This window comes from Juglans regia, chromosome 4 (genome assembly GCF_001411555.2).
Source record: "Juglans regia cultivar Chandler chromosome 4, Walnut 2.0, whole genome shotgun sequence".
Lineage (NCBI taxonomy): Eukaryota > Viridiplantae > Streptophyta > Magnoliopsida > Fagales > Juglandaceae > Juglans > Juglans regia.
The window spans coordinates 19,346,088-19,418,176 of record NC_049904.1 but is presented as its reverse complement, the minus strand read 5'-3'; positions in this window follow the sequence as shown (position 1 = coordinate 19,418,176).

Here is a 72,089-nt window from a genome sequence, read left to right as displayed (position 1 = left end):
GAGTGTATGAGGTAATGAATGGAGTGTAATTTACCTTGAGTCCTCCCAGTAAGTGAGCAATAAGGTCTTGATCATCCATGGGTTTGCCAGCTGCTGCTAATTGATCAGCTAGAGCTTTTGCTTCATCAATATAGGCAGTGCAGGTTTTATTACCTTGAGAGAGTGTTTGAAGCTGTCGCTTGAGTAAAGCAACTCGTGACCTGGAAGCTGAAGCAAAGCGGGTTTGGAGAGAATCCCAAGCTTGCTTAGCAGTCTTAGTTCCATACAGAGAAGCAACTAATTTATCTGAAATAGAAGCAAGAATCCAGCTTTTGACACAATTGTCCTTCCGGAACCATATTGTATAAGCTGGATTGGGGGCATCCTGTATTATTTCTGCAGGAGCCGTGATGGTGCCATCAACATGGCCAATAAGATCATGACTATTGAGGAAAGCCATGAACTGCATACTCCATGCCATAAAATTGGTACCAGTTAACTTTTCAGTAACGGGTTGAGAAGTGGCATGAATGTTTACATTGGAGTGAGGCATATTTGAAGTATTGCTTGAACTGGAAGACATTATGAGGAAGGAAAAAAAAAATTTGCGGAAGTGTTGAGAAAAGAAAGGATCAGGCGTGAGCCGTGCTACTGGCTGATACCATGTAAGATAAAACAAATATTATGATGGAGTAGGTTTTAATACCTTACTCACTTGAAGACATGTATATTTATAGAGTACTCGTGCTGCAGTTACAGATGGAATTCAAAATATACAAGGATAAGCAAATAAACTTATCCTAACAAACTAGTTCAAAATTCAAAAACTTTGTTATGTACAAATCTGTTTTCTCAGTGCTGTAGACTCGGGATCTTGTGATTCCTTTGTATACTCAGTCAAGCTAACACTTAGTGTCCAAACATGTGACTTTTATTTAAGATATATGATGATGGGTGTTAATATGCAACAATATTACAACCCTATGTTATGGTTATATAGCACTTTTATTGTAAGATAGTGATGATTTGAGTTCTTGTTTAGAAATGCTGAATTTTACGAATTATATAATGAATACAATTACTGTTTAGGTTTATAGTGAGTGTGGGTTGTTCATATATGAGATAGATGCTTAGGATTTAAGTAAATAGAGGCCATATGCATCAATACTAATAATAAGAGTCGGTTTGATGGCTTGATGTTCAGTTATGCATTAGTTGATGTTTTATTTCAAATCTGGAATTTTTATGACTTGGATATTGTGTTTGGACTTATATTAGACTTGATGATTTGCATGGTTTAGATGCCCAAGAAAATCAACATATTACAAGTGGATGAAGTTATAATGTTTGTTTGAGCATGATAATGTCTAGAATTCATCTTTATCATGAATATTTTAAGAAATTAGGATACTATCATGTTTTAAGCACACAAATACATCATAGAAGCAAGAAACTCCACATTGAGCTTTGCTTTATATTTTGGGTAAATTTGGTTATTTGTGGTGGAAGTTTAATGAGTTAATTTTTTATTAAACTCTGTCTTGGGATGAGGTTAATTGATAATTTTGGTTTAAACCTTACAAGCATAAGATTAAGCTTCAAAATGCACTTAGTGAAATGTTTATGTTCATGAAATTCGGATTTGGTGTTTTCTTGGGTTTGCAGATCGATAAATCATATTCTAAGGTTAGAAATGTATTTAGAATAGAAAATACATGTGATTTATGAAGTTTTGTGAAATTTGGGGTTAAATTGCAATTATTGAAAGTTTTGGGATTAATATGCAATTTTTAAGAGTAAAGGGGTTAGAGTGCAATTTTTGCTAAATTTTGGAAGTTTTGCTAACCATAGTATATATACTTATTTATTTCAGCCTTTGAAGTTAACTTTTTAAAGTGAGGGAGTTCGTAAGTTAACTTCTAACTTGTGGTTTATGTTAGTATGCTTAATGATAAATGCCATATTAAAAATTCATGTTCACGTTCTAAAGTTCCATAGATATTTGATTTATTCATGTCATGATATTCCGTCATCCCTCATGAAGCATATGAACATGTCATGAATCATAAGTTACGCATTAAAAATATTTTTATCATGACCCAAGCTAGGATGGTAAATTATTCTAGCGGAACTCCTTTATTTACTATAGAGTGCATAAATGTAGAGTGGAGTCTCCTAGGTTAACGAAGAACAGTTTGTGACCTCGAAAGAGATAGTAACAGTCTTGGAGCGAGGGTGCCTTCTCGCTAGTGGAGGCTAAAGAGTACTATAAGTGAAGGACGTTTACGCAAAGTTTGAGTACTCTTGAGACGAAGCCACAAGTGGCGTTGCCCGTTGTGTGGTGAAGATAACCAGTAAGTGCACACGGTTTTTTGGGGAACTGTGAAGTACCATAAGTATGTTTAAAAGATGTTGTTATAATGATGATGATGATGTTACTCTCTTTTGCTAAAGAATCTGGATGGGAGAAAAATACAATTTTTGAGTAATGCAAAGTTCATGTCATTTATGCAAACATTTCATTATTATTATTAACCATGCTTTTGTAAACTGTTTGTATGTTATTGGTCTAACTTACTGAGTTTGGATGTTTGTAATTAAGGAGTATGCTACTCCAAAACATTTTATTTTACCTATATAAAAAAAAACATTGTATTGACTAGCTGTTGGTAAAATCTGCTTTGTTTATAATTATGAGTGATGTTTGTGATTTTAGTTTATTCTGGTACAAATTTTAAACTGAACAAAATTTTCCATTGCAATTATTATATATTGCTAGAAGCATGCTAGGTATTGCATATTATCTATCATGTACGGGATATGTAACTTTGTGTTGTATGTCCTGACGCTTCAGTCTCGGTTATATCCTAAGCGGGGTTGGGTGCGTCGCAGTACTTACCTTTAAAAACAAATTATTTGTGCTCTACTTGGTATTAATTAACCCTCTAAACCAGCTGATCCCATTCCTTTATCAGTTGGATTGCCCTGCTTAAGTTCTTCATCAACGAGGGAGCTGAAATACCTTATCACAATTACAGACCTCTGTAGACCTATCCAGGTATTTGTCTGTCTATCATATTAAATTCCTAGCTTGATCAGTTGGATATGTTCTTGCTAAATAAAGGCCTCCCTCTACCCTATCCTACATCTCTCTCTACACAGGTATTAATTTTTCTTTGATCTCATACTAGATAGATCTAATCTTATATCTTTTTCATTGTTTCCACTATTAGCGAAGTGAATGGAACCTTTCAATTTCAAGAAGTTCCTAGCATATATTAATTACTTGTTCCTTATTTCGGTATTAATTTGCTTGTCTAGATTATACCATCAAAATGATGGCATCCGTATGAAATTGCATCGAATATCACTTCAGTTCACGAGTACTTAATTGTGCAACTGCTTTCATTTTTAATGAATATATATCATTACTGATTTGATGAAACTGTGAAGTTAGGAAAATGGTGAGTTTTTGCATTACAGTACTAGTTCGGATTGTCTCTTCAACTTGGTAACATGAAATTGAACTCGATAGTAATCGCGGATCAGCATTCTGCAGTGAATATGTATCCGTGCCATCGAACTCATAGCTTATTGCTTACAGATTAGATCGGACCATTATCCTCCTAAATCCCCCCACGGGAGATTATAAAACACCACTTTATCAGGTAGTTATGGGAGATTATAATATGACTCAAATTGACTACTAAAAATTGTCCAACTACAAGTATTATGTTTACTACATAATACTAGGTTACCTGTAATATTCCAGGCGAACCAATATTTTCCAATATGAGAAATGTCTCTGGTTTTTTCCAATATTTAATACTAATTATTAATAATAAAATCCACATGATGATATTTTGTCTATTTCTCTCTACATGATGGTTTTTTTCAATAATAAGTGTTATATATTATTTTTGAAAAAGAGTGAAGTCTATTATTAAAAAATTTTTTTTTTTTTATATGAATCTTATATTTGTTCAATGTTTTCAAAATCGAGAGTGCAGCGCATGTGCACTATGCTGCAAATATCATTTTTTTAGAAGTGATATCACCAATTTATTGTGGTCGGCTTGGCTTGCAGGCCGCCAACTAATGCTTCCGTCGAAGGGGCCAAGGTCAAAATACAAGATCACAAAGGAAGAGTAGTAACCACCGCTCAGGATCTTGCCACACAACCAGGACCAGTACAAGAGTAGTACTAGGAAAGAGCAAAAGAGTACTGAAACCGGAAAGCAATATTATAGAAAACCATAAGTTGACAGTACGTTCGGTATTGCTCTTAGTATTCTATATTTTGTGTTTGGTGTTTTTTCTTTAAGCTGCATGGTTGATGGTCTGTGGGATATTGATGCCTTTTAATAGTACAATATACTTGTAATTGTTGTTTTCTTATTTCCACCGGTCTTGAATTTGTAATCCTGTATGGGAATCCGATGGAGTTAAATAAAGACTCGATTACCTCGGCTCATCCTCTATATATATATATATATATATATATTTAAAGAGAAGAGGTCACATGTCCATGAGTGACTCTTCAATTTTATTAAAAAATTCTCACTTATGGCGGAGGAAAATCGTGGTAACAACCAAACCACCCAATAAAAACCAACCAAAGAAAAATAAAAAACAATCTAAACAAACCTATAATGAAACCCAAGCTAGAAATCAAAGACCCAAATAGCTTAATGACATAAATAAGGCAAGCCTAATTTATCCAACTAAATGATGCCCCTCAAATGACTAGGCATTGAAGCTTCTCCCTCAAAGCAACATGTCAACCCTTCCTCACCTCGACGGGCCAAAAAATTCGCAGCTTGGTTCACTCCCATAAATTGATGCCAAATCGAGAAATTAACGCCCTGTAATTCCTGATGAGCTTCCTCCCAGAAATCCCAAAGTTACCAAAATTGAACAACTCCCAGCAATGACCCAGTCTACCACTATTTTAGAGTCACACTCAATCTCCAGTTGAAGATAACCCAACGATTTACATAAAGCCACTCCCTCTTTAAGGGCTTTAAGTTCTGCTGCATTATTAGTCCCGTACAAGCTGAAAATCCCCCCAAAATAGTACCAACACTATCTCGAATCACCCCTCCTCCACCGCAGGTCCTTGGATTTACTCTACAGCTACCATCGATATTGAGTTTTACATAACCCGACAATGGCTTACTCCCTGAAACACTTCTCGAAACTTTGCAACAAATGGGTTGCACGGGGAGATCTAACCTTTGCAAAATCCATTCATCCAAAGCTGAGAGGAAGCCTACTTTCGTATAAACACCCGATAGAATTCTCAACCAAGATTTTAGAGACCACTAGACATCATCAACAGACTCCACACAACCCTCCATCTGCGCTTTGCACCGTCGATGCCATAACTTCCAGGTGATAAGCACAATTCATAACTCTAGCAACAACATTTCCAAGTCTAGCTAGAGAGCCAATTACCACCGTGTTGCCTGCAGTTGATCCCATCAATTCAAGGTGTGGTGGTCTCCTGGGTGGTTGTCGTGGTGTCTTGGGTAGAGAGGTAAAGAGAGTGTTTAGGTGAGAAGGACAATGGGTCTTGGTGTGGGGTGGCCAAAAACCATAAGGGTGGGTTTTAGATGGAGGGGAAGGAGGAGGAGGGTGGCCTACAACCTAAGCAAAGGGAGAGTTAGAGAGAGAGAGAGAGAGAGAGAGAGAGAGAGAGAGAGAGGGAGAGAGAGAGCGCGCAATGAAGACAAATAGACGTCCTATTTTATACTAATCATGAAAAAAGAAGATTAGAAAATCTAAGAATTAAAATACCAAGCATTTTGATGGGTCCAAGAGTGTACTTCGTGTTGACTTTGTACCATTATGAAATTTAGGACTGTTCATCCGGGTTCCAACCCGGGAACCCGGGTATACTTGGATCTGGATCTGGATCCGGGTCAGACCCGGGCTGGAACCCGGGTAAATCCGGGTTTTTCAAAACCCGGATTCCGGGTTGAACCCGGAATTTATTTATTTATTTTTTTTAACCTCGACCATTAATGGCTAAGGAGAGAATACAACACCAGCCTGTTTCCATTGTGAAAAACATTATCATAAACTCAATTCTGGCATTTAACATTGAACTTTCCAAAAACTATGGGTCTAAACTCTATGCTCAACATATGATCTAGAGAGTCCTGAAGTTCCAAGAACTGTGATCTACAAAAAAAAAAAAAAAAACAGAAAACAATTTTTGTTAGGATTAATCCACATCACTAGGAAAACACTTGATTTTTGCCCATAATGAATGAGATAAATATTTGTTATAATCAAATATGAACAATAACTGAACAAGAGTAAGAAAAGAATTCATAGAACGGGCACGTAGGTAGAAAAGAACAAGGCTATCCACTTTAATCAACTTTTACAGACTAAAGTTCAAATTAACCTCTAGACAACCTAATGTTGCCCACCTGGCATGCAATAAACAATGGGTTAGAGGTAGCAAGACTATTCTCAACCTCATCAATCTTAAATCAACCTATTGGTATAGTTCAAAGCCCTCATAATTAAAAAAATTCATCAGCACCTTGGAAAACATCAAGTTAAACGTTGACATGAAAGTTAATTTGCAATGTGTAAACCACAATTAGTCACACAATTAAATATATCCTTGAAAGATATTGTCGTATTGGTAAACAAATACACAAAAATTTGAAGACAGACTAATAGAAAACCTTCCAAATCCAATATAAGTTCTTAACTATGCATTGTCAGGATAACACCTCAAATGAAAATATGAATCCATAGTAGAAAAAGTATGTGAAACCTCAAAGGTAATAGACATTTCAAATCAGCACATACCGGCATGTTTGTGATCTGTGGTGGTACGATTTGAAAACCCACATGTGAGACAATGTTAGGATTTAATAGTTTATAAATCAACCCAAACCCAGATCAAGTTGAGTCCTAGACTAACGATTGTGAACAACAATTTTTTTCTTGCAGCTACCAAATCATATATAAGCAAAAATGATACTTTTCTCCCTTGGAAAGCCAAACCCAGAAATCCAATGGAGAGAGAGAGAGGGAGATAGAGATAGAGATAGAGAGAGACAGAGAGTGAGAGAGACAGATTCACGGGGTCACGATGGAGGCAGGGACTTAGGGAAAGGTCGACTGCGACGGAGATGCGGCGATGAAGACGCGGCGGCGGCCATGGGGTCACGGCGAGGAGGCACGGACGGACTTAGGGTTCCTTTACGCTGCGTAAAGAGAGAGAAAGGAGAGAGAGAGAGCGAGAAAGATTCAGGCCGGGGGGGGGGGGTTCGTTTAGGAATCGTAAAAGGACCCGGGTACCCGGTTAAAAACCCGATACTCGGGTTTGTAACCCGCATTTGGGCCGGATAAGTCCGGATTTTCTAACCCGGGTTCCGGCCCGGATTTAATCCGGGTTCCGATCCGGGTCGAAACCCAGAACCGGAACCCGATTTTTTCGGGTTCCAGACCGGGCTGGGAAAAAACCCGGCCCAGTTGAATAGTCTTAATGAAATTATCAAGAATTGGTTAGGAGGATTTTTTATTTTTTGTATGGATGAAAATAAATTTTTCTAGTATACTGATCCCAAGAAAAGAAAAAAGGTTAGGTCGGAAAACCAAATAATTCCTAAATAAGATTTCGGTTCGGGTAATCAGTTATTCGGAAGACCCTGTTTTGGAAACCAACTAATTTGGGCCAGGTGGAAATATGTTTTTCCAGTCAGGTCAGGTGAACGGTGCTAAAGCCAGTTGTGATCTCGCCCGGCTGGCCTGTTTTCTTTTCTTCTTTTGCTCTCTGGGGTTGGGGCTACCCCTCTCACTTTTTCTCCTCCCCTTCTCTAAGCTCAATGTTGATATAGGTTTTATTCTTGGTGCTTTCTCTATTAGATTGGAAACTGCTCAATTTATCACTTTTCGGTCATCAAAAAAATGAGAAAAAATATTTGCAGTCCTAAAATGTGTAAGCGTTGTGCACTTCCTTTGAAAAATGTGATTAAATATGAGACCCACATAAAAAATAATTTATTTATTGGTGGATCCCATTTTTCTCAAAAGGAATATGCACTACTTGCACACATGAAGAATGTATTTAACATTACTCTTTAACATATAGATTGCCAGAGTAAAATTTTATTCGGTAATCATGTTTGTTCTTCCACATGGCACCAGTTGAAATCACCCAGGCTATAATCATACCAATTAAAATCCCCAAGTAAAACCGATCCTCAACAACCAAACTCAAACAGCCAACCCAGCCACCAAAACTTTCATCATGCCCAGGCCCAAACACTAACAAATCGACTACCAATCAAACACTTAACCTCCTTCAAGGACTGGGTAGGGCGGGGGCCCTATTTGCCGGATGTGCATGGTGGGGTAAGCCACCCAAATCTGAGCACCCAAAGGGTATGTGGGGTGGCATGGGCTAGGCTCCCATTTGCCTCTCCCTTGCCCCACTCCGTATAATTTGTATTTTAAAAAACAAATTATACTTAAACTAAAAGGACGTTGCGTCGTTTTACTAAAAGTCTAAAAATCCTCCTCTCGATGCCCACTCTCCCATACCCCAAAACAGTTTGGGGTTTCAAAACTGTTTTAATGTTCATGACCATATTATTTTAATTGTTGTGTATTTTTGCATAATGTCATCATGTTAGTTTTTGTGAGTCAATAGGAATGGATGGTAAGCCAAATCCAACCATTAGCATTAGTACTAGCACTGATATCCCTATCGAAACCGCTGCCGCTACCACTAATCGTACCCTTACTGAAGGCCCTATCCATACCCCTACCTCTGCTCTTACACCCATGGGCCCACCAAATAAGAAACCAGTTTTAGTTGTGTGCTCTCACTTCACAAAACTGGAGGGTGGTGACCCCAGTAACCCAAAGGCAAGTGTAACCAATGTGGTAAAGTATATGGATGTCACTACAAGAGACATGATACATCACAATTGAAGGTTCACTTAGAAGAACAATGTAAAAAGAGTCCAACTAGATGTTCTTTACAAAAAATAGTCAATCTAGACTAGAGATTGGACTTAAAAATAGCTGATGAGAGGAGTGGGTGGGGAGCGACCCTTGAAGGGGTATATGGGATATGATCTAGAAGAGTGTAGGAAATACCTAGCTCGTATATTCATAGTAGGCGAGCTACCCTTTTAGTTTGTGGATGGTGAAGGGTTCTAAGCATACTCTAAATACTTGGAACATAGGTTTGTCATTCATTCTCGTCACATGGTGGCGAATCATATTATTAAACTATATGGTGTACATAGAGAACTGTTTAGAAACCAATTGAGGGGTCAAATAGTTTGTCTCGTGATCGATGAAATGTGTGGTGAAAGAACAATTGGATGAAATGTGCGGGAGTGACCAAACTCGATTGTGAGAAATGACAATGAACATGCGGATTAAGTATGACAAGTATTGGAGAGACTGAGTAGGATAAACATTTTCCTATATGTAGGTATTTGTTCTTGACCATAGTACAAAATTGAGGACATGGTGTATGGCTTGGGATCTGTGAATGGGAAGGCATAAGTGGATCATATTGCGGTAAGCGTTAGGGAAACCCTGAAAAGATTGTATGATGAGTTTGCGGCACTCAGGGGTGATAATATTTGAGCATCTACACCTACACCTATCCCTCCCCCCAATCTCCAGACAAGGAGAAGCGTAGGTTGGGCGGGGTAAGAGGTTTAAGTAGGTTGTCGAGTCTCTTCAGCCTTTAGACGGCAAAATAGAGTTGGTTGGATATTTGGTAGCTGAGGTGCATCAATTTACGTGGGGGTTTGATATCTTATCTTGGTGGAAGGTCAATGCCATCAATTATCCCATCATTGGAGACATCCATGTTACTACCATAGCCTCAGTGTAACACCCGGACCCAATCAAGCTCAATTTTATTTATTTTGTTTTAGTTCATTTTTATTTTATTTTATTTTTCTGCACACGTTTATTTTTCTCGCATGTTTCTTTTTTTGTTTCTTCTTCCCATTCGGTCTTTATTTCTTTACTCCCGTAGTTTTCCTCTCGCCCACTCCATGCACACACACGGCACATCCCGCTCGCACGTCTCTCTCTCGGCTCTCTAGGGTTTCTTTATTTATTTCGGTCATCCTTTCATATATTTATTTGCCCGTTCTTCATCCTCAATAAAAAAACCTAGAGTGCCGCTTCTTCTTTTCACGCCTCAGCCTCCTTCACTGTGAGCCCTTCCCCATAGCACAGCTGTGCAGCACCTGAACCACTACCCCAAACGAGCCAAGCCCGTATCGCAACACGGTTTAACCCTTGGAGCCGCTGCACAGATCACCACTGCACCGTAGTGCAACGCTTAGACAACCGCGCAGCATCCCAGCCACTGCCACGACCGAGCCCAGCCTGAAACACTCGAATCACATCTCGCACGATGGAAACCACCATGTTTGACGCTGGTCTGCCCTGTACCTCAGCACCAAGCCGCTGATACGTTGGGACGTGAATGACTCTGTTTTTGCACACCGAAACAGGGGAAGCATCTCCACCGTGAGCCACGTCGTCAGCCCCCTCAACTTCGACGCCACTGCCATCAAAAGACACCGGAGGACAAGCCTCCACCTTTGGACACTGCCAGGTCGACGCCCAGCCCTCAGACCGTCACAAGCCTCGCTACCCCACGGTGAGTTTTCGTCCTCTTTCACGCTGAGCTATCTCTCCGTCCCTTTCTCTTTTTGTGTGAGGTCTCTCACTCATCTCTCTCTCTCTCTCTCAGTGCCCCACCACCGTGACCTTCTTCGCCGCGTCGCGCGCAGCTCCTCCCTTGGCGGTGAGTACCTCGCGCCCCTGTTCTTATGGTTTTTGCATCGAGACTGCGTGAATGCATTTGCAGACTACATAAACTTATATTTTGCATAGTTTTTGAATAAGGAATTACAGTTTTACCCTTAGTTTTAGAATGTGTTCAAGTTGATATTTTTGGTCTGTTTTTACGTGGTTTATACGGGTGGTATAAGAAAAGTTTACAGACAATAAATAGGATTTTCAAATTGTACTTTGGTAGCAAATTATTTTAGTAATTGTGAAATTTTATTTTTAAACTTTTAAATTACTATTAAAGCTATTTGTTTATTATTATTTAACAAAATTTTTACTTGTACTTACCTTAAATCGCTTAAGTATTTTAACATGTTATTAAGTAAATGTTTATTTTAAGAGTAAACAATATTGGTGTATTGTTATTTCTACATTTTAGATATATTTTAGTCTTTTTAATAATAGTTATGGTTGATCAAGCCCTTTGGTTTGATCAAACTGCTATGTTTTGATTCATCTATGAATGAAAGATTTGGTTATCAAAAAAAAAAAAAAAATAATAATAGTTATGGTTTATTTTAAAATATTTTGAGATAATTATATTACTTAGTATTAAACTTCATAAGTTGTTTTCATTAATAAATAGGTCTGACTTTTAAATGTTTTAGTCATAGTATTAAATTAGCATTGACGATTTTAGAAAGTGATGATTGGTAATTTTAGGTTTTGAGGAATTGAATAAGTTATTTTATAAGCTTAGGATTAAATATCGAAATATGTGATTAATTAAAAATTTATGAGAATTACGTGATTATTTTATAGGTGACGATTAATTATTGTCCAACGTTTTTGAGGAATTTCGAAAAAGCTAAGAAGTTCAGGTAAGTGGAGTTCCTATGCTAGACTTTGCATTTTAAAATAAAATGAGCTAAGGTTATTTTTGGAAAATATACATATTTGATGTTGTAAAGAAATTTGAACTGCCTCAGTTATTTGTTCTGCATTATTCATGAGATTCTGTTTAAGAAGAAATTATTTTCTGTCATGACTGGTGTAGACATGAGCTTATTTTTGACATTATGTTTCTGAACTTTGAAAAAGAGAAGCGAATATGAAATTTTGTGCATAAATTATGTTGTGTAATGATTTTGTTCTATTCTGAAGATTTTCTGTACTCTGATATGATCTGATGTGATTTCTGAAAACCTCTGGCATAACATTCTGTTTCTGTTTCTGTTCCGTTCTGACCTCACCACTGGTGTAAAACTGTGGCCTCTATTCGGGTTGGTACCAACTTTTCTGTTTCTGGTGCACCCACTTTGGAAACAAAGTGGTTTTCTGCGTGGTCTTTCCTATGTGCACACTCGGGGCTCCGAGAATGAATAAGGGGAAGATTCACATTCTGTTTCTACTCGATTAGCTACCGGGGTTTGCACAACCCTACCACGGGGGTTAAACATGGTATTTGTTCTGATATGATAAGATAAGATGTGATATTTCAGTTTATGCTATGCCAAAGGGATTTTGATTATGAATATTTTCGAACTTTCGCTCTGATATTTTTGATAATATGTTTTGATGCTGCATTTTGAAAACATTATTCTGATTCTGCATTCTAAAAGAAAATATCTTTGTTTTGCATTCTGAACTCTGTAAATGCTCATTACACACTAGTATATGTCCTCTGCTTACTGAGTTGTTGATAACTCACCCCTTATCTCCATATATTTTTCAGATATTTTTTATGATTCAGCTGGAGAATAAGAGTAGAAAGTTTTAGCAAGTGTGATGATTAGAGTGGAATAGTGCCTGGGGTACAAGTGCTTATCTGATAGTCGTAGTTAGTAAACCAAATTTATGTTTCATATATTTTGATTTGATGAGTTAAGGATAATTTCGAGTTTTAGAGAGTTTTTAATTTATGTTATTGAGATTTTCTTTATTGTCTCCATGGAGGAATTTAGATATTTGGATTGATTAAATTGATTAATATTTTATGGAATTTCTGGATTTTATAGTTGTGTTATTTAAGTTGATTTTAAGTATTAAGAGTTAACTCTCCGAACCTCTAGGAACGGGGCGTTACACTCAGAGTCGGCCTTTAGCACCAAGGACACATATTAGATCCATTTCAGAGTTGATTGGCTCCTACCATTGTGGAGGTATTGATTTGCACTTAAAATTGGATCAAAATGAGCCAACTCATATTCCGAATGTGGTAGACTTTGTGGAGACCAACAAGGAGGTGGGCAGTGATAAGCCTAGATATGGTAATCACTCGTACATTTGATATTGCTATAATATTGCTTATGCTTATAATATATCGTATTATTACTTATATATATTTGATTGGTCTTAATTTCTAATTTAATTATTGTAAGGACAGCTTCGACAAATGCCCTTACCTCTACGCCAACAACAATTTGACTTCATAGTTTGATCCACTATTATCTTTTTCTTTTTCTTTTTTTTGAAAATGAACTGATCTTATTAAAAAGAGCTTATAACATCTCCAGAGTTACAATTGACTGAAAATATCATATAAATCCATGAGCTAAAAAGTGTAGACTTTGCTAGTTTATGAGCAGCCATGTTGGCCTCTCGAAACGCATGACAAGCTATCCATTTGCTGCAAGAACTCATTAGTTGCCGAGCATCTTCAAGTACTAATGCCCCCATGCTCTAGTTTGAACCTTGTTTTGGTAGTAAGTCTATAACTTGTTTTGAATCACCTCCTAAAACTACGTGTTTGAGGCCAATTTCTTTACAGAAAATTACTGTCATCAAGAGGCCATGAGATTCAGCATCAAAAGAATTATTTGTAATACCTCTAGATGCCCTACGATCTCCTATCACTTTACCTTGATGATTCCTATTTCCTAATTGTAACACCCACCCCCATTCTGCCCGTTTCCACCCTCAATGCAGCATCCCAGTTTGCCTTGAAATATCCTTCAGCAGGCTTTGACCACTTGACTGCCCTCTGAATTGTTTGCAATTGCTTATTCTAGAGAGCCTTGTCAGCTTCATGGAATAAAGTTACCTCCTCTTTAGTTTTTTGTGAGATGACAGAAGGGTGTTTAACACCTTTGCCATGTAGAGCCTCATTTCTCTGGGCCCAGATCCCCTTCATGGTAACTGCTACCTCCTCAATCTCACTGTCATCAAGTTGTTTAAACAGAACAGACCACACATTAAAAAACAGGTCACTGTGGTGTGACATTATCTGGACCTTGATGCACCCCTATCTCCACACATCCCTGGCTGCTGAGCAGCTCCATAGAGCATGGCTTGAGGTCTCAAGCTCCATCCTGCAAATTGGGCAACTTGAGTCTTCTACAATTTTCCTCCTTTTCAGGTTAGCCAAGGTGGGGAGGACTTCACTGCATGCTCTCCAAATAAACAATCTAACAATAGTTGCCACCCTCATCTTCCAAAAACACTTCCCCATAGCTTTATCCCTAGTACATTTGGAAGCTTCCCCATCCATTTCAGACTCCATTTTTTCTGAAAATGGTATCCACTCTTAACAGAGTACTGGCCATTGGTAGAGAACTACCACACCAACTTGTCTTCCCTTCCACCCAAGCTAATAGGGATGGCTTTTATGGCTTCAATCTATTGTGCTGTGAACATTTCCTGGATAAGGTCTTCTTTCCAAAATTTCAAGTTTGGATCAATTAAATCGCTCACTGAATTGTACCATGCATCAATGTCTCTAGGGGAAGAAATCTTGTAGGCTGGAAGGGTTGGGATCCACCTGTCCTCCCAAATATTGATGTTATTTCCATTCCCCACCCTCCATAATAAGCATGTTTTCAGCAATGACATCCCTGCATAAATGCTTCTCCATGCATAAGATGGTCCATAGCCCAGTTTAGCCTCCAAAAGACCCAGTTAGAGAAATATTTCTGTTTGAAAACTCTTGTGATCAGAGAGGTAGGGTCTTGCAACATTCTCCAGCTTTGCTTGGAAAGTGTTGCCAGGTTAAAGCTTGGAAAATCCCTAAAGCCTAGGCCCCTATCTCCATTGCAGAACTGAGTTGATCCCATGTAATCCACTGGATCTTTGAAGTGTCTTCATTCTACCCCCACCAAAATTTCTTGAGCAGTTGGTTAAGTCTTCTGGTAATGGAAAAAGGCAGTAGGAAAACCCCCATAGTGTAGGTTGGTATGGCTTGGAAGACTGCCTTAAGGAGTATCTCTTTTCCTGCTGTTGAGAGACGCTTTATCTTCCAATTGACCACTCTAGCCCATGTTTTGTCTATGAGAGAATGGAAGGCTGCAATTTTTGCTCTCCCAACCATAGCAGGCAGCCCCAAATATTTTTCTAATGTCTCAGTAGACTTAATCCCAGCTAATTGTAGAATCTGGCTTTGCACACCTTGCTGTGTGTTCTTTCTAAAAAAACTGAAGACTTGTCTTTATTAAGAACTTGTCTCAATGCTTGTTCATAGAGATCCAATATCTTAAGCACTCTAGTTAGTTCCTCTGGTGTGGCTTGGCAAAAGAGGAGGCTGTCATTTGCAAAGAACAAATGACTCATTTTTGTGGGGCCTCTCCCAATAGGAACACTAGTATGTTCACCATTCTCCTCAGCTTTATTCAGTAAGGCAGATAGAGCTTCAGTACACAAAATAAAAATGTAGGGAGAGAGGCAATCTCCCTGTCAAAGACCCCCCCAGTTGGACAGAAAATCTATTGAGGTTCACCATTAACTAGGATTGAGTAGGAAACTGAGCTTAAACAGTTTTGGACCAGGGTGATCCAATGTTGGCAAAAACCAATCTTTTTCATCACATTTTCAACAAACAACCATTCAATCCTATCATAAGCTTTGCTCATGTCCAGCTTAAGAGCCATGAAGCCTTTCTTTTACTTTCATCCTTGAATTCATAGAATGTAGGACCTCATAAGCAACTAAGTTATTGTCTGAGATAAGTCTCCAAGGAAAAAAGACGCTTTGGTTTACTGAGATAAGGTCAGGAAGGACACCTTTCAGCCTATTTGCTAGAGTTTTAGACACTATCTTGTACTGGACATTTCAAAGGATTATGGGCCTGAAATCAAACACCCTCTTAAGGTTTTTGACCTTAGGAATCAGGGAAATGAAGGTATCATTCACCTCATTAAGAGGGCCCCCATGGTTCAAGACTTGAAGAACAAAGCTACATACCTCACCACCCATCACATCCCAGTGTTTTTGATAAAATTGAGCAGAGAATCCATCGGGTCCAGGTGAGCCCAGGGGGTTCATCTGAAAAACTACAGTTCTTACCTCCTAAGCTATAAATTCCTTCATAAGTCTTGTGGACATCTCAGTAGCAAATTTTGGGTGTAGTGCCTGGAAGCACTCCTCAACATTAGTAGGCAAAGAAGTAGTGAAAAGTGCAAAGAAAGAACCTGTCAGCACAGCTCCAATGTCATTCTGCTAATGAGTTACTCTCCCATCAAAATCTTCAATACGCTTAATGGAGTTAGCATTTCTCCTTTGGCTAGCCTGCATATGGAAATATTGTGTATTTTTGTCTCCATTTCTTAGCCAATGTTGTTTAGCACGCTGTCTCCACTTGATATTTGTTTCAGTTAGTGTCTCCTCCACTCTCCTTTGAAGTTTCTGCAATTGGGTCATGTGGGATCCATCTCCAGGGTCTTGCAAGTGGCTAATGGTAGCCAAATCTCGTGAGATGTCCCTTTGGTCTTGTTGTGAATGCTTTTGCTTCCATCATATCAAGCCTCGCTTACAGTGCTCAAGTTTTGATCTTAATAAGCCTACCTTTGTGTCTTCCCCAGCCACCTTGCTCCATGCATCCCTCACAATCCCACCACATTCCTCCTTTAAATCCCATGCAACTTCATATGTAAAAACCTTATTTCTCCTCCCTCTGCCATACTCAATATGTTGCAAGCACACATGTAGAGGAGAATGATCAGATTTGATAGTAGCCATTGCATTGCAGACAACATCACTTAACATATCATTCCATGTTTTATTAGCCATTGCTCTATCAAGTTTCTCCTTTGTGAATCATTTACCCCACCTGTCATTCGACCAGGTGAATTTCTACCCTTAAGAGTGAATGTCACAAAGTCCACAATGTTCAATAGCTCTTCTAAAATTTTCAATCTGTTTGTATGGTTTGCTGGCTCCCCCCATCTTTTCCTTTTGGTGAAGTATTTCATTGAAGTCACCTACACACAGCCAAGCTATAAGGGAGCTGGGTTTAAGGATCTTGAGAAGCTCCCAGCTACTACTTCTTTTCACAGTGTCTGGGTGATCATAAAAACTAGTGAACTGCCAATGAGGTATGCCTCCACCTTCTTCAATTAGAGCATTGATGTGCCATCTAGAGTAGCTAGTGATCCTGACCTTCCATCCTTCCTTCCAAAGCATTGCAATTCCACCACTTGATCCACACTATCTATAGCCAAACAACTATCAAGGTTCAAAGACCTTTGCCTCCCCTCTATTCTGTTACTATTGCACTTAGTTTCCACAAGGAAAATTAAGCTTGGGCACTTATCCTTAGTCATTTTCCTAAGGACTCAAATTGTCTAAGGGTTCCCAAGCCCTCGACAATTCCACACCAATAGACACTCATTGGTTTTGGCAAGGGTGGACACTAGCTACTGCCTTTGAAAATTGGTTCTCAATCTCTTCATCTTCAATCTTGTATTTCTTGGAGTTTGGAAGTCCCCTATTATCATTTCTCAAGTCTCTCCTTTTACTTCCTACATTTTGATGAGAGTTGGTTATATCAACCAGGTTTTCACTCAAAACAGCCTTGTCTCTGGCCTTCCTTTTCCACTTGCTAGGTTTGGGATCTCCATTATTCTTGGCAGTGACAAGAGAGCAAACCATAAAATCCGCCAAGAAAGAAAAATTCTCCTTCGACTTGTCTGGCCCATCCTCACTCAATGACACTTTAACATTGTCACTATGTGTTTGAGAAAAGGTTCTTTGAGTGGGACTTTTTGACTTAGACAGAGCTGGGTCATAACTCCTCTGGTAGTTAGGATCTTTATTGTTAATGATACCAGATTCATTTAAAGGGGATTTTGGTTCAATAATGGCAACCCCCCTCTCTATACCCGCCCTACTGCTCTCCAACTTTCCATCATGGGATTGGCCAAGATTGGAGGGTCCTGACGTAGTTGGGTTCCAATTGTTTAAAATGTCAGTATTTGGATATAATCTTGTGCAATGTTTTTAGTGTCAGTATTAAGAGCCCCCCTCACAGGTACCTCTGCCATTTCAGCTAGTTTTTCTCCCTTCATTCCTTGTTTATCTACATCTACTCCACCTTGCTTGACCCTTCCTCCTCAGCCTGTTGCTCTTTTGTACTGTTATGTGTAGGGGAGCCACCATACTTGCAACTATCAAACAAGTTAGTGTTCATTGGTTGTGCTCTTAGCCATGGTCCAAATTGCATGGACTTCTGTTCATCATTATGCTGGTAAAATCTTGGCCTAGAACATGTCCTCCCTTTATGGAATTGAACACCGTAGTGAAAACAAAAATTTTGAAGCCTCTCATATTTGAAGGGTATCCAATACTGCTGCTCCTCAAAACCTAGCCACTTTCCCCTGAATAGAGGCTTATGAAGATCTCCTGCCACCCTTACCCAAAGACATCTCCCCTACGCAGATCCATCAGACTCTGCATCCACCCTTATTACATGTCCAAGACATGCCCCAACCTGCTCCCCTATTTCTTCATTCATCGCTGCCAGAGGTAGGTTGTGGCATTGAACCTAGAAAGGTTCATATCGGAACTATAAGGCATTATCTGAAATTGTTTCATCTACCTCTTGTAGGGCTAGCAAGTTCCTATAAAAAAACCATGATCCACTATTATCATTGGTTTGTATAATTTGTCTCTTATTTATTCGTAGTATGTATATAATGTTAGTAATTCTAATTGGATTTCTTGTATTTTTTTTCTAAAAATTTTATAGTCTCACTGTCACATGCCCCATCCTAATCTCAATGATCTCATCTTGATCTGAATCTCATCTTGGTTTGTAATTTTAACTTTTTAACTCTTTTACATATCTATATAATGTTTGTATTTACGTTTTTTTTCCTTATTTTTTTTTCAGGATTTATAGTCTTATACCTTCACTTGCCCAACCCTAATTCTAAATTCCCAATGATGTAATCTGCAATTCTTGATAGTCTCAGTTGGTTTGTACTTGTACTTTTATGCTTTTATGCTTTTAACCTTTTTACATATGTATATATTGTTTGTGTAACACTGGGCCCAACACAAAACTTGTGTTCGAATTTTTTTTATATGGAGGAAAAGCCCATTCGAGTTTTCATGAGTATTTTTTTGGAAATAGGTTACGGGCCAAATTTTTATATTGATGCAATATAAACTTTTATTAGGTTTGATATTTAGGTTTAATTAAGTTAATATTTTATGGAACAAGTGGGTTTTTTATTTTATTTGGTATCGAGCCCAACATGGTTATGGAACGAATTAGACTAGTTTGGATGCAAGTCAAGGCTCAAATGCTTTGAAACAAGCCCCAAAGCCCAAGCTGGCGAGATCATGCCATGCACATTTCTTCCAATTTTTCCTATCGTTTCAACCACCTATGTGGGGATCTCTCATGAACGTAGAACCTCCCTTAACTGGGGTTGCTCTTCATGTCCATTTCTCCACGGCAAGAATGCTCCTATCCCCACTACATTCATGGCAACAGTTGCATTATATATATAAATACTCACGTAAAGCAGTTCATCAGTTTGATAAACTAGGGTTGCCGCTTACACATTTCTTTCCCCAACAATCCACGACCTATCTCTCTTGTTTCACACTCCTTTCTGAGAAGATTTTAGACAATAATGGAAACCACAACAATTTGCAAATGGTGTAGGAGATTCTATTATATAGAAACTTTACAAGTATGTAAATGTTATAGACGCTATTAAAGTTGTACATACTACACAAGAAAAGATGACTATACATTCTATAATTAGAACAAATCAATTCCTACATCTATGGTTCTTTACATTGTTGTATATTGCTCCCTTGATATTAGCCTTGATTGTCTCCTTGATGTCTGTTGTAATTATCTCTAGAGAACAAGTTTGTGTTATCTTCAACACCCGGCCTCAAGTTAAGCATGGTTGGCAACACGCGAAGCTTGGATTTGGATTTGAATAGCTGAAACAGGGGACGAGATAGGCTTTTGGTGAATACGTTTGTGATTTGCAAGTGTGATGGCACATGTTTAATGTTTAAAGCACCATTGCAGACTAATTCTCGAACAAAGTGAATATCGATATCAATATGTCGAGACCGTTTTTGAGCAACTGGATTTCGACTCATGAAGATTGCACTAGTGTTATAACAAAGTAATGTCAGCTGCTCATTTGTCTAAATTTGCAAATCATGAAGGATGTTCAACATCCATTTAACTTCAGTTTCGGTTAGTACTAACGCTCTATATTCTGATTCCGCAGAAGATCGAGACACTGTGGATTGCTTTTTAGAAGTCCATGACACTAAATTGTCTCCAATGAAAATTGCATAACTGGATGTTGATCTACTTGTATCAAGGCAACCAGTCCAATCGGCATCAGAGTATGCTGAGATATATAGATTGTTGGATGGGCAGATATGGAGACCGAAATGGAGAGTGCCTTTAACATATCAGAGAATTCTTTTAACGGCTTGAAAGTGGTGCATGCATGAATTGACTCACTGAATTCATTGCATGTGTAATATCCGGCCTTGTAATTGCATGAAGTTCTGCAGTGCACCAACTAAAAATCAATAAGTAGTTGGTGAATTAAATAAAGAACCAGCAACATTTAAATAAGTGGAGACAACCATTGGTGTTACAATTGGCTTTGAATTGATTAAGTCAGCACGAAGAAGAATATCTCTTTCATACTGCATCTGACTGTGGAAGATTCCAGTTTCTGAATGAGTAACTTCTAGCCCCAAAAAATAATTTAAGTTGCCAAGGTCCTTCGTGGAGAATTCTTGATGTAGTTTTTCAATGAAATTGTCAGTGAGAGTCTTGTGGCTTCTTGTGATTACAACGTCATCAATGTATAAGAGTAAGTAAATAATACCATTAGTCGATGAATGAACAAACAAGCTAGAATCTAACTTGCTACAATTAAAAACAATGGTAAGTAAGAATTTGCTAAATTGATGAAACCATGCTCTTGGGGCTTGCTTTAAGCCATAAATTGCCTTTTTGAAACAACAAACATGATTTGTGTGAGAAGGATCAATATATCCCGGTGGTTGTTCCATATAGACCTATTCTTGTAGAAGACCATGTAAGAAAGCATTTTTAACGTCAAGTTGACATGTGGTCCAGCCCGAGAGACTAAGATGGATAGAACAATTCTTATTGTTGATGCTCGAACAACTGGGCTGAATGTATCAGTAAAATCAAGTACATAGAGTTGAGTATAGCCTTCAGCAACAAGGCAAGCTTTGAGCCTATCAATAGTTCCATCTGAATGAAATTTGGTGTGAAAGACCCATTTTGATCCAATGACATTTGTGGCTGGTGGTCTTTGAACTAGTTCTCATGTTTGATTGAGCTTGAGAGAATGAATTTCATCATTCATTGCAAAGAGCCATTCTAGAGTCTTGGCAGTACTTTTGAATCCTTTTGGTTCCTTCATTACTAGTAGAGATGATAGTAAAGGAGAAGGTGGAACTTGACTTTGATATACCAGCTTTGCCACGAGTTGTCATAGGATGAGAATTCTGAATTTTAGAATTTGAAATTGGTGGAGGCAGCATATTTGATACAGTCTCAATTGTTGGATTACTTACAGAAGGTAGAGGCATTGATGATACTCGAGAACTGTCCAACTCCAAGGCACATAATTTACATGGCCAAGACTCAGTTTCTTATGTTAATGGTTGGGAACCTGCAGAAGGATTAGTACCAGGCAAGGAAGAATTTGATATGTAGGGATCATGAAAGGAAATGAAATCTGATAGGGCTTGAGAGGGTTGCATTTAGAAGACAAAGTTGGAAATATTATCTCATCAAATCGTGCATGCCTAGTTACAAAAACTCGATGTGTTGTAGGATCTAAACACCAAAATCCTTTATAGGAAGAATTGTATCCAGGAAAGATGCAAGAAAGACTTTTTGGCTCAAATTTATGTTTAGCATAGTCGCGCAAATATGGAAAGCACAAGCAGCCAAAGATGCGAAACATAGCATAAGTAGGGGACTTACCATACAAAATTTCAAATGGAGAGACCTCATTCAAGACTGGTGTAGGCAAGCGATTAATGGTGAACACGACTGTACTGAAAGCTTCAACCCAAAAATGAAGAGGAACATTAGCATGAAAAAGCATTGTGAGGCCTGTTTCAGTGAGGTGCCTATGTTTCCTCTCGGCTCTACCATTTTGATATGGTGTATAGGGACAAGAAATTTGATGATGAATGCCACATTTAATTAAGTGAGATTGAAAAATGGTACTTGTGAATTCACCTCCCCCATCACTTTGGAATTTTTTTATTTTTGCCAAGAACTGATTTTCAACCAAAGTCTGAAAACTTATGAAGGTTTGATAAAAATCAGCTTTGTGCTTTAATGGATAGAACCAAGGGAAGCGCGAGTGATCATCGATAAAAATTATATAATAGTGATATCCTGAGGTTGAATTTATAGGTGCTGAACCCCATAATTCACAATGTCTGAGACCTAATATATGGCTTTTAGGGCCTGTCACTTGCTTGAAATGGGAGTTTATGGCTTTTGGCCTTTCGACAACTAACACATAAAGATGGATTTGGCAATATAGAGGTAAGAGACAAAAGACCTTTTTTATTAAACATGGAAATTATTTTTGATGATACATGACCCAAACGAGCATGCGAAGTATCAAAGGAATTACAAAGATTCTGTTTGGTAATAACAGAAGAAAACACATGGTTTCCACTCTTCAATACATAGAGGCCATCTACTCGATTACCACTTGCCACTATCTCTTACAAACTAATGTAGTTTCATATAATCCATTAGATCTATTTTATAATAAAAATAACTTTATAATTTTACGCACTATATTAAGCCACGTCAGTTTGTGAGTTTGGTAACCTTTTATGATTAAAGTACTTTTATCTAAAATTTATGATGAATAATTTTTTTTACAATTATTATCTAAGCTAATAAAAGTGCAACATGTCAGTCTCATAATCAGCAACTAGAACACCTTACATAGACGCCCCCACATAGCTGTATTGCATTGATAAATGGAAAATGATAGGGATCTGGCTAGGATCCCGCTCATACTACTGCTCACATTTTTTTATTTAGTGATTAAGAAAATGTTTTAAATATTTGGTAGTGGGAGCATGAGCGGGATCCCCCAGTGAAATCCCTAGCATTGCCCTTGATAAATAATGGAGAAAGCCCCACCCTTATTTTCATCGAGTCAATAAAGTTAGAGTTTAGTTTCTTAAACCGATAAGCATTGTTCCCAATTCTTTTTATTTTCACTGAAATCCACACTGCTTTTGCTCTCCCAATTCTTCACGCGCACACAGTCACTAGCACACACAACCAAAGTCAAGTCACAAAAATTTCTAGTGAAACCGAGAGAGAGTGGTGAGTGTCCATCAACTTTATCCCAACTTCCAAGCTTTGGCAAGTGCAAAAACTCCATTCTTATTTTTAGTACTTAGATGTAGAACATGGTTTTTTAGATAAGTAGATGTAGAACATGTTAGCTTGTGTTGGAAGTGTTTTTTTTGGAAATAAATGTTTGGTTTGTGAGTTGGTGTTGGGTGTTTGGTTAGCATGCTATTAGTAGTTGATGATGACTCAAGGTTGTTTGTGAAGGAATTTATGTGCTTAACTCATCTCATAAAACCAGTACTACAAGAGAGGATTGTTCATTCCTTATAAACATGCCGAAGACCTTGTCCACAGGCAATATGAGATTATTTCTCAACACCGTCCCTCACGTGTAGACCAGTATTTTTGCAGGTCCTTGTCATGGGATAAGTAGTGTGGACCCCCATTCGTCCTGTGGTAGGCTCTGATACCATGAAGAAATTCACGGCTCTAACTCATCTCATAAAATCGGTTTTACATTGAAGGATTGTTCATTCCTTATAAACATTCCCAAGACCTTGTCCACAAGCAATGCGGGATTATTCCTCAACATATGTTAATTTTGTGATTGTAAAGGAATTTTGTGATGAGTATGATTTGGGTTCAAGCTTCTATTATGTGCTTAGTGTCCAAATATGTGACTTCTGCTTAAGATACATGATGATGGATGTTAATATGCAACAATATCACAACCCTATGTTATGGTAATTATATAGCACTTTTATTGTAAGATAGTGATGATTTGAGTTCTTGGTTTAGAAATGTTGAATTTTACAATTTATATGATGAATATAATTATTGTTTAGGTTTATAGTGAGTGTGAGTTGTTCATATATGACATAAATGCTTAGGATTTAAGTAAATAGAGGCCATATGCATCAATACTGATAATAAGAGTCGGCTTGATGGCTTGACATTCAGTTATGCGTTAGTTGATGTTCTATTTCAAATCTTGAATTTTTATGACTTGCATGTTGTATTTGGGCTTATATGAGACCTGAGAATTTGCATGGTTCAAATACCCAAGAAAATCAACATATTACACTTGGATGAAGTTATAAATTCAAAATTGTTATATATATATATATATATATGTCTCGGCCGGGTTGAGCTACTAGTTAGTGGTTTAGAGTTTTCCCCAAATTTATCTTGGATTAATTGTTTGTTTGAGCATGATAATGTCAAGAATTGATCTTTATCATGAATATTTTAAGAACTTAGGATCTATGATGTTTAAGCACACAAATACATCATAGAAGCAAGAAACTATATTTTGGGTAAATTTGGTTATTTGTGGTGGAAGTTTAATGAGTAATTATTTTATTAAACTGTGTCTTGGGGATGAGGTTAATTTATAGTATTGGTTTAAAGGTTACAAGCATAAGATTAAGCTTCAAAATGCACTTAGTGATATGTCTATGTTCATGAAATTTGAGTGTTTTCGTGGGTTTGCAGAGCGATAAATCATATTCTAAGGTCATAAATGTATTAAGAATAGAAAATACATGTGATTTTTGAAGTTTTGTGAAATTTGAGGTTAAATTGCAATCATTGAAAGTTTTGGAATTAATATGCAAGTTTTAAGAGTAAAGCGGTTAAAGTGCAATTTTTGCTAAATTTTGGAAGTTTTTCTAACCATAGTATATATACTTATTTATTTCAACCTTTGAAGATAACTTTTTAAAGGAATGGAGTTCGTAAGTTAACTTCTAACTTGAGGTTTATGTTGGTAATCTTAGTGATAAATGCCATATTAAAAATTAATCTTCACGTTCTAAAATTCTATAGATATTTGATTATTCATGTCATGATATTCTGTCATCCCTCTTGAAGCATATCAACATGTCATGAAGTATAAGCTATGCATTAAAAATATTTTTGTCATGACCCAAGCTAGGATGGAGGATTATTCTAGTGGAACTTCCCTATCTACTTTGGAGTATATAACTAAGGAGTGAAATCTTTTGGGTTAACAAATAACAATTAGTTACCTCAAAAGAGATAGTAGTGGTCCTAGAGCGAGGGTAAGTATGATCCTTTTCACTGGTAGAGGCTAGAGAGTACTATAAGTGAAGGACATTTACGTGAAGTTTGAGTACTCTTGAGACGAAGCCATAGGTGGTCTTACCCGTCGTGTGGTGAAGATAACCCATAGTTGCACACAGTTTGGTGGGGTATTGTGAGATACCATAAATATGTTTAAAAGATGATGTTACGATGATGATGATGTTATGATGTTACTCTATTTTGCTAAAGATTTTGGATGAGAGAAAAATACAATTTTTGAGTAATTCAAGTTCATGTCATTTACGCATACATTTCATTATTATTATTAACCATGCTTTTATAAACTGTTTGTATGTTATTTACTTAACTTAATGAGTTTGGATGTTCGCAATTAAGGACTATGCTACTCCAAGACATTTTATTCTGCTTCTGGGTTTGTAAATATTGTATTGATTATCTGTTTGTAAAATCTGCTATTTGGTTATAATTATGAGTGATGTTTGTGCCCTGTGGGCTTGTGAAGTGGAGGGGAAATCCCCTAACTGTTACCCTACCAAGTATGGGCCCTGACTTTTCTTCCATGGTTAATCAACTTTTGTAATTGTGACTATGCGGCATTTTCTTTCCTGGGATGGGGGTTGCATATTTCTTGGTGCTCCCAGCTATATTCGAGTTACCTTTTTGTCTCTGCACTATATTTGGCAAGGATTCATCTCTAGCTTGCATGGTTCTATTTTGGCAGTTTTGTTCCGCATTAAATGGTGTCCTTCAGTCCATTCATCATTACTTGCAACGATCTTGGGATTCTGGTACTCAATGGGGTGCATGGGTTTCTACTGCCTAGGGGTATCAACCATCAAGCTTGCCTATATAAGGCCCCCTTCCTTCTTTAGCAATGGGTTACTTTGTCTATTCCCTTTTCTGCTAGATATCTTGTGTTCATTTTTCTATTTCAAACACTTCTCATTGCATTGTTCCCTCTGATTTCTCTTCTTTGCCTCTGATTGCTAATGGGTCCCAAGAAATCCTCGCGTCCTTCCAGAGTGGTGAGACCTGCCAACACAGCTTGTGCTGTCGATGGTTAGGGTGATACCACTGTGAAGGAGTTTTTTGGTTTCTCGTTGCCCTGGAAGGTGACTTCCGAGGAGTTGGAGTCATTGAGGGAAACTGTGACGCCCCCAAATTTCGCTTGGGATTGGACGGACATTTGAAGTGTTTAGACATGCAACACAAGGTTACCTGCCCCTGTTCATGGCATATAAGATGCAATATTTCTAACATGTATCTATCATTATACAATATTCGCGACAGATAATTTTTTTCTTTAGCAATACTTTGCACCAAACTGAAATATCCCAAATACTTAAAACATACTTCATACATAATGACATACTAAACAACTGAGATCACAACACTAGTCCAAAATGGCTGCAATCAAAAGAGTGCTGGAGATTGAACTCCACAAATACAAGTAGTAATTTGAGGTAACTACTTTACTATCATCTATGTCGCACCATCGCTTAGTCGACCATTTCTAGTTGGTTGATTCTCAATTCTTCTTCAGATCCTGTAACAAGATCTACCATTCGAGGGGAATGGTAGTTGGGACTACTATAGTGAGATTTGATTACAAATCTTAGCAAGTTAACAAAAAACATTCATACAGGTTAATGATGCATGCATAACAGTAAAAGAACGAAAGCATAATCAAATCATAAGTAATCATAGCATAACTTGACATACAATATAACATAACTGACATAACTTAAACTGAAGAGTGAACTGAACTTGACTTGCTTGAACTGAACTGGACTTAAATTGAGACTTGACTTGACATGAACTTGATCTGAGACTTGACATAATATGATCTTCATCTAAGACTTAACATGAACTTGATCTAAGACTTAACTTGAACTTGAAATATACTGAAACTTAACTTTACATGAACTTGAAATATCTTCTTATCTCATGGAATTACTATGATTCTCTTGTCTCGTGGGTTTACCACAACAACGTAGTCTTATCTCATAGGATTACCATGATAGAGTAGTCTTATCTCATAGGATTACCATAATTTAACAATAACCATGAACTGATCAATAACTTAACTGCAAGGGAACGTACATGAACGTGAGGTACATGAACAACTGGACATGACTGTTCTCGAAATACACAAACTATATTCAAAACGAAACGTGATTGGAATACTAAAGGACATAAACCCTGACGTAACACAACATGATTCGAACGTGACTCGAAAGATATGACTTATTTGAGATAGAAACATTTCGTAACATAGCATAACATGTAACAGACAACATACTTAACATGATATACTTGCAACAACAAATACTACATGACATGACATACATGTAACAGATGGCATACTTAACTTAATATGACATAATTGCAATGTATAGCAATACATGACAGAATATCTTGTCTAACAGATGAATAATTCATGACAAAATAAATTGTGTAACAGATAAATATATAATGACTTGGCATGGCACGTATGATAACATGCATACATACACTATAGTTCTCTTACTTATCACTCATACACATTAAACTGATTGTAAGCTAACAATTAACTTACCTCGGTCTTTGAGCTTCTAGACAAAACTCAAGTGCGATCACGAGAAACTGAAAGTAGTGATTTCTAAAAGTTAGAACTTAATCACTAACAATTAGGAATATGGAAAAATATAAACTTAGAGTAAAATTACCATTTTACCCTCTACATGTGAGGAAATTACCATTTTACCCCTAACTTAAGGATTATGCATCCTAACTCCAAAAGTCACCAAAATTTACATACCACATGTAAATTTTGTCCTAAGCTCAAATATAAATTAGAAAAATTTAAAGCTAAACACAACCATCAAAACTCTATAGGGCCGAAATTTACATAGGCTATTTCCTTTGATTTTTGTTTCTAACTTGTTTTGATCAAACTCTTGATCCATGACTTATAAACATGTGATCTTCAAACCAAAACATCACATGGTTTAAAAATATGTCCTAAAACAGATCCAAGATTCAAACTGAAGATCACATGGTTAAACATAAACCAGAACATAAATTTAGCCAAGAGCATCATCACTTTGGCCTAACCGAATATCTCCTTGTATAAAATTCTATATCTTCAAAATAACATTCTAACATGTATATAAGAGGCTTAGGATCCTATAATAAAAATATCAAAGCCATTGGAATAAGATTAAACCATAAAAAATTTAAACTTTCTCAAAACAGAAACTGTTTTTCCTCTTCTAGTTTCAAAGTTTCTAGTTCTAAGAAAATCTTTCACCAAAACTTTTAATCATGCAACAAATACTCAACCAGTAATCATATACAAATGTTAAAAGTATTCCATAAAAGTTTCGGACCAAGATCTATTCATTAGCTTGCTCAAAACTCCAAAATAAAACACACTCTCTAGTTTATTGCCCAAAATGCCCTTTCTGGGGTTGAAATAACTTTTTACCGATCAAATGATCTCCAAATGGAACAAATAAGCTATCCACGTAAACTAAACTGAAAAAGGAACAACTTTTATGAAAGAAAATTTGTGAGTAAATACTTACAAAAGTTTCAAATCAAGCATGCAAAAGAGATAAGAAAAACTGCCCGAGAGTGTATTTTGTGTTAGTCAAGGAAAAGTGTAAAGGAGGGTTTCTTTTCGTGGAAAGTGGACTGGAGAGCCTCTTACAAAAGTTATGAAAAGTGATAGGACTGTAAGAAAGCTTGAGTGTTGGCCTTTTCTTCCTATTACAAAAGACAAAAATCAGCCCAAGATCTTTTCTCAAGGTGGAGTGTAAATGTAAGAGAGTGAGGTGGACTTTAGCTATGTACTTCAAGAACCTTCTAGATCCTCTTTTGGAAAGATCTGGTCAGCCAAGTGGTGGTGCAAAACTTATCCAGATAGCAATCCTATGCTGACCAAATTCGTGGGCCTTAAAGGGCCTAAACCGAATGGGTCTAAATTTTGGGGTCTTAAGAGGGTTTGGGTTGCTATCAAGCCCAAATCTAATATCTCTTGGCCCAATCAATTTTCCAAGGTTAACAAGATTGGATAATGATGTTCTAACAGAAATTTGAAAGATTAATAGCATGTGGAAATATTTTAATAAAGCGATTAAACACAATGCTAGAAACAGATTCATATAGGTTTTGGAAGTCAACTTTATGGTTTAGATAAAACCATTTAGGATTTTGATTTCAACCATGGTTTTGGATTCTCAATTGGACCCCAACCATGTAGGAATTCACTAGGGTGGAAATCCTCTTTGGTTTGGCACAATTTGATTGGTCGGATGGAATAGGGTTTTTGCTTAGGTGGCATGATCTCACACCTTGATTCTTTCAAATTCAACAAACATTCCTCTTGGTGCCAAGCGTTTAATACTATTTACTATATGTGGCTAAGATCTTGCCAAGTATCCAAATAAAACTTCTCTAATCTAATTTAGACATTCCACATTATGATTTTGAAAACACTACACTTGTTTTGCTTACTGAAGTTACTATTCACTTTGGAAAGTAAATAATAAACTTAGCACTGAAAAATCATAAATATTCATATTAACCTGTGGTGAAAATATTTTACCGAAATTCAATCCCGAAGTGCCCCTAAAAAAAGAATTCATAGTTTTAAACAGGCGTTTCGTCCGAAAATATGAAAATTGACTTATTCTGCCATAAAATCTTAAATAATCAACTGAGTCTAATGGTGTAGATCATAACGTATTCCGACACTTATAACTACCTCAAATAATTAGAATAGCACTCCTGGTACCATAGTGAGTGATAATAATGACTATGTTGTCAGACTAAAACCCATACGATTGGTAGATTTGTGAAAATTTGTGGAGTTTTCACGAGGTTCCTAAAGCCAATAGAAATTCTACCTTTGAATTTCTAGCGGGCTATTACAGAAACCTATAGGTTCCTTGGATGGTGGAACTCAAGGTGCCTTATCCTAACAAAGGGGCGAAAGGTTCTGAGGGTTATGCCTCTAAGGTTGCAGTATATCCCTCCATGTTCTCTTGTAGCCTCAAACTGCCCTTCTACTGTCCAATGTGAGAAGTGATGGACTTTCTCAAGTTGGAGCCTACTTAGCTGCCTCCCAGTGCGTGGAGGATCCTTGTGTCATGATGTGTCATTTGGTGTCGCGTGTTGGAGGAGGCCGGGGCTGATTACTCGGATATCACAACATGAGTTCTTCCTCACCCACAATCTTCCGAGGTGAGGCCATCACATTTACGGTTTTAAACTAGTTCAGGTGTTCGTTTGTCTGGAGCTGCAGTACAATGCTGCGAAAGGGTGGAGTCATCTGTTCTTCTTTCTATCCGGCAAGGGATGGGAGTTCCATGTCAGCCAGGCCAATCAGCCTAGATTCCTTGTTCACACCATATGGGGGGCTGTGGGTGGTGACAAGGTTCGTCGTCCTATCGTGACCCCAGACGACATTTAGGATCAAGGTTGTCTGTGCTTGGGCGAAGGCCCAATTTGCTCTCCGACGTGGCCTTCACGCTAAGGGAGGTCACATCCCAGGTCTACAACCACTCTCTGGAAGGGAAAGGGAAAAAGCCTTGGGAGATTTCTCCCATCAGATCTGATTTTGACGACCTTCTCATTCTTCCCAGAGGCCCTTTCTGCGGAGGTGCTCGTTATTTGTCCCTAGCCGATGTCAACTAAGAAAATGATGACAATCACGAACCTTCCTTGTGCCATGTTGTTGGCTCAAGGTGTTGTCGCGGCTGTTCAACCGAACCGCCGATCCTTGGGTCTACGGCTGAAAACGTTCCTATGACCTCGGGTTCCCTCACCCCTTGCCCATGGAGCATTTTGCCAGGGATAAGGGGTTCCCTGAGTAGGTTTCCATCCCAGAGTCCCCTTTACTATGTTCTCTCGAGGTTGAGGTTGCCTCGGCTAATGATGAAGTGGTAGGGGCTGTTGCTCGGGCCGAGGAGGTGATGACAGGCGTTCCTCTAGTGGAGGTAGTCTCTACACCTACAGCTCTTAACACAGATGTGGAGGCTGTTTTTGAGGTCCTAGCCAACTTTTGGCCGACAACAGCTGTAGGTGGTACCTACTGTATCCGTAAGACGAATATTAGGCTTAAGAGGCTCTTTGCTAGGGTAAGAACTTCGCTTGCAAACTCTATACACTTCTTGTTCATTTCCTTCTTTGATCTTGACCCGAACTTCTTTGGCAAGGCTTCAAGAGTCTAGCGGCATTCATTGTGGATAGCCGAGAGGAGGTGGCGAGCAAGAATAGAGCCCTTCGTTCGCTCACACAACTGGCTTTACGCTGTGTAGTGAAGGAGCGAAAGAAGAAATAAGAGGTTGAGGAGGCCTTCATTGACTAGTTGACTTCCCAGGATATGGTTGGCCTTCTTCTTCTCTAAGCAATGCTTGCCTCCGAGGTGATGGAAGGGCTACAACAGTCTCTTGATGGCTGTCAGTAAGAGCTTGAGCAATTGTCGATCGGAAATTGAGAATTGTGCAAGTGGCAAGACTTCGATAGTCAAAAGTGCAAGTGGTTGACAGAGCAGTTTAACAAGGCTTCCGAGTCTCTAGCGAACAAGAGGAAGGCCCTGGACGATGAAAGGAAATGGAGGAGGGACTTGGATACTGATCAGGGGCTGGACCTAGGTCTTCGGGAGAAGTTGTCTTATGTCTATGGTGTCTGCGATGATGCATGGTACTTCTGTTACGATGACAACTTGGAACGGATGAAGACTCACCTCCTTCAAAATCCCCAATGCGACCTAAGGGCTTTGAGTTTGCGGGAGTTTCTTCCACATGAAGTGTCCGTGGAGCATGTTACTCTCCTTAAGAGGGATCTAATCCTGAGTGGCCTTACGGGCATCTCTACCGGGAACAATTCCTCCCGCCGATGGTTGATTCTCTACGGCTGCACTCCAAGCGGCTTATCTGACAGGTCATGCTCTTCTTTGTTGTTTGAGATTCTAGCTTCAAACCTCCTCTTCCAAAGCTCAACCTTGCCTTGTTTGTACAGCAATGCATTCTCTTTCTTCATATCCTACATCTAAGCTTGAAGTGATTCTTGTCCTACTTCCTAACCTCACGTTCACCCTTCATTTCGCCCTCATGTCTACATCTCCTCCAACAGTTCCTCGCGCCCATCTTCAACAGGTGGGTGGCTCTTGGCGGCGCCTTGGTGGTTGTTGTCACTGTACAACTCCATTAATTGTCTCATTACATCCCTATTGATTTTCTTAGAGATAACCTCAGGCATTATAGGCATGTAGTAGTGATAGAGCTCTCTGTCTGCCACTTCTACTGAGATATGATCTGATCAGAGTTTGGTTTGTTGCGCCTTCACAACTTTCCATCGTATTTAGTTGACTTATGCTATATGTCGCTATCATTTGCCACTTTACATTGCAACTTGTGTTTTTGTAACTCTGCGGCTTCATATTGTAACTTGTTCTTTGTAACTCTGTAGCTTCATGTTGTAACTTGTGATTATTAATGAGAGACTAACTTACATTTTGTTGTGCCAAGCTGCTTGTTTTTGCGTACATTTCTCTGTTGCTTCCTTCTTCATTTTTTCTTTGGTTTTCTTGGCTAGCCTGGGGATTTTTGCCACACAGAGCTTGGTGGTCCATCCCGCCAGTGCCTAGCCTATTCCTGGAGACCCTATCGGCCGACTACTCTCCTGCGATATCCTCGTTCGGTCTTCTTAGGTAGTCAACCTCTTGGGGCCTTTAGCTACACATGTTGACTAGGCCAATGCCTCTCAACTTCTTCTTTACGCCGATTTCCTCCTTCTTGCCTACTGCCTCGATGAGCTTTACCCCTCTTAGTCCCACCGTTCTTCCTTTTTATGTTGTTCTTCTTAATTTTGAAATGTAACTTAAAGAAAAGAAGAGAATAGAAAAGAAGAGAATTGTTGTCAGTGTTGATTGGCCTTTGTCTGCTACCATCTGCTTGGGAGGATGAAGATCCCCTCTAAGAGTTAAGCCGCACCAGGAAGACTTAGGTTGCCTCCTCGGGGGAGAGGCAGGGTAGTGTTTTGCTAACTTGTCTCTATGCTTCTCCTAGTAACACCGCAGTTGTGAAGTTGAATATAAATAGATTGTACTGCTTTTTGCTGCAATGGGAGCCAAGTTAGGTCATTCAGGCTACCGTGGGGTTGGTCCTACTATCCACCGTGAGGAGACAAGGCGGCCTCTGACTCGACTCATATCCTTGGTCCATAGGGAGGTAGGTTTCCAGGTAGTTTGGAACTGAACCCATTCCCGCGTATTGACGTTGTGCATTTAATTCCGGATTCCAAGGTATGAATGTCATCATAACTTTTTCCTTAGCTTTGCAAAATTTAGATTTTGAAAACTTGGGCCCCCCAGCACGCCACAATGTACTTGTTGCATTTTTTATGTTGTTAACGTTCGCATTCTTTATTCCAATATTCGGGCGGTCGATGAACTCGACCCGCATTTCGTCGGGGAGAGTCCAGAATGTCTCACACCAAACCACCTCTTTCTCCCCCGAGGATGTAATTCGAACAGTGATGCAGTTGGCCAGCTCCTTTACCTCGATGGCGGTCGGGACAAGTATTTGGGTAGCCTCGGGGCTGGACCTCCTGTCCTTCGCAGGAGGGACAAGTTGACATTTAGCTCAACTCGTCCCTTTTTTTTCCCTTGGGAGGTAGGTTGTTTGGGCAGTCTGCTACTGGAACCATTCCTGCTGCAGGGAGACAAGGAGACCTCTGGCTCTACAGGGAAGGGTAAGTTTGGGTCAGGCTGATGCTTATCCCACACTTAGTCGCAGCGGAGGTCGAGGTAAGTTATTCGGGTAGCCGTGGGCCTGGTCCATCTCTTCCCCAAAGGGAGACAAGGAGACCTCTGGCTCAACCAATCTCTTTGCTCTACAGGGAGGTGGGTCATTCATGCAGTCTGTATCTAGACCCGCTCCCACCTATTGACGCTTACGAGGATGGTAAGTCTTCGTATTCGAGTAGCTGAGGACTACCCACACTCCTTCAGGGAAGGGTCGAAATGCCTCAAGCCAAGCCACCCCTTTGACCCTGGAGGAGGTAATTGGAATAGTGATGTGGCTGGTCTGCTCTTTCACTGTGATGGTGGTCGGGGTAATTATTCGGGTAGCCTCGGGACTGGACCCGATCTCTTTTGTGGGAGGGATAAAGTGGTCTTCAGTTCAACCCATCATTTTTTTTCCGCGAGAGGTAGGTTGCTCTAGCAGTTTGCTACTAGACCTACTCTCGCCTATTGACATTGCAGGAAAGGGTAAGTTTCGGTCTAGCTAGGGCTGATCCCACACTTTGTTGTAGCAGAGGTAGGTGGTCTTTGGCTCGACCCATCTCCTTTGTCCGCGGAGAGGTAGGTTGTTCTGACAATCTGCTACTGGACTCACTCCTGCCTGTTGATGCTTACGAGGTATGTAAGTTTTTCCCTTTGGGTAGCTGAGGACTAAGGTGGAAATGGGAGGAACTAATTTCCAGTCATCAATCAAAATAAAAAAGGATAAAATGGAAATGATCAAGTACTCAAATTCTTCCGGCCACATAAGCAGGAACGTCAATAATATATATTCGCTAGTTACATAATTTATCATCTCTAAGTTGGTAAAAAACAAATAAATCCAAGAGACATATGATTCATTGATTCAATCAGTACTTGTAGCATAATATATATATATATATATAGAAAACAAAGGAGATATGGTCACCAACTTATTGCACATTAATTGATAGAATAAGTAATTAGGGTTATGGTTGGTATGCAAGTCAACTAATGCTGCCATCGAAAGAGATCAGGAGTACTACGCATGATTCTGACCACAAATGCAAATGCAAATGCATGGAGAGTAAGGGGCAAGGGAAAAATACAAGACCAATAAGGAAGAGTAGTAACTAGCGCTCAGGATCTTGGACTTGCACACAACCAGGTCTAGTACTAAGACTAGTACTAGGAAAGAGCAAAAGAGTACCGAAACCCGATCAAGCACTCAATTAAGCTATAAGTATGGTTGTGTATTTGATCTGTGGGATGACGCCTTTCAATAGTACAATATACTTCTAATTGTTGTTCATGTTTATTAAATCGTCCAATCTGTTTGTGTTTGTTCACATCTTTTGGTTAATTAGATTTTAGGATCGATGTTGAGAAACAACAACATGCATGTAACTGTCCAAACCCACCAAAGTAGTAGTGTATGTCATATGACCGTGTTGAGATGAATATATATATCAAATGTGACACACGCAAGTCCTGTTTGTGCTTTGGCTGAAGCCATGTCGCCAGGATGTTGGCAACTTGAGACATACACCCCTCAAATGTTCTGATAATAAAGTGTGTGCTAACATGGTTAAATTAAAGTGTAGAGTTAATTTGCAGCTAAAATTATTTAAAAAAAAAAAAAAAAAAGAAGGTAGTTAAGCTACAAGAGAATGCATTTTTTGGGATGAAAAATTTCATACCAAAAAATGACATTTTCGTCCCAAAAGGGTGTTAGAGATGAGAAATTTTAGTCTCTATTTCGTCCCAAAATGTCTGTCTCAAAAGGTTTTTGGAGACAAAATTTGAATTTTGTCCCAAAAAAAACTTTAGGGATGAAATCTTGCATAATCGGTTGAAAGCGTTTGAACGAGAATATTCTTTTGGAACGAATCACTTTCGTCCCAAAAACCCGTTCGAATGGAAAATGTTTTGTTTGAACAGTTGAGTATCTGTTTGAACGCTATCAAAATTTGATTCTAACGACGCGAATTATTTGATCATGTTTGAATGGATGGAATGTTCAAATAGTTTATTTATGTTCGAACATATATATTTATGTTCAAACAAAAATAATCTGACCAAACACGATTTATATACGTTCGAATTGAAAACATTTATTCGAACAAGTGGTTCAATGTTTTTGTTCGAACAGTGTATGGTACATTCAAATGATGAAAAAGTCTTGATAGGCTAGAGAAGCGTAACATGTTCAGCACGCATCCAAGTTTTGATAGTCTAGTGAAACTCTCTACGAAACTTTGGTAATAACTGATTAATCCTAAGAAACTTCAGACCTCGTGTACATGGTAGGACGCTGCCAATTCTTTACTGCTTTGATCTTATTAGGATCAACCGCTACTCCTTTGCTCGAAATCACATGCCCTAAAAACTTCACTTCCAAAATTCACACTTGCTAAACTTGGCATACAACCTATGACCCTTCAATCTTTCTAGCATTAGGCTGAGATGTTGCCTATGCCCCTCTATCTGAACCTTCAACTTCTTTAATTCTAACGGGGCCATACGGTATGGTGTTCTATCTATAATGGACTCTGCTTTCCAATTGGGGGTAATCCTGGTATGTCGTATTTGAAAACCTCAGGAAAATTCTCACCTACACATATCCCATGCATCTCCTTATCCCTACAAGAGTCTTCAATTATCTAATCTAGATAGGTTACAGTACCATTGGGTATGCAATTTCTAACTAAATAGGGAATAGCCTTTACATTTTCTCTTATCCTACCAGCATCAAGTGAGTCAAACAAAATCTCTTTCCTTCGACAGTTTAACTTGGCATAGAATTTGGATAACCAGTTCATTTCTAATAACAAATCCAACCCAAATTGATTGAAGATTATCAAATCTGGCTCTATAGTCCTACCATTTAAACTTAGAGGGAAAATTCTAATGACTTGAGTACATGTGACTATACTTCCATCAGGAATCGTAACTACTATTGTTTGTGATTCTATCGGCAGGTTACACCATCGTACAAATGTCGCAAACAGAAAAGATCTCGTTGTGCCAGAGTCAAGTAAGGCACATGTCGTACATCCATATAATGTGATATTCCCTAGAACGTAATCATGAACTACCATATACATAGCAGCTAAATTAAAAGGGCTAGTTTCTATAAAAGAGAGGGGTCTAAGGGAAAATACCAGTGATGACCCCCGTCTCTTCATCTTTGGGAATCTTCTCGTTCATCTATCTAGGGGTGATGGCGTACACACGAGCTTGAATTGGTGGCCTCTGATTGGCCAATTGTTAAGAGTGTTCCTTCCACCTTGTGCATTTTGAGGGCACTCCCGAATCATGCGTCCTGACTGACCGCATCGAAAACATACTCCTAAACCCATTCGACATTCTCCACCGTCATTCTTTCAACACTTCTTACAGGTAGCAAATGGAGCTGCCATAATGCCTTTACCCGTATTGGCTCCCTGTATAATCCTTTTTTTTTTTTTTTTGCATTATTCCCTTCTACAGAGAAGGAAGGAGTCCTCTTTTGCTCAAGGTTAATCTGGGCTGTCACACTTCATTGTTCTGCTTCTGTTTTTGCAACCACGTTAACCAACTCCTGAAAATTGTTGATGCAGAACCCAACTACGTAACTGCAAATTTGAGTTTGCTGTCCTCCTTGGAACTTCTAAGCCTGCATCTTTTCATTGGTGATCAGATGTGGAGCAAATCTTCCTAGCTCCATGAAATTTGTAGCATATTGTTCAACTGAGAGATTGCCTTACACCAAAGTGGCAAACTCTTGAGCCTTTTAGGTCTTCATAGATTCAGGGAAGAATCGATTATCGAACTCCTCTTTGAACCTATCCCAACTCAAAGCACTCATATTGCCAAATTCCTTTATTAAAAGTTGCCTCTTGGTATCCCCCCATATACCAACTTCTCCTTGCAACTTATGCCCTGCATAATATACTTTCTACTCCTCCATATAGGCACTGATCTCTAAGGTCCTTTCAAGATCTAGTAGCCACTTGTTGACCTTCATGGGTTCTTGAGTTCCCATGAAATTTGGATATCTGTATATCAGAAACTTCTCATACGAACACCCTCGGTTCTCTTTCCTTTCAACCTGCGAGCGTTGTTGGTTTTACCTCAAGATTATCTCCTGTTGTTATTTCATGGTTTCTGTCATCTGATGAATTGCATTTTCCAAGTCAAGCCCTTCATCCAAATAGGGGTCCTGATCCTGTCGGGCATTGGATCCTTCAGGGTTTCTTTCCCTTCTTTCACCTGTATATGATCCAGTTCTCCATGCTGCTTCAGTTCTCCAAATCCTGTGACGCACGTGTATATGATCCAGTTCTTGCTGCAAGATTTGAAGCCTATCAAGTCTATAGATTAAATCCTATACTTTGGCATATTATTCCTAAAGACATGTGGGTTTACCAAGAGATGTAATTGCTCTAATATCACCCTGTGAAGCCCCCAACCTTTGCTTGGGATGGAACGAAGACTTAGAGCTTTAGGACATGTAACACAATGTTACATACCCCCGTACATGACAGTTAATATGCAATGTATCTTCTCAGTGCAACTATCAGAATGCAATATTCGCAGCGGATTAAGAGGGGAAAATAAAACTTATGCCAAAATAACTAAAAACATTTCAATGCATTAATGACCATCATAAGTTCAAACCAAATTGTAGCATAAACTTAGTACATCTAAGAATAAAAAGTCTCCAAAGTTAGATCAGCTCCTTCATGCATTCTAGAGCATGAAGGACTAGTGCTATGAACATTAGGATAAGGTCCATTTTCATTCTTATGCCAATCAAAAGGTTTCCTAAATGCTTAATCATCAAGCCTAGGTGGAAGAAATCAATCTTCATGCCTTAATCACAAACTTACTTAAATCGATGCATGTTTTGATGATCAACAAAAGATGGAATTTAAAACTTACCATAGCATGCTTCTAATAAAAAATCAAACCTTCCATGATTATTCTAAGACATTAATAAATCATATCAAAATAGGCTAAGACATGCCATGGCTAAAATATTCACTTAAAATAATTTAAACACTTAAACCATTCTTAATGAACCCGGTTTTGAATCAAGCATGGCAACCTTTTCTAAATTCATCCAAAAATCACTCCAACACTTAAAATCACAAATTGACATGTAAAATAATATCTAGGGTAAGAAAACTTACAAATTTCGTAGCCCACTCAAACTCCTAGCACAAGAACTCACAAGAATTTCAAGAACACTCAAGCGCGTGCACACACACACACACACCTTTCAGTTTCTCTCAAAACTAAGGGGGGAAGATGGCTCACAATGCTCAAGAGGAGCTAGAGATGAGGTGAGGAGGAAATGAGGGGGTGGAGGGGATTTTTATAGGTGGCCAAGGGGGTGGAGACGTTTGCCCATGTCCATGGAGATTGGATGATGTGGGCAGTGGTGTAAGGAGCTGAATTTTCAACTTGCACTTCATCACCCTGTCTCACTTGTGTAGAGTGAAATATGTAACGCCCGTCCTTATGGTGGGTCTTTTTCCAAAATATTTTTATAAAAGGACAATGGGAATTACCGTCCGATTTAAAATTTTTCACTTGCATGCCCAGGGTGCGAGACTCCACGTTTATAAATTAAAATGTGTTTTGACAATAAAAGAGGTTTACAGAGGAAAACATAAATCTTATAATAAAAAGGCCTCTCGTACGTTTAAAACTCGTGCCTAGACTTCCGTGCTCTTCCCCATGGGCCGTGTCCGTCCTGATCATGCAGTTCCTGTGGGGGGATGGACATGCATAAAAACTAAAATGAGTCGAAGACTCGTAAGCATTACTTCATACAGTTAAAATATAGCAACATAGGTTTTCATTCATGCATTCATCACTCGTACATACTATTACGTGCATGCATACATGTCATACGTGCGTTCGTTTATAAACTTCACTGGACGGGGCTTTCCTTTCAAAAGACTTTCCTTTATTTAAAACGTGTCCCCCGTCAGTGCCTTCATTTCTTAAAGAGCCGCTGTACGGGATTTTACTTTTTAAAAAGGCTTTCTTGTCGTAAAACGTTTCCCCCCGTCAGTGCCTTCATTTCTTAAAGAGTCCGTGTTCTCGTGCTCTTGTGCATACATGTGCATTCATGCGTTCGTGCATACATGCATACATCCATTATTTCTTATCACTTTCATAGGCAAGTACATACTGTTACGCCCCGTGTGTATGGGGTTAGCGGTCTTCCTTTGGACCCGGATTCCGCCCGTGGCCACGGGTTGGGAATCCCTTTCATAGGGGGCAGCACTGGGTGCACTTCCAGTACTACTTACCCGGTATTGCAATCTGCCCATTCATTGGTACCCTTTCATTCATTCATATGGCCCTTACGTATCTTCATACATTCATGCTTTCATTTCTTTCTTTCTTGCTTTCATTCATTCATTCATTCATTCATGTCAGCTCGAAAGAGCTGGAGCTTTCATTCAGTTCATTCTTTCATTTAACAGTCATTCCTTTTCATGAGAAAACATTTCTTTTCATGAGAAAATATCGTTTGGGGCATAAGCCCGAAAATGGTCTTTTTGTCTTTCAATTCATTTAAGTCCTATCCTTTCTTTAACAGTTCGTTCATGGAAAACTTCATTTAAGAACATACATGGGCTTAAACGTCAGCTTTCATGGCACCCTTAAGCGTCACCTTGAACGTCGTCAATCATGGCATCCACGAGCATCACCCTGTGACGCACATGAGAACGTCGGTTCGTAGGATCCATAAAGACATCCTTTGTCATGCCCTTCATGCATCTTCATCACTATATGGATTTTTCTTAGAAAATACATACAATAGATACAGCGTATAGTCATCCATTCACATGTGTACAATTAATACTTTGGTTGCGTAAACAGGGGCTGCCATGGAGGGGCCATACGTACTTATACCTTTGAACACTTGGCATTTTCATAAAGCGTCATAAAGGAAAAGCTTTCGTTTTCATTTTCTTTTATCTTTTAAAGACTCTAGAAGAGTATGAACGTAACACTTACCTGGACTCCATGCTACTTGCATGTCATTCAGTCCATTCATGTGCTTGTCAGATGGCAACCTATATGCGTACACATAACCTTAGCATCATTCTCTATCTAATGCATAAGTAACTTAAACTATAAATAGAACTACACTATACTTGGAACACTCTCCTTCTATCCCATACACTTACGTGCCCTTCACTATTTAAACCCTTCGGGGACCACTTACGGTCACCACATTTTCCAACTCCTTGTCTCAAGTGCTCATCCACTAAAGTGAACCCATTATTCACCTTAGGATTAAGACACTAAGAAATTCGTCTTACTCTTCTTACAACCACATTCGACGCATGATTCCGACCGATGGAATCACACATCTCAATCCTAACGATGCATCCGTCACTACCTTCATGCATCTTAGCCCACACTAAATCCTCATTCCCATCCATGCAAGCACACGCCTCTAAGTCAACTCTGAGGCTTAAGCATCGTGCAACTATGCTCATGAAAGATTACCCATTACATATGGTGAATCCGTCCGACACGTGTGTCTCACCATGTTACACATGTGCCTTACCCCTTTATCACCTGAGATCAACATATGACACGTTGATCACCTGCTTGTATAAATAAGCACCATACTCCGATATCAACCTTCTCTTAACCCGACTAGCATGACTCATCATGCTACCCGTCCCTTTTGATAGTTCATCCCAACAATTAACATACAAGACTCCATTCACAACTACACCTTATGTTACGTCACATAGCACGAGCTTGCTCCCAAGCTACAACATGACCTTGTCGTGTTACTCAACATTCTCCTATGTCAACTCCTGACTCATCAAGAGTACGGTTCCTCATGTACTCCCGTCACATCGTGACATCTCATCACGTTCCCTTTACGCCATTCCTACACTTTAACACTTCACCCATCATAAGCATGACTTCTAATAACCACGTCACTTCGTGACGTTGCCCAATCATGCTTCCGCTGCGTACTCTTACACTTGTTATGATACTTCATGCATACTCTTAGCCATAAGTCCATCACAGTGACACTTGTCACCTCAGACTACAGGCTATGCCATAACTATTTCGGGACACTGTTCCACAGTCTACACTTGTCACCTCACGTTCCACGCCCATCAAACACATAACTATCCTTATCTCTACGACACGCCACAAGGAGTGTCGCTGCTACATGGAGTAGACTCCACGTATACTCCCCTCATACATACCACATCCCCACTATGGCATACCTGCCGTATGTAAAGGGAGTACGAGTGGGACGTACTCCATGTGATGGAGTGCACTTCTAGTACTACTAATGTACCATATGGCAGGTATGCCATAGTGGTGATGGAGCGTATGTAAAGAGAGTACGAGTGGGACGTACTCCATGTGATGGAGTGATGTATCATATGGTAGGTATGCCATAGTGAGGATGTGGTATGTATGAGGGGAGTATACGTGGAGTGTAGTCCATGTAGCAGCGACACTCCGTATGGCGTGTTGTAGAGATATGGATGGTTGTGTTTGATAGGCGTGGAACGTGATGGATAGTGTCGAGAACTGTGGAACAGTGTCCCGAAGTAGTTATGGCATAGCCTGTAGTCTGAGGTGACAAGTGTCACCGTGATGGACTTATGGCTAAGAGTATGCATGAAGTATTAGAACAAGTGTAAGAGTACGCAGCAGAAGCATGACTGGGCAACGTCACGAAGTGACGTGGTTATTAGAAGCCATGCTTATGATGAGTGAAGTCTTAAAGTGTAGGAATGGCGTAAAAGGAACGTGATGAGATGTCACGATGGGACGGGAGTACGTGAGGAACTATACTCGTGATGAGTCAGGAGTTGACATAGGAGAATGTTGAGTAACACGACAAGGTCATGTTGTAGCTTGGGAGCAAGCTCGTGCTATGTGACGTAACATAAGGTGTAGTTGTGAATGGAGTCTTGTCGTGTTCAGTGTTCGGATGAACTGTCAAAAGGGACGGGCAGCATGAAGAGTCATGCTAGCCAGGTTAAGAGAACGTTGATATCGGAGTATGGCATACTAAACAACTAACGACATACTAAACAACTAAGATTACAATAATAGTCCATCTGGTTGTGATCAAAACAGTGTTGGCGATTAAACTCCACAAATACTAGTAATCTGAGGTAACTACTGTACTACCATCTACGTTGCACCGTCGCTTAGTCGACCGTTTCCAATTGGTCGATTCCCAGTTCTCCTTCAGATCCTGTAACAAAATCTACCATTCGGGGGGAATGGTAGTTGGGACTACCACAGTGAGATTTGATTACAAATCTTAGTAAGTTAACAGAAAACTTTCACACAGGTTAATGATGCATGCATAGCAGTAAAAACATGAATGCATAATCAAGTCATAAGCAATCATTAACTTAAATTGAAACTGAAGCTTAGCATGAACGTGACTTGAAACATAACATGGACTTGAAACATAGCATGAACGTGAACTTGAAACATAACAAGAACGTGAACATGCATAATTTGAACATGAACGTGAGCATAACATAACATAAATGTGAACTTGGAACATAACGTAAACGTGAACATAACATAACATGAACTTAAAACATATTCTTGTCTCATGGGATTACCATGATTGCGTGAACGTAAACTTGAACATAACATAACGTGAACTTGAAACATGACTTGAACGTGAAATACATGAACTTGAAATCTTATTCAATAGACTTAATCATTAAAGTGACCATATGGGTGCTACACAGGTCCCCTTGAGCCGTGTATCCCTGCCGATTACCGCATCACATCACAGGTTTCTATACCAGCTGTGAGTGCCTTAATACGTACTCCACAGTTGTTGTGGCCCCATGTATTCTACTTGTCACAATTGCTGTGTCTCACGTAGTGTATGCTCTACAGTTGTTGTGGCCCCATACTTCATGCTCCATAGTTGTTATGGCCCCATGACTGATTTGTTTGTGCCACACTTGCTGTGGACACACGTAACATAATGTGTGGCACCATCGGCGTTAGTGTCTGGCGCGCTCCGGTGACCAGCTAATTACGCCCCATTCGCACCCTGTTGACTGTACTTTTTCAATCCAGGGAATTTCACACCTATTTAGACACTCCAGCGTGAACAAAAGAGTTCCACTAGGATATTACCCCATCCTAGCTCTTAGGGTCGTGATTAACATGAATAACTTAACTGGCATACATGACATTTCGTAACGTGACGTAACATGAACGTGACATAAAAGACAAAAGTCCTAACGTAGCATAATGTGACATGAACGTAAGATGACAGACATGACATACTTCAAGACATAAATGTAACAGAGTACATTTCATAACATGGCATTTATGTAACATGCAACATTTCGTAACATGGCATACCATATAACAGACAACAGTTCTTAACATGGTGTAACATGTGACAGTGAATATTATGTGACATGAAATACATGTAACAGATGGCATACTTAACATGACATACTTGCAATGTATAGGAATACGTGATAGAATATCTTGTGTAACAGATGAATAATTCATGACAGAATAAATTCTGTGTAATAGATAAATATGTAATGACTTGGCATGGCACACATGATAACATGCATACATACAATTTAGTTCCCTTACTTATCACATTAAACTAATAGTAAGTTAAAAACTAACTTACCTCGATCGTCGCATTCTACTAGAATAAAGCACGAAACACGAGGAACTATAAGAGGGTATTCTAAAAGTTAGAAATTAATTACTAACAATTAGAAATGTGAAAAGAGACAACTTAGAGTAAAATTACCATTTTACCCTCTACATGTGGGCAAATGACCCTTTTACTCCTAACTTAAGGATTTGACATCCTAATTCCAAAAATTACCAAAATTTACATTCCTCATGTAAATTTTGTCCCAAACTCAAATATCAACTCAGAAAAATTTAAAACGAATTACAACTATGAAAAACTCACTATGGCCGAAATCTACATAGGCCATTTGTCTTGATTTTAGTTGCCATTCTTTCAAGTTTCAAAACTCATGAATAAACCAAAATCTTGTAACAAGGATCTTCCTATCCTAAGTTTAAAAACACACTTAAAGAAAATATCCATTAAGAAGAAGCTAATTATCAACACCAAACTTTTTGTAAAAAGACCCAAACTTTTTAACAAAAAGTAAAACTTAAATCACAAGTTTTGACCTTAATAAAAACATCTCCAAGAATTACAAAAAATCAAATCTTACTTCTAACATATTCATAACATCATCCTAAGATCAAACATGCTTTTAAATCATCAAACCAAACTCACCAAAAATCACAAAACAACACTTGGAGTTTTTGGTTTTAAACTTAGTCCAAAACAGAAACTGTTTTTCCCAACTAACTTTGATCAATCCCTTGATCCATGGCTTAAAGACATGTGATCTTCAAACTAACACATCAAATGGTTTAAAAATGTGTCCTAAAGAATATCCAACCATCAAACTTAAAATCACATGGCTAAAATTTAATTAAACATGGATCTAACTCAAAAACATCAAATTTTAGGCCTAACCGAAATCCTCTTGCATAGAAAATCATATCTTTAAAAATAATACTAAATATCTTCGAAATAACATCCTAACATGTATATAAGAGGCTTAGGATCATCATATAAAAATATCAAAGCCTTTGGAATAATATTAAACCACGAAATATTCCAACTTTCACAAAACAAAAACTGTTTTTCAACTTCCAGTTTTCAAGTTTCTAACTCTAAGGAAATCTATCATCAAAAGCTTTATCCATGTTACAAAATCTCAATGAAAATTCATAAACACATGCTAACAACACTCCATAAAATTTTCGGACCAAGATATGTCCATTAGCTTGGTCAAAACTTCCAAAACATAACATACTCTCCAGTTTCACGCACGGAATGACCTTTCCATGGTTAAAAATACTTTTTACCAATCAAATGAGCATGGAATGAGACTAATAAGATATCCACAGAAACTAGACTCAAATATGAACGACTTTTATGACGGAGTCATTGAGAGATAATACTTACAAAGGATTGAAAATGGCCACACAAAAAGACTCAGAATTCTGCCCGAGAGAGCTCTTTTGGGTTTCTCTCTAAGAACGGGGGGAAAGAAGTGATAAAATGGAATGAAAACTGCCTTGCACGACTATAGACTCCTGGAGGGGGAAGTTGTGGGCTGGAATGACCCTTGATTGGAGGTGGCTATGTGACATAAAGTGGAGAATAGTGAGGTGCAAAGACTGCCTGCAGCAGCTGTGAAAGATGGAGGTTGATGGAGTGGATTTCTCCTTCACATCAAGGAACTATTGGGTGCAGCCAATGGCAGTGGATGGTCTGCCATGTGGGAGAGGAAACTTCCAAGGTGGCCAATTTCGTGGGCCTTGGTGGGCCCCACCAAGTGGGCTTCAATTTGGGGTTTAAAGGGGGTTTGGTTAGGGTTTGAGATGCTATCAAGCCCAAAACCAATTTTTCTTGCCCAGTCAAATTTCCAAGGTTTAAAAGGTTGGATAATGATGTCATAACAAGGATTTGATTAATTAATAGCATGTGGAAGTGATTTAATCAAATGATTAAACACAATGCTAGAAATCGGGTTAAAAAGGGTTTGGAGACCAACTTTAGGGTTTGGGGAAACCGTTTAGGATTTTGGTTTCAACCAAGCTTTTGGGGTTTCAATTGGATTCCAACCATTTAGGTTTTTCTAGGGTTGAAACCCTCTTTGGTTTGGCACAATTTAGTTGATCAGATGAAATAAAGCTTTGCTTAGGTGACATGATCTCACACCTTGACTTCCTTCACAAATCCATCTAATGGTTCCTCTTTGTACCAAGTCTCTAATATTATTCACTATGTGTGGCTAACATTTTTCCAAGTGTCCAAATAAAACTCCTCCAACCTAATTTGGACATTTCACACTGTGATTTTGAAAACACTGCACTGGGTGCGCTTATCGAGGTTACTATTCACTCCAAAAAAAATTTCATTATAAACTTAGTACTAAAAAATTCTAAATATTCATATTAACCTATAGTGAAAATCGTTTACCGAAATTCAACCCCGAAGTGCCCCTAAAAATAAATTTCACAATTTCCAACAGACGTTTCGTCCGAAATTATGAAAATAGGCTATTGCGTCATAAAATCCTAAATAATCCACTAAGTCTAATGGCGCAGACCATAACGTATTCTGACACTTCTAACTACCTCAAATAATTAAACTCATATTTCTAGTACCACAGTGAGTGATAACATTGATTATGTTGACAAACTAAAACCTGCGCGATTGGTCGATTCGTAAAAACTTATGGGGTTTGCACGAGATTCCTAAAGTCAATAGAAATTCCACCAATGAATTTATAGCTGGTTGTTACATATTGTATGTATTTTCTAAGAAAAATCCATAAACTGATGAAGATGCATGAAGGGCATCACAACGGATGTTTTTATGGATCCTACGAACCGACGCTCTCATGTGCATCACGGGGTGATGCTCGTGGACGTCATGATTGACGACGTTCAAGGTGACGCTTAAGGGTGCCATGAAAGCTGACATTTAAGCCCATGTATGTTCTTAAATGAAGTTTTCCATGAACGAACTGTTAAAGAAAGGATAGGACTTAAATGAATTGAAAGACAAAAAGACCATTTTCGGGTTTATGCCCCAAACGATATTTTCTCATTAAAAGAAATGTTTTCTCATGAAAGAAATGACTGTTAAATGAAAGAATAAACTGAATGAAAGCTCCAGCTCTTTCGAGCTGACATGAATGAATGAATAAAGCAAGAAAGAAATAAATGAAAGCATGAATGTATGAAGATACGTAACGGCCACATGAATGAATGAAAGGGTACTAATGAATGGGCAGATTGCAATGCCGGGTAAGTAGTACTGGAAGTGCACCCAGTGTTGCCCCCTATGAAAGGGATTCCCAACCCGTGGCCACGGGCGGAATTCGGGTCTAATGGAAGACCGCTAACCCCATACACACGGGGTGTAACAGTGTGTACTGGCCAATGAAAGTGATAAGAAAGAATGGATGTATGCATGTATGCACGAACGTATGAATGCACATGTATGCACAAGAGCACGAGAACACAGACTCTTTAAGAAATGAAGGCACTGACGGGGGGAAACGTTTTACGACAAGAAAGCCTTTTTAAAAAGTAAAACCCCGTACAGCGGCTCTTTAAGAAATGAAGGCACTGAAGGGGGACACGTTTTAAATAAAGGAAAGTCTTTTGAAAGGAAAGCCCCGTCCAGTGAAGTTTTCAAATGAACGCACGTATGCATGCACGTAATAGTATGTACGAGTGATGAATGCATGAATGAAAACCTATGTTGCTATATTTTAACTGTACGAAGTAATGCTTACGAGTCTTCGACTCATTTTAGTTTTTATGCATGTCCATCCCCCCATAAGAACTGCATGATCAGAACGGACACGGCCCATGGGGAAGAGCACGGAAGTCTAGGCACGAGTTTTAAACGTACGAGAGGCCTTTTTATTATAAGATTTATGTTTTCCGCTGTAAACCTCTTTTATTGTCAAAGTACATTTTAATTTATAAACGTAAAGTCTCGCACCGTGGGTATGCAAGTGAAAAATTTTAAATCGGACGATAAATCCCGTCGTCCTTTTATAAAAATATTTTGAAAAAAGACCCACCACAAGGACGGGCGTTACAAAATAGTACCCTAAATTACCATGAATTCATCACTACAGGTGCTAATTGATCCTAGGGGTACTGGTCAGGTCATGGTGCAGAAGGAAGAGAAGAAAAATGAACAAAAACCCAACCATGGAGCTGATAGGTTCAAGGTGGTTTTCCTTGGGCAGTTTTGATCATAGCCTTGACTCATCCTCTTGTCTCTTCTTCAAGGCTTATTTGATCAGGTGATAAGTCACTTCTTGAAGCCTTTTGAAGGTGGTAGAAGGTGGATGGTTGGCTATCATGTGATCATGTTTGGTTGCCGAGTGGAGTTGTGCACACAACCCATTCAGGTTAGTGCCTTCTTTGGGTGGAAAAACTGGTCAAAAGCTCATGATAACCATGAGAGCCTCTTGGAGATTGGGTGGTGATGGAGGTGGCGTGGGGTGGTGGCTCAGCTATGGGCAGAAGAGAGGTTGCAACTCAACAAATTCGATTCCCATCCAACTAGTGTCGAAGGTGCATTCAGTTTGGGGTTTTGGTTTGGTTTTTTAAACCAAATTTCGTGTAGGGCTTCGTATGGGTCTAAGGGATCATATGAGTTGTTTAAAGACCATAGTGCCCTTGAGAAAAAGGCACAAAAGGATTGAGTTTAAGGGCAAAACAGTCCATTGCACTCGAAGGGCACACATGTGTGCCGATTGGTGTAGATTGGGGTTTGATATGTCATTTCTTCTAATGACATATGTGCATAATCATCTAGTGTCCTAATATGATCTAATAATGATGTAACTGAATAATGAAACAAGAAAATTTTAGATCAAAAAGGCTAAAAAGAAAAATAAAGAAAAATAAGCTCCAAAACATGGTTTAAAGATCACTAATCATGGTTAAGTTAATTAATGGTCTTAATTCAACTTCAAAACTTAATTTGGGTACTTCGGGTATGACTTAGGCTTGAGGAAACCCATAGTATGGTGCATTGGGCTTCAAATTAAATAGTGAATATAAGAAAAACAAGGCTTTGGGCCTTGTGGGGTTTAAAAGGTCCATGGACTTTTGGGTTTGAGTGGAGGGGGGCTTGTTTCTAGATTTTGAGAGATTAAGAGAGGCCTCAAAATCTTCAAAGATGAGACTTGAAAGGCTTACCTTAACATAATTGGGCCATGGGTCAAACCTATACCATGCTTGGCCCAAAAGTCCTTATGCTTACGAAGTTGGGTCTAATACCTTGGGTCTAAATAGTTAGGCCCATAGTCTTATGTCCAATAAGTGAGGCTTAAATTTTTATGTCTTCCAACTTGGGCCTAAGGGCTTCACTCTTCCTAAGTTAGGCCCAATGGCTTTATGTCCTTTTCATTGGGCCTATTTTCTAGTGTCCTCCAAGAAAGGCTTAAAACTTTATATTTTCCAAGTTGGGCCTAAGGTTTTTTAACATCTTAACCTTAGCCCATCACATCCTTTGCGCATTAGGGCCCTAAAGTTTTGATGCCTCTCCTAAGTCTTTATATCCAAAAAAAAACTTGGGCCCTTAGTAAACCACTCTTTAGACCTTCTCCAATTCCATCAAATATTTAACCCAAATTGCTTAGCCCATTAATGTGGCGACCATCCAATATGCCATGTGTCATTTCCTTATGGGCTTGGGCTTCTTGGCTTCTTATCCTCAAAATTAATAAAGCACTAAAAATTCTCCAAAATAATAATGCTAAACCAATCAAACTCCAAAAATTTCATTTTTCTCAAAATCAATATTGCATTAGAATCTTCTAATAATTCTATTAAACCCAAAGTATACAGTCCTCTTGCCAACTCAAATATCCAAAATTGTTCTTATTCTCAAATAGCCCAACTCCTAATTAACTAGGAATAATACTACAAAGGTCAAGGCCTAAGGAGCTTTTATGCGGGGTGTTACAAAAATCTATGTTATATCCTCAATCACAAATTTTGATATGTTTTTTTTTTTTTTTTAAGAGAAGGCAATCACATGTTCAATAGTGACCCCTACCCAAGTTTATTAATGAGCCCTCACTTGTGGCGGAGGAAAACCTTGGTAACAATCACAGTACTTGGCATTTACAAAAAATTGAAAATAAAATAAAATAAATCCTCAAGTACTCAAAAAAACCTATCAAGACTATCTCTAACCAAAGTCAAGTCACACTTCCTGAATTAACTAGGTACATTCAACACTTTCGAATCGGAGGTAGACCACATGAATCTGTTCTGATGATCCTTTTCAGCAGATAAGCTCCGTTTGACCTAACCAATCATGGGAAACACCACAACTTCCTAGCCAGGCCAAAAAATCGGCAACCTTATTTCCTTCCCGATATATATGACTAACATAAAAATTAATCTCTCCCAACATTTTAACTATGTCTTCCCAAAAGTCCTCTAGATACCAAAGAGTACAGCTTCCGTTCTTAATCCAATTCACTACTATTAAAGAATCCATCTTAATGATAAGGTTATTGAACCCCCATCGTTTACAATGTTTAAGACCTGTCCAAAGAGCCATAACTTATGCAAGATTGTTACTACCATGCCCATACGACTTGGAAAAAGCGTATACCACATTCCCGAACTCAATCCTGACTACTACTCCTACACCCAACAATCCCGGATTATTGAGGCTACTTCCATCCACATTCATTTTAAGCCACCCTCTATTTGGCTTTGCCCATCTAACTACCTTAAAGACTTCCTTCTTTCTTGCAATAATAGGTAGGATTCAATGAATTTAACACCTTAATATCATTATCCACTAAGCGAGAAGCCTTGCTAATCTTAATACCAACCCAATGAATCCAATACATTACCAATCTCCATAAAACATGAACCTTTTCTTTCTTGCCTTCCATCCTGGCTTTACATCTCCACCTCCATAAGTTCCAAGCAATGATCACGGGTACAAAACCAATTAGACTACCAAGTTGTGATGTTTTTGAAGCTCTTCGAAACCAAGTCTCTACTATTGCTTTCCAAGACCGGATTGGTACACATGGAATTCCCAACATGTTTGAGCTGAATTTCCAAATGGCCGCCGCTAGGTTCCCACTATACAACATGTGATTAATCTCTTCTACAGCACCATGTCGACAACACTCACACTTGGACACTAAACGCACTCCTAATTTCCTTATATAGTCATCCACACTCAAACTTGAATTCAAGGCCTTCCACATAAACACAGAAAACTTTTTAGGAATTGCAACATTTCATATCCAATCCGACCATTCCTATTTATGGTTGCTATCCCGAACAAGACTCCAGGCACTCCTGGACGTAAAAGAGCCCTCCGAATTACCCAACCAGATAAGCTTATCTACTCCTATCCTTCGACCCTTAATTTCGTTGACAATTTCTTCAGCTTTTCTAGACCCTACTAACTAATCTAGTTTATTCAAATCCCAGCTATTATTCAGCACAACCTATTTCACTTTCAAATTCAAATCACCCACAATCAGGCAACTGTCCCATAAAGGACCAGAACTCATCCACTTGTCCTTCCAAAAATATACATTCCCCTCACGAATTATACACTTAGAATGCAAGAGAACAAAATGTAATTCATTAGTTAAAGATTTCTAGAATCGGGTTCCTCTTGTAACGTTAATTTCCAGTAGATGCACACCATGCATATACTTTGCAGAAAAATACTTTTGCCAAAGAGAAGGTTCCAGGCGAATTTTAGATGTAACGACCACTGAACATCACCTTTCAACCCAAGCCCTCCCTCATCCACTGGATTACAAAGTTTATCCCATTTAATCCACTTTTTCTTAGGATTCCCATTAACAGAGCCCCATAAAAAGGTACTCAAAATCTTATTAATCCGAGTAGAAACATTTTTTGAAACATGCATCACCAAAAGGAGATGAATTGGCATACTCGACAATACCTGCTTTAAAAGATTCAATCTCACCCCAGCGGAAAGAAAGTTTATTTTCGAACCTTCAATCCTAGTACGAATTCTTTGAATAATATCCTGGAAATGTAATGACTTCAATCTTCCAGATACAATTGGAACCCCTAAGTACTTGGATGGGAACACCCCTTCCGAGAATTGAGTATGGATAAAATATGCCTCCATCTAGCATTATTAATATGCTTAGAGAAAAAAAAAATGAGATTTGGCATTGTTTACCTGTTGCCTCGACCATGAAGCGTAGGTGCACAAAGTACCAACTATCTCCAAAATAGAAGATTTCCCTCCATTGGAAAAAATTAACATATCATCAGCATATAATAAATGTGAGATTATAGGGCCATGTCTCTGGTGAGAGTAACACTTTGCTCTTCTATCTTCAAACTTCTTCATCAATCGGGAAAGTACTTCCTCCACTAAAATGAATAAATACGGGGATAAAGGATCACCTTGACGGAGACTCCTTCCACCCTTAAAGAACCCCTTTGTTGTGCCATTCACTACAATCAAATACCAAGGTGTAGTAACACATTGCCTCAGAAGCTATTGAGCTTTTAGGGAGAAACCAAAAGCTTCCAGTACACAAACTAAGAACTCCCAGTCAATCGAATCATAGGCTTTTGCAAAATCAATTTTCATCAATATATTGCCTCCTTGGATTTTTTTATTAATATAATGAATAAGCTCCTGAGTGAGACTAACATTTTCGAAGATACTTCTACCTGGTAGAATAGCTCCTTGTTCCTTTGAAATTATTATGCTAAAGAGCGCTGAAAAATAGTTCATTAGTATCTTAGAACATATTTTATAACCATAGAACAAAGACTGATAGGCCTAAAATTCCCAAATGACGTTGGATTCTGTACTTTAGGAATTAAGACAATATAAGAGTCAGTGTAGAACCTTGGAAATTCAGTCCCGCTAAAAAAATCAGTAATTGCTTCAAATAAATCATCTTTTACTAATGACCAACAATGCTGATAGAACCCCGAGCCAAAGCCATCTGGACCAGGACTACTATCCTTAGGAATAGAGAATAGGGCATTGTTTACTTCCTCCACCAAAGGAGAACTACCAAAAATATTATTTTCCTCTTCCGACACTTTGCCCGCAATTAGCGCAACCAATTTGGACAAGGAACTCGACTGATTTGCCTTCAGAAAGTCCTCAAAGTAGACACAAGCCTCCTTATGAATGCCTTCTGGCATGCTAAGTACACGGCCATCAGCCATTTTCTTTTCCATCACCACATTATGTTTCCTGGACTGTAGTGCTTTAAAGAAAGATGATGACACTTCACCCTGCAAAATCCAATCTTACTTAAACTATTGAGCAAGACGAGCTTCCTCCCTTTTTAACTAGACATCAAGCTCCATCATTTTTGCTAAAAAATTCATTTCAACATCTTCCAAAAACCTTTCTTGCAAGCTAGCTTCAACTTCTTCCACTTTTATCTCTAACTCCTTAATATGTCGCCCAATCCAACCAAATATCTCCTTGTTCCAAGTTCTAAGTACCTGTTTGAGCCTCTTCAACTTTTCTGCTAACTTCCACAAACCATTTCCATTAACCTCTACCTTCCAAGAACTCGACACGCATCTCCAAAAATCCTCATGAGTAGTCCACATATAATGAAATTTAAATGAGGCAGGACCATACCTGGATGAAGTCTTTGAGAGACCTAAAAGCATTGGAGAATGGTCTGAGGACCTCCTGGGCAGATATTGATTATGTACCAAAGGGAACATCTCCAAAAATTTCAAATTACATAAGGCTCTATCAAGCCGTGCCCATGAGCGAGCCATCCCAAATTGCCCATTACACCATGGAAATTTTTTCCCTAAAAAATGCAACTCCACCAATCCACCGTTATCAATGAAAGAACAGAACTCCTCCATTGCCATAAGCAACCTTGGACTGCCACCATATCTTTAACTATCATTTCACAATATATTAAAGTCCCCCAAAAGCACATGAGGCAACTTCAAATTATTGATAACAAGTAGATCATCCCATAAAGTCCGCTTGTCTAAGTACCGACATTTTGCATATACGACTGAAATCAAAACACTGGAATTGATCATCAAAGAGATATGTTGATTTGATCCGCCCATGACAACCACCTGTATCCCAGCATTCTAGAAATACCAAATTTTACCAACATGATCCACATTAGATAGACATTCACTAAACAAAAAATAATTGCTCCAGTAACTCAGTTGGTGATCATCCTGGAACAGCTCCACCAAACAAAGAATAAAAGGCTTATGTACCCGAACCAATGTTTGTAATTGCTTTCTCGAGGTGCCAATTCCTCTTATATTGCAAAACATAATTTTGTTCATCATTGAGTATGTTGAGAGGGCCTGCTCGAAACCCTTGTAGAACTTCTTAACATTCTTTTAGGAATTACATTTTTCCTCATTAATTCAAAGTCAGAGCCTCCATCCTTCTCCTTCGCAAGATGCACCAAATCGGCCTCATCTTTAGACTTCGACTCCATACCAATATGATCTTAGTTAAAAATCACCAGCTGCAAATCCTCCGATATAGAAACATGTGGAACTCCTAGTTGCACCTTAGAAACATGAGAAATATGTTCAAAGCCCATCACCAAAACCAATTTGCTATCAGTTTTGGCTCCGGTTGGTTCTGCACACATTGTTAGGTCTTTCTCATGCATTAAGGGCTCAACTTCCTCCCTATCAACCTTAGTCTCCAAAGACACAACCCCTGCATCACCTCCATCCTTTAACGTATGATCATTGGCCTGTAAGCTTTGAAGAACAAAGATAGGGGAAGACTCTATTGTCCTCCTTGGCAGATCATTCTTTGCGTTGACCTCATCCTCCTTCTCCTTAGGAACCCAAACTCTATTCGATTTCATAGTCCCCAAGTTCTTGGATTCTTTTCCTTCCTTCAGCTTAGTCCTACACATTTTCAGATTATGTCCTTGTACTTTACAGCAATAACAAAATGCTGGCAAAGTTTCGTACTCCACCTCTTGAAACATACTTGTAGGGTGCCTTGGGTTCCCAATCCAAATGAAAGAAATAGGATCTTGATCAATGTTCATAAGCACACAAACTCTCGCACCATCAGTTCTGGTCGCACACCGTGTTGAATTATCCCTTCGCAAAAAGATACCAATTGGAGCCACAATATTACATAAATATGATTCTTGATATAGATTCGGAGGGAGGCCAGGTAGCATAATCCACACTAGCACCTACGCCAGTTCCTCATCCTCTTTAAAATCTATCGTCCATTGAAAGGCCTGGTATGCAACCCCTTTAATGTCACAACTCTCCCATGAAAGGGCCTTCAAGAAGTCTTCTTCATTCGAGAACATTACAAAAACATTTTGTGCCCTGTGCATCACAGAAACCCTTGGTTGTGTTGAATGGCCCCATCAGCTATGAATGAATCCTCTAATAGAATCCAAAGACGGCCTTTGCCGCAAGAACTTCAAAACCAAAGAGAAGCGAAACGGGATAGCAGAACAATCCAGTTCTTCCTTCGTAAATTGTGCAAAAACTTCGCCCTCCACATGCTTTGGCTGCCGAAGTGGAATAGAAATCTCAAGGATCACCTGAGGTGTATGTAGCAGTAACTCCACAAATGTCCTCTGCCTGGCTGGGTTTTGTGGAAAGGGGTTGGGAACCCCCTACATTAGCCATGTACGTAGAGTGTAAGCACTCCCTAGGCAAGTAGCAAACGTTTCTTGAGCCTTAGATCTTGAAGCGTTCTTTCCTAGTGGCATTTCACTTCAGCCATAAAAAGTTCGATGAAAAGATCTTTAACATTAACATTTTTTTTATAGTCGATGAAAAGATCGAGAATTCTCATGATGGGGTATCGTTAAATTTGCTCAATTTGCTTTGTTGACAATACTCCATTGCTACAAAAAAAGAAACAACATTATTACTATATTTGTTTAATTCATCTATCATATACCATGAAGAAAGATAGCAATGGAATTACCTTATATGCTGAATCTTCAAACATCACAAAGCTTCTCATTCATTTGGTGGCATGTCTTGGAATGGATTTTGACGCACCTCTGTTACACTACTGAACTTCTGATAGTGTGTATGGCATCTACCTTTGTGCCTCTGGAATGCATTGGACATTAGCTCATCAACCGTTAGTCGATCCTCTCGCCAACCAAAATTAAGTTGAAACTCATCCTTGAAAAAATTATAAACGATTAGTCCAAATACAAACTAATTATAAATTAATAGGGGTGTAATCTGTCCGGTCCGGTTTGGTTTTGGACAAAATTTAGGATCGAGTCAGTATGTAACGGTTTTGTATTTTCAAAAACCGATTATGCACTGGTTACCCCCTAAACCGGTACATCCAGTTTTACCGGTTCCAATGCAGTTTTCCGGTTTTAAAATATATATACTAATTTATATATAGACTTAAAGTATATTATTAATAGTAATATAATATTATACTACTAGTATTAGGCCATAAAATGTAAATTATAATTAATATACATTATATACTAATGTATATTAATATTAATAATTTACTAATGTATTATGTATTTACCAAAAAGAATATTGGAATTTATTAGGCCATAAAAATTTGGTAATAATATTTGAATGATTTTCTTTCTTTTTTGGTAAATAATATTTTAGTGATCTTATTTACAACTTTGGTATATAAATTCAAATCTTTTAATATTTACGATTTTTTTTTTCAATTGAAGTGATTTGTCAATTTCTGATTATTTTTAAATTAATTTATATTATTATATATATTATATATAAAAATAATAATTTAAAATATATATTATATAGAATTGGTCCAGTACGGGCCTAAAATGCCTAGAACCGAAACCGGTCCGGTTCCGGCTAGTTTTGCTATTACGGAAACCAGTTCCTGAGTGGACCAGTCCAAAACCAGACCGGTTTGATCGATTCGGACCGGTCTGGACCAGTTTCCCCCCTCTTTTTTTTACACCCCTATAAATTAACATGTTATACTTAATTATTTTCTAAGCAATTTATTATCATGCAACGATTTTTTATGTGGTCTTTCACATCTTGGGAAACTTTAGCTCAAGAGGATGTAGCCATCAGTGCATGTGTTAGTAAGGGTACCAACATAAAAAGCAAGCCAAGCTGTTGAAACTCCAGAGCCACCGATGTGATCATCAGGAATATCAACTTTAATTTTTTCCGCTTTACTTACTTTCTCTATGCAGACAATCCTAATAGCACCTCGATCTTGGCGATGGCTTACAACAAATACATAATAATTAAAGCACATTATATCAAAAAAATTATTTTATTTTTAAAATAATATTATTTAAATCATCACATAAAATCAAGTTTCTATGTAACATACCTTGTTCTGGGTATGGTGATGTTAGCCCACTATTCATGGCAGGCGAACCAATTGGGGAGTCAGTAATGGATGAAGATGGCAGATGAGTTGCTTTGTATTTGAAAGACATATCTGTTTTAAATTGTAATAAATTATTATTCGCAAAAATGTTATTATATTTATGTGACGCCCGCAAATTCCGTTTGGGATCGGACGGACATTTGAAGCGTCGAGACATGCAACACAAGGTTACCTGCCCCCGTTCATGACATATAAGATGCAATATTCCTAACATGCATCTAGCATTATGCAATATTCGCAGCGGATAATTTTTTCTTTTTAGCAATACTATGCACCAAACCGAAATATCCCAAATACTTAAAACATACTTCATACATAATGACATACTAAACAACTGAGATCACAATATCAATCCATATGGTTGTGATCAAAAGAGTGATGGAGATTGAACTCTACAAATACAAGTAGTAATCTGAGGTAACTACTGTATTAACACCTACATCGCATCGTCGCTTAGTCGACCATTTCCAGTTGGTCGATTCCCGATTCTCCTTCAGATCCTGTAACAAAATCTACCATTCGGGGGGAATGGTAGTTGGGACTACCACAGTGAGATTTGATTACAAATCTCAGCAAGTTAACAGGAAACTTCCACACAGGTTAATGATGCATGCATTGCAGTAAAAGCATGAATGCATAATCAAATCGTAACTAATCATAGCATAACTTGACATGCAACATAACATAACTGGCATAACTTAAACTGAAACTGAAGCTTAGCATGAACGTGACTTGAAACATAACATGGACTTGAAACATAACATGAACGTGAACATGCATAATTTGAACTTGAACTTGAGCATGACATAACATAAATGTGAACTTGGAACATAACGTAAACGTGAACATAACATAACATGAACTTGGAACATATTCTTGTCTTATGGGATTACCATGATTGCGTGAACGTAAACTTGAACATAACATAACGTGAAACATGACTTGAACTTGGAATCTTATTCAATAGACTTAATCATTAACGTGACCATATGGGTGCTACACAGGTCCCCTTGAGCCGTGTGTCCCTGCCGATTACCGCATCACATCACAGGTTTCTATACCAGCTGTGAGTGCGTTAATACGTACTCCACAGTTGTTGTGGCCCCACGTATTCTACGTGTCACAATTGCTGTGTCTCACGTAGTGTATGCTCCACAGTTGTTGTGGCCCCATGACTTATCTGTTTGTGCCACACTTGCTGTGGACACACGTAACATAATGTGTGGCACCATCGGCGTTAGTGCCTGGCGCGCTCCGGTGACCAGCTAATTAGGCCCCATTCGCAACCTGTTGACTGTACTTCGTCAACCCAGGGAATTTCACACCTATTTAGACACTCCAGCGTGAACAAAGGAGTTCCACTAGGATATTACCCCATCCTAGCGCTTAGGGTCGTGATTGACATGAATGACTTAACTGGCAGACATGACATTTCGTAACGTGACGTAACATGAACGTGACATAAAAGACAGAAATCTTGACGTAACATAACGTGACATGAACGTAGGACGACAGACATGACATACTTTGAGACATAAATGTAACAGAGAACATTTCATAACATGTCATACATGTAACATGCAACATTTCGTAACATGGCATACCATATAACAGACAACATTTCTTAACGTGGCGTAACATGTGACAATGAATATTACATGACAAGAAATACATGTAACAGATGGCATACTTAACTTAACATGACATACTTGCAATGTATAGCAATACGTGACAGAATATCTTGTGTAACAGATGAATAATTCATGACAGAATAAATTCTGTGTAACAGATAAATATGTAATGACTTGGCATGGCACATATGATAACATGCATACATACAATTTATTTCCCTTACTTATCACACATACACATTAAATTGATAGTAAGTTAAAAGCTAACTTACCTCGATCTTCGCGCTTCGAGACAAAACTCAAGTGCGATCACGGGAAACTGAAAGTAGTGATTTCTAAAAATTAGAACTTAATCACTAACAATTAGGAATATGGAAAATATCAACTTAGAGTAAAATTACCATTTTACTCTCTACATGTGGGAAAATGACCATTTTACCCCTAACTTAAGGATTTTGCATCATAACTCCAAAAATCACCAAAATTTACATACCTTATGTAAATTTTGTCCTAAGCTCAAATATCAATTCATAAAAATTTAAAACTAAACACAACCATCAAAACTCTATATGGCCGAAACTTACAAAGGCTATTTCCTTTGCTTTTTGTTGTAATTCTTTCAAATCTCAAAACTCATGATTAAACCAAAATTTTTCTTCTACTACACTCATAACATATTCTTAAGAATAATCATGTTTTGAATCATGAACAAAAGTCATCAAAATCACTAAAACCATACTTGAACTTTTTGGTTTCTCTTCTAAGTTCAAAACAGAATTTTGTTTCTAACTTGTTTTGATCAACCTCTTGATCCATGACTTATAAAGAAGTGATCTTCAAACCAAAACATCACATGGTTCAAAAAGGTGTCCTAAAACAGATCCAAGCTTCAAACTCAAGATCACATGGGTAAACATCAACCAAAACATAAATTTAGCCAAGAACATCATCACTTTGGCCTAACCGAATATCTCCTTCCATAAAATTTCATATGTTCGAAACTAACATCAAATATCTTCAAAATAACATTCTAACATGTATATAAGATGCTTAGGATCTTCCAATAAAAATATCAAAGCCATTGGAATAAGATTAAACCATAAAAGATTTAAACTTTCTCAAAACAGAAACTGTTTTTCCTCTTCCAGTTTCTAAGTTTCTAGACCTAAGAAAATATTTCACCAAAACTTTTAATCATGCAACAAATCCTCAACCAATAATCATATACACATGTTAACAGTACTCCATAAAAATTTCGGACCAAGATCTATTCATTAGCTTGGTCAAAAACTCCAAAATATAACACACTCTCCAGTTTATCGCCCAGAATGACCTTTCTGGGGTCTAAACAACTTTTTACCAATCAAATGATCTCCAAATGGAACAAATAAGATATCCACGTAAACTAGACTCCAAAATAAACAACTTTCATGAAGGAAACGTTGCGAGGAAACACTTACAAAAGCTTCGAAACAGGCATTCAAAAGAGGTACGAAAAACTGTCCGAGAGTGTCTTTTGTGTTCTATGAAGGAAAAGTGTAAAGGAGAGTTGCTTTTTCGTGGGAAGTGGACTGAAGAGCTTCTTACACAAGCTATGTAAAGTGATAGGACTGAAGGAATGGTTGAGTGTTGGCCTTTTCTTCTCATAAAAATCAGACCAAGATCTTTTCTTAAGGTGGAGTGTAAGAGTGAATGAGTGAGGTGGCCCTTTAGCTATGTCTTTCAAGAACCTTCTAGGCTCTTCTTGTACAGATCTGGCCAGCCAAGTGGGGGTACAAAACTTAGCCATGAAGCAATCCTATGGTGACCAAATTCGTGGGCCTTAAAGGGCCTAAACCGAATGGGCCTAAAATTTGGGGTTTAAAGAGGGTTTGGGTTGCTATCAAGCCCAAATCCAATATCACTTGGCCCAATCAATTTTTCAAGGTTAACAAGGTTGGATAATGATGTTCTAACACAAATTTGAAGGATTAATAGCATGTGGAAGTGATTTAATCAAGTGATTAAACACAATGCTAGAAATCGGATTAGAAAATGTTTAGAGGCCAACTTTAGGGTTTTGGGGAAACCGTTTAGGGTTTCGATTTCAACCATGCTTTTGGGCTTTCGATTGGATTCCCACCATTTAGAATTTCACTAGGATTGAAAACCTCTTTGATCTGGCACAATTTGGTTGAGCAGATGAAACAAAGTTTTGCTTAAGCGACATGATCTCACACCTTGATTCCTTCAAATCCAACAAACGTTCCTTATGGTGCCAAGTGTCTAAAATTATTCACTAAGTGTGGCTAAGATCTTGCCAAGTGTCCAAATAAAACTTCTCTAATCCAATTTGGACATTCCACACTGTGATTTCGAAACACTGCAATTGGTGCGCTTATCGAGGTTACTATTCACTTCGAAAAAGTGAATCATAAACTTAGTACTAAAAATTCCTAAATATTCATATTAACCTTTAGTGAAAATCTTTTACCGAAATTTAACCTCGAAGTGCCCCTAAAAATAATTTCACAATTTCCAACAGACGTTTCGTCCGGAATTATGAAAATAGGATATTGTGCCATAAAATCCTAAATAATCCACTGAGTGTAATGGCGTAGACCATAATGCATTCTGACACTTCTAACCACCTCAAATAAATAAAACTCATATTTCTAGCAGCATAGTGAGTGATAACACTGACTATGTTGACAGACTAAAACCTATGCAATAGGTCGATTCGTAAAAACTTATGGGATTTTCACGAGATTCCTAAAGTCAATAGAAATTCCGCCAATGAATTTCTAGCGGGCTGTTACATCCTCCCCTCCTAAAAAAAAGATTTCGTCCTCGAAATCGACGTAAGTACAAACATAAAATACGCTCAAAAGAAAAAGTTGCTTACCAACTTATTGCCCATCACTGGATGCCTCATCACGCCCAAGGGGCAGGTCTCGTTCTTCTTGAAATAACGCCTCCTTCTCGTAGTCAACACTATTCTTATCTATAACCATCACATGGTTATACAAAAAGACTATCACTATAACATTAAGGCATAACAATCCCAAAGATTACTGCCTAAACTTAATGACTTCTAGACTTTTTAGGTTACTGACTCCTTGCTTAAAAGAAATCACTATTCTCTTCACTATTCAATGAATTATCCACAACGTGTATATATATCTACCATTCTTAACTCTTTCTCTCTCAAATCATATCAATTTGTACTGGAGTCCTTCCACAAGGTAGGTCAAATCGTACCAGCATACTCTCTAAATCTAAAACTTCAAGTATTCATGCAGTTCAATTTGGAAGAATTTAATCCATACACAACTGAATTCACATTCTCTATTTCCTCAAGGAATTATATCTGCCTAGGACTAGCTTACTCCTTCATAATCACCACGAATCGTTCCTCCTCCTAGGTGGTACCTTGATAAACGATCAGCTATTAACCTCAACTCAAGAGTTTCTCTCTTATGATTAACATAGCTCTTCTATCCATCATGAGTTGCCTCTTATTCTGACTCTAATCCAAAGAATTTGTTCTTACTGCTCACGTAAATCCTTAAGACAAGCTTTTACTCCCCATATAAAAGTCTCCAATATAAGGGCAATCTAGGTTTCCACAAACACGGTGCTTCGCCAGAAACCATTTATTCGCGATTGGATAAAACTATTATCATAAGTGAATCCTACTAAGGCCAAAGCTTCTCCCACACACTGTACTCTTCCGAACACAAATTTCATTGTAACCTTCGAATCAAAACAAACTCCAAATACTTGGGATACTAATTCATCAACCTTGAATATCCTTCCTCGTACTACTAAAAGGTATTCCATATCTACACTGGTATGAATAGAAATACTCTTAATGAAAAATGTTACTCTTACCACCTGGTAACAATTCAGAGTACGAACTAAACGTACAATACCACAATCACTAAAAATAGGGCCTCGCTTGAATCAAACTGCGTACAAGTTATAAACCTCAATGATTTAACTTACCCAAAGTATCAATAATGCACTAGTACCATCAATTGTAATCTAATCAACCTTAGATAAGCTTAACAATATAGAGGTCTTAGAAAAAATACCAGTGACGGCGCCAACTCCTTTAGTTCCTAGGGCATCAGCATCTGCGTCTCTAGAAGTACCTGCATACACTTAAGCTAGTACTGGAGGTCGTGGCTTTGGTTTGGAATCTCCAATGGGAATAGTTCCATTTCTCCGGCCTCTTTTGGGACAATTTGATCAAATGGTCAGGTTGGCCACATCTGAAATAGAGTCCTAAGGTAAGTTTGCAATTGCCTCCATGGTTCTTTCCTGACATCCCACATATTGGGTACGTGGTTAGTATTGAGGTTCCAGTCTCGATGCCTTTTCCCTTATCTGGTCCAGTAGATATCTTCTTCATTTCTAGATTTTCTTCAGTAGCAGACAATGAAGTTCTCTTTCATTCGGTATTGATCTGGATCGCTAAACCTCTCTGCTCAGCCTCTACTATCGCGGCCACGTTTACTAACTCTTGGTAATTCTTTATTCTTAGGCAAGCTACTTGGCTATGGATCCATGGCTGAAGTCCAGCTTGAAACTTTCGTGCCTGCATCCTTTGAGTAGAAGTCAAGTGTGGTGCAAACCTTCCTAACACCATAAACTTAGCAGCGTACTGCTCTACGGTCAAACTACCTTGAGTTAAAGTCACGAACTCCTGCGCCTTTAGCTGTTTGATAGAATCTGGGAAGAATCCGTTGTCAACTCTTCCTTAAATCTCTCCCAAGACAATGCATCCAAACTTCCTAGTTCCCTAACTAGAAGTTGCCTTTGTGTATCCCACCATATTCCAGCTTCTCCTTAGAATAGGTATACAACATATAGAACCTTTTGGTCCTCAGTACATCCACAGATCTCGTCTGTCCTTTTGAGATCCATAATCCATTTCTCGGCTTTTAGTGGCTCTTCATTACCAGAAAAGTTTGGATAATGATGGATCAAGAACTTCTCACACAGACAATCCCTGACTTCGAGTCTGGGTACATGTGCTTGCTGATGTTGCTGTTGTCTAAGCATGTCAGTCAGCAAACGTACGGCTTCAACTAATCCTCCATCCATCGGGGGATTCTGATTATCCTAATTTGTAACTCCCTCAGGGTTTTGAGGTATCCTACCTCGAGTCATGTCACTTCCTAAATCACACGAGTACACGTGTTACAGCCACATACTATCTCTTATACTTCAAGAAATTCAAGCCTAGTAAAGACTAAAATTTCAAGCCTAATATTTGGTGCATTTCCTAAGGACATGTGGATTTAAACCCAGAGACGTATTGCTCTGATACCACCCTGTGACGCCCGCAAATTCCGCTTGGGATCGGACGGACATTTGAAGCGTCGAGACATGCAACACAAGGTTACCTGCCCCCGTTCATGACATATAAGATGCAATATTCCTAACATGCATCTAGCATTATGCAATATTCGCAGCGGATAATTTTTCTTTTTAGCAATACTATGCACCAAACCGAAATATCCCAAATACTTAAAACATACTTCATACATAATGACATACTAAACAACTGAGATCACAATATCAATCCATATGGTTGTGATCAAAAGAGTGATGGAGATTGAACTCTACAAATACAAGTAGTAATCTGAGGTAACTACTGTATTAACACCTACATCGCATCGTCGCTTAGTCGACCATTTCCAGTTGGTCGATTCCCGATTCTCCTTCAGATCCTGTAACAAAATCTACCATTCGGGGGGAATGGTAGTTGGGACTACCACAGTGAGATTTGATTACAAATCTCAGCAAGTTAACAGGAAACTTCCACACAGGTTAATGATGCATGCATGGCAGTAAAAGCATGAATGCATAATCAAATCGTAAGTAATCATAGCATAACTTGACATACAACATAACATAACTGGCATAACTTAAACTGAAACTGAAGCTTAGCATGAACGTGACTTGAAACATAACATGGACTTGAAACATAACATGAACGTGAACATGCATAATTTGAACTTGAACTTGAGCATGACATAACATAAATGTGAACTTGGAACATAACGTAAACGTGAACATAACATAACATGAACTTGGAACATATTCTTGTCTTATGGGATTACCATAATTGCGTGAACGTAAACTTGAACATAACATAACGTGAAACATGACTTGAACTTGGAATCTTATTCAATAGACTTAATCATTAACGTGACCATATGGGTGCTACACAGGTCCCCTTGAGCCGTGTGTCCCTGCCGATTACCGCATCACATCACAGGTTTCTATACCAGCTGTGAGTGCGTTAATACGTACTCCACAGTTGTTGTGGCCCCACGTATTCTACGTGTCACAATTGCTGTGTCTCACGTAGTGTATGCTCCACAGTTGTTGTGGCCCCATACTTCATGCTCCACAGTTGTTGTGGCCCCATGACTTATCTGTTTGTGCCACACTTGCTGTGGACACACATAACATAATGTGTGGCACCATCGGCGTTAGTGCCTGGCGCGCTCCGGTGACCAGCTAATTAGGCCCCATTCGCAACCTGTTGACTGTACTTCGTCAACCCAGGGAATTTCACACCTATTTAGACACTCCAGCGTGAACAAAGGAGTTCCACTAGGATATTACCCCATCCTAGCGCTTAGGGTCGTGATTGACATGAATGACTTAACTGGCAGACATGACATTTCGTAACGTGACGTAACATGAACGTGACATAAAAGACAGAAATCTTGACGTAGCATAACGTGACATGAACGTAAGACGACAGACATGACATACTTCGAGACATAAATGTAACAGAGAACATTTCATAACATGTCATACATGTAACATGCAACATTTCGTAACATGGCATACCATATAACAGACAACATTTCTTAACGTGGCGTAACATGTGACAGTGAATATTACGTGACATGAAATACATGTAACAGATGGCATACTTAACTTAACATGACATACTTGCAATGTATAGCAATACGTGACATAATATCTTGTGTAACAGATGAATAATTCATGACAGAATAAATTCTGTGTAACAGATAAATATGTAATGACTTGGCATGGCACATATGATAACATGCATACATACAATTTAGTTCCCTTACTTATCACTCATACACATTAAATTGATAGTAAGTTAAAAGCTAACTTACCTCGATCTTCGCGCTTCGAGACAAAACTCAAGTGCGATCACGGGAAACTGAAAGTAGTGATTTCTAAAAATTAGAACTTAATCACTAACAATTAGGAATATGGAAAAATATCAACTTAGAGTAAAATTACCATTTTACCCTCTACATGTGGGAAAATGACCATTTTACCCCTAACTTAAGGATTTTGCATCATAACTTCAAAAATCACCAAAATTTACATACCTTATGTAAATTTTGTCCTAAACTCAAATATCAATTCATAAAAATTTAAAACTAAACACAACCATCAAAACTCTATATGGCCGAAACTTACAAAGGCTATTTCCTTTGCTTTTTGTTGTAATTCTTTCAAATCTCAAAACTCATGATTAAACCAAAATTTTTCTTCTACTACACTCATAACATATTCTTAAGAATAATCATGTTTTGAATCATGAACAAAAGTCATCAAAATCACTAAAACCATACTTGAACTTTTTGGTTTCTCTTCTAAGTTCAAAACAGAATTTTGTTTCTAACTTGTTTTGATCAACCTCTTGATCCATGACTTATAAAGAAGTGATCTTCAAACCAAAACATCACATGGTTCAAAAAGGTGTCCTAAAACAGATCCAAGCTTCAAACTCAAGATCACATGGGTAAACATCAACCAAAATATAAATTTAGCCAAGAACATCATCACTTTGGCCTAACCGAATATCTCCTTCCATAAAATTTCATATGTTCGAAACTAACATCAAATATCTTCAAAATAACATTCTAACATGTATATAAGATGCTTAGGATCTTCCAATAAAAATATCAAAGCCATTGGAATAAGATTAAACCATAAAAGATTTAAACTTTCTCAAAACAGAAACTGTTTTTCCTCTTCCAGTTTCTAAGTTTCTAGACCTAAGAAAATATTTCACCAAAACTTTTAATCATGCAACAAATCCTCAACCAATAATCATATACACATGTTAACAGTACTCCATAAAAATTTCGGACCAAGATCTATTCATTAGCTTGGTCAAAAACTCCAAAATATAACACACTCTCCAGTTTATCGCCCAGAATGACCTTTCTGGGGTCTAAACAACTTTTTACCAATCAAATGATCTCCAAATGGAACAAATAAGATATCCACGTAAACTAGACTCCAAAATAAACAACTTTCATGAAGGAAACGTTGCGAGGAAACACTTACAAAAGCTTCGAAACAGGCATTCAAAAGAGGTACGAAAAACTGTCCGAGAGTGTCTTTTGTGTTCTATGAAGGAAAAGTGTAAAGGAGAGTTGCTTTTTCGTGGGAAGTGGACTGAAGAGCTTCTTACACAAGCTATGTAAAGTGATAGGACTGAAGGAATGGTTGAGTGTTGGCCTTTTCTTCTCATAAAAATCAGACCAAGATCTTTTCTTAAGGTGGAGTGTAAGAGTGAATGAGTGAGGTGGCCCTTTAGCTATGTCTTTCAAGAACCTTCTAGGCTCTTCTTGTACAGATCTGGCCAGCCAAGTGGGGGTACAAAACTTAGCCATGAAGCAATCCTATGGTGACCAAATTCGTGGGCCTTAAAGGGCCTAAACCGAATGGGCCTAAAATTTGGGGTTTAAAGAGGGTTTGGGTTGCTATCAAGCCCAAATCCAATATCACTTGGCCCAATCAATTTTTCAAGGTTAACAAGGTTGGATAATGATGTTCTAACACAAATTTGAAGGATTAATAGCATGTGGAAGTGATTTAATCAAGTGATTAAACACAATGCTAGAAATCGGATTAGAAAATGTTTAGAGGCCAACTTTAGGGTTTTGGGGAAACCGTTTAGGGTTTCGATTTCAACCATGCTTTTGGGCTTTCGATTGGATTCCCACCATTTAGAATTTCACTAGGATTGAAAACCTCTTTGATCTGGCACAATTTGGTTGAGCAGATGAAACAAAGTTTTGCTTAAGCGACATGATCTCACACCTTGATTCCTTCAAATCCAACAAACGTTCCTTATGGTGCCAAGTGTCTAAAATTATTCACTAAGTGTGGCTAAGATCTTGCCAAGTGTCCAAATAAAACTTCTCTAATCCAATTTGGACATTCCACACTGTGATTTCGAAACACTGCAATTGGTGCGCTTATCGAGGTTACTATTCACTTCGAAAAAGTGAATCATAAACTTAGTACTAAAAATTCCTAAATATTCATATTAACCTTTAGTGAAAATCTTTTACCGAAATTTAACCTCGAAGTGCCCCTAAAAATAATTTCACAATTTCCAACAGACGTTTCGTCCGGAATTATGAAAATAGGATATTGTGCCATAAAATCCTAAATAATCCACTGAGTGTAATGGCATTGACCATAATGCATTCTGACACTTCTAACCACCTCAAATAAATAAAACTCATATTTCTAGCAGCATAGTGAGTGATAACACTGACTATGTTGACAGACTAAAACCTATGCAATAGGTCGATTCGTAAAAACTTATGGGATTTTCACGAGATTCCTAAAGTCAATAGAAATTCCGCCAATGAATTTCTAACGGGCTGTTACAATTTATAACAACGATACTTACAAAAAACAGCTATCATTCACTATCAATTTTGACGGACCAATTGTCCTAGTCCTCACTAAACACTTCAGTTGACTTATGTTCTTCTGACAATCCATTCTCAATTACTTCTTGTTCAACATCTTCTCTACATAATGGAATTATATCATATTGGCTTAGATCAGTAAATAGCTTGATCACTGATTCATTTTCTTAATATGCTTCTTCATTTGTTGGACTATCAAATTATTCATGTTGTTCATCTGCCTCTGGAATGTAATCATATACATTTATTAATGCAAACTTCTGTACTACTCACCATGAGTTTCTGTACTTTGGATCATCTAAATAAAAAAACTTGATTTGCTTGGATAGCGAGAACGAAAAGATCATCCTCATACCATGTGTGAGATGTATTGGTACTCATAAAATATTCATCATTATGCACTCCCAACCTAGGATTTGAGACATCCCACCAATTACATTTAAAAAACCAGACCATATGTCCCCCCCCCCAGCCACACACACACGCACACACTTTAACTCAATGATATCTTTGACAACTCCATAGAACTCAATGTTATCCTCCCTATGGCTTCATTCGACTATAATCCCACAATTTTGAGTTTTTCTATATTGTTCTCTATCAGCCAGGTGAAATCTATATCCACGCATCAATCATCCTGAGTATTGGATGGCTCACTTGAACGAACCACATGCCAAAGTATACAGTTCACTTGAGATTTATTCTAAATTATCACCATATTTCGATACAACATACATCAATAAATTTTATTTCAGTTATATCAATGTTAGATAGGAAAAAAAAAAGAGATTTGAAATTCGTAACTTTTCAAGAGTGAATAGTAACTTTATTGTTTTTTCGTTAACTTTTATTATTTTTTCGTTAAGTCTGCTAAGTCATATTTTACCAAAACGCCCTCAAGACCCTTCGCTATGTGACACGTAACTCCCTTGCATAATTTAATGAAAGATCCTGTTTTACCAAAAGGTCCTTAAGACCCTTGATCATTTGATATGTAGCTCCCTTGTAAAATTTAATGAAGGATCCTGTTTTTTGAAAAGCCCCTTAATAGCCCACACACATGAATTGACATCTCTTTTTCATGTCATTTTTGTTCTGATAGTGAACTCATTTTCCTTTCTTTTTGTTTCAATTTTTTAAAATAAAAAAATTAAAATGACTTTATTCTTTAGAACAAAAATGCTTTAGAGCATTCTCATGGTAAAATTCAATTTTAAGTAAATTTAACTAACTAATAAAATACTTAAAACAATCAATATATAATATTAATTATTAATTTAATTAGAATATAATTATTATTAATATTAATATTTAATATTATTAATTTGATTTGAATATAATTATTATTATTATTTTAATTATTAGAACTATAAAATGTGATAAAAATTAAAATTAAAAAAATTATTAAATTAATAAGATTTTATTATTATATAGAGAGTAAATAGATAATCTAATATGAATGCAGAGCAAATGCTTATACTTTGTTGAAGTTTAGATTTTTTTTTTAATCTTGATTTTTTTATCTTTCTTTAACCTTGTATTTTCTTTTTCCAAACAAATAAGCTACTAACTTTCACTTTTTTTTTTTAATTTAAATTATTATGTCAAGTGCACCCCCGGGCTAACGCACCCGGGACCGTTGCCGTGTGTGTGTGTGTGTGTGTGTATAGTGTACTTGGCTACCCCTTAATATTAATAAATTTTAACTTATATAAAACATATCTTCAAAGAATTCATGTCAAATTCAAAATGTTATTATGGAAGATATTATAGATGATCTGGCTAAACACTTGTATAATATTTACTTTAGAAAAATTTTATTATCAATCTGGTGTACACTAATAAAGTGCTTCTTACATGACATAATTTGATTTGAATTATAAATTTTAAAATCTAAATCTTACAAATCAAATTTTCAAATTTTACCATTTAAATGGTGTGGATGGTATGCTGATCTATACAGAGACTTATTAAACCCCTTTAGCTTATCAAACATTAGTCCACATTTTGAAAAAAACATAACAGAGAATGAAAAAAAAAAAATCAAAATTAAGCATTTTATAATTTTATCGGATGGGCAGTGAATAGTGAGTAGGAAAGAAAATGTTGGATTGTCAACAGTATTCTGAATTTTCATTATCCGGTTAGCTAGCTACCGTTCTTTTAAAATGACACTAGTTTTTCTTTAAATAATTAAAAACCATTTGTATCTATGAATAATGAAATTGCAAAGGGAACGTTGTCAGGAAGGACAAATCCATGGGAAATATATAGAAGACAGGGTATCATTACATGCAATCTTAGCTAGCTAGTGTGGCTGCAACCATTGTATATTGTTGGGTTGTGACACTCTTAAGGGCCCGTTTGTTTTCAGAGATGAGATGAGATGAGTTGAGATTAAAGTTAAAAAGTTGAATAAAATATTATTAGAATATATTTTTTAATATTATTATTGTTTTGGGATTTGAAAAAGTTGAATTGTTTATTTTATTTTGTGTGGAGATTTGGAAAA